The sequence below is a fragment of the Wolffia australiana genome, chromosome 12, assembly GCF_029677425.1.
Source record: "Wolffia australiana isolate 7733 chromosome 12, ASM2967742v1".
Classification (NCBI taxonomy): Eukaryota; Viridiplantae; Streptophyta; class Magnoliopsida; order Alismatales; family Araceae; genus Wolffia; species Wolffia australiana.
The window spans coordinates 11,325,223-11,393,512 of record NC_135846.1 but is presented as its reverse complement, the minus strand read 5'-3'; the positions used below and the strand labels follow the sequence as shown (position 1 = coordinate 11,393,512).

The window sequence follows — 68,290 nt, the reverse complement described above, 5'->3', positions numbered from 1 at the left end:
TCTGTAATGTTTCCCTTATTCCATTTGTGGGAAATTTAATTGAAAAATTAGATATTTTAATTTAATCAACTGTAGAGTATATCAAAATACTTTGGTTTGCTTATATTTTTAAGCTGTACTAAATAAGATAAAGGAAGAGCTTATGTGGTTAGAAGGGATAACAAAAATATAAATTTATATTTGGTATATAGATTTGATGGAACACATTTTTTTTTGAAAATTGGTTGATTAGTATAGTGCTTTCTGTTGAGGTAAAAGATAATACACACAGATGCTAAAACTAGGATATATTCCAATTAAAACCATCCCTTAGAAAATCATTTTCAGCAAAGAAAATTAATAAAATTTATAATTCAGTCAAATCTTTTTTTATAAACTCCATGTTTTTTATCACAAAATAATATTATCTGTTACAATTCATAAAATGAAAAAACATAACTATTATCTTTTATTTAGGAATAAAATCAAAATTTCAAATTTATATTAATATAAGATTGGGAAATTCTTAAAACCCTAGGAGGTTAAAAATATTTCAGTGAAATAAAATTTAACATAATTCATATCATATCTGTGCATTCTGACATTTAATAACATAATACGGAATCAAATGTGTGCAATAAATAAAAGGACATTTCAGTTTGCCAATAACCCTGCTCCAATCAAAGTCAGAATACTTTAGAAACCTCTATAGACCAAAATATGAAATTAATTTAGCATTCACAATATTAAGTTGAAATTTGTCGACTTTTGTAAGTTTAAATTCCCATAAAGTGATGATTTTTTTTTATTTCCATGACTTAAAAATAGGTTGTATGAACGTTGTCATCCTTTAAAGAGCGAAGGATTTGGTTCTCTACCTGGAAAAAGAAGAATATTACATAATTTAGTTTGACATCAAAGGGTAAGCTTTAAAACTTTTTGGGATCCCCAAAAAAAATCCACCTGACCAGAAGATGTGATCACCTTAAATATGTTAAATCATTTGAATAAATTACCAACCAGTTATACAAACTTTAATTATTGGATGCCGACATAAAAGACTAAAGGAAACATCACATGGCAGCAATGAATCTATGGATTTCTTCCATTGTGCCATGTATGGGCATCCAATGAATGTAGTCTAGGTGTAGAGCACGTGACACTCCACATAAGCATCCATTGTATTTGGACAGGAATGGATGCACAACATAGCAATGTAACATATTATTTAACTCCTCTGTTAGTGCCTTCTATGCTAGCTAACATTAAGCTTCTGCACTATAATTACATTGATATAATATTAGTGAATAAATTATAAATAACTACTAGTAAATTAAAATTTTTAAAATAAATCTGCATACTAAATAAGTTGATGTAGGGATTGGTCCATGATCAAAGATAAATAAAATATGTTTTGAGCTACTAGATCTCTGAAAGATTTTTAATAGAATTGCACAAGAAAGAAAAGCTATATACTACTGAGTGAATCCCTCTTTAAATTATATTCATAGCAGCACAGCAAGGAGAATAATGATATAGAGGTATTGATGTATATTATGTGGTCGTTAAGCCAATCAGACCACCTTGTTTTTCTAAGTTCATTGAATAGTATTATACATAAACATCAATTAGGTTGATTCATGGCATAGTTGTACACTTGATCCATTGATCTGAGATATGAAGGAGATCTATGTTTTGACTGCAGGTTTCAAGTCTCTGAAATTTCATTCAGATAACCTTAGCACAGATATAGAAAAAAGTATACAGAGGTGATTAAGTGTTCAAGATTGGATGGTCCCGACTCGGTATAGGAGGGGATTTGCTCAAGGAAGACATTGCAGCTAAATCGCTGATCAAGGTCATGATGATATTGTTCCATAGGAGAGTTGAAAGACTAATCTATATCTTCCAGAGCATAAGGTGTAGCTTGGCATCCCACAGACTGGAGATCAATCCATGATTAAAGGGTTGGTTAAGATCAATCCATGATTAATTAATTGATATATTGATAAGTTAAGTAATTAAGGTTGGTCAATAGACGTTAGTAGGCCTTTAAAGTTATTAACTAGATTGATAGATGGACCTAGAGGGTCACACACATGAGTAAATGACATTGAAATGTATAATTTATCAGTAAGGATTTTTGTGAAAAAATCTTATAATGTATAAATAAGGGGGGCATTCATTTTAGGTACCTATGCTAGCCAGATCTAGGCACCCCCCTCCTGCCTATTTCTTTTGTCTATGTTTTCTCTGCTCATTTTGCAAGTACTTGTTGATGGTGAGGAGATCGTCAAGGTCTTAAAGAAGACTTGGTGAAGAAAGTGAGAAGATCCAGCAGTTGTCTAGTTGCGTGGATACTTCTAGAGGTAGGGCAGGTGAACGGCTTGAAGAAGATCCCGTAGGAAGCAAGTCAAGAGATGAAAAAAGTTCCGCACAATGTACACTATGTGTAATTTATTTAGAGATCAATTTGGAATTGATCTTTAGCTTCCACTCCACTGAATTTATTTTTCATGGACCAAACCATAACATTATAACCCAACAAGAATGGCAGTATCTAGCCCAATCATATGATGAGTATGGCAAATCTTCTAACCATTAATATGGAAATACTAAGGCTACATAGTGGTTTCCCTTTAGAACAGAGTGCATGACAGATTTATTCGCATGAATCCCAAAATGGTATTAAACCAAACTATCAATCAAGTTGATTTAAGGCATGAAAGACGTAGTGTATATGGACGGTTGGACTTTGACTGTGACCTACATATTCCTATTCATAAAATTTTAAAGCGTTTTAGCTCAGGTTCAACAAGAATTTCATGAAGATGATTGAGTGGTCAAGATGGGTGCCCCGCTCAATATTAACGGAGACAACCCAAGGAAGAAGATGTGATAAACATAGTGGGATATCAAACAAGAGTTCTTAGATTGATTCCTGAATGCATCAGTACTAACTTAGATGACTGATTAGGATTTTCTAGTTGACAATACTTCAAGTCATCTTAGGAGAGTCCATAAATGAGCAATTATATGTGTTGATTAACTGTTCCATGAGTGCGTCAATACTGTCATTCATATGTTCTAGAGCACGTGGTGTAGCTTGGAAACCATGGGCCGGAAAAATTACCTGTCAATTGGGTGAAATCTCTTTGTGATTAATTAATCTAAATGATGGGAAAAATAATTAATTTGGAAGGCCTTTGAAGTTTATTGGGCCATTGGAATTATTAGCTAGCATGATACATGGGTCTCAAGGGTCACACGTAAATGCTATACGTTAATAATATCTTAGAACCTAATTAGTTACATATATAATGATTGACTTAATGGCTAACCCTAAGTAAATATTAGGTTCTTAAGTTTATTCAGAGTTAGGCTTTAATTATAAAATTATTATGAATCGGGTTACCTATGTCCTAGGTTTTATTTCATTACAAAGTTCCAAAATTTTGTAACAGAGTATGAAATCTCTATATGACTTAGTTCAATATATTTTAAGAGTTTCCAAAGCAGGTGGCGGGGAAGAGAGATGTCTAAACCCTTTTTTGAATACTTCATTTTCCCTTTTAAATATCTAACAAAAAGACAATAAAAGCTTCTTCCAATTTTGTAAATGGCGGTGAATATTGGGATAGACAAATCCTCTATACCTCTCAGCCTCAGGGTTTCCTCTTAGCTATCATCGAGAGAACGGGATCCTGCTCGCCCCAGCCGTTATGTGCCGGTGCTATCGCATTGCTGCTGACAACATGCTCAAGCCACCATCACCACTACTACTGGCGCAACCGTTGGTGAGGCCACCACTGCCACTCTCATGCCACCAATTCATTCTTCAATTTGCGCCTCCATTACTACTGCCCTGCTTGGGCTGCCCCCACTGCACTCACGCAGCCGTTGCCTTTGCCCCACCTGCGAAACCACTATTAGACTGCGTTGCCACGGTGCTATCGCTATCAATGCCTCCAACTCATCCTCTTCATCTTCACCGCCACTTCCACTACTCTCTGCTATTGTCTTTCATGAACAAGATCCACAAGTTTTGCTAAATAAAATTAATAATAAAAATAATAGTAGGTTGAAACACATATTAGCCAATCATAATATATAATTTGGGTTAAGGTGTTATAGAAATGCATTATACAAGAAATACTTGCATTAAATCAATAGAAATCCCTTGAAAAATTCTTGAGAGAACTCATAGAGTCTCATGCATAAGATCCGCAAATACCTTAAATCCTGAGAATTTATGTATATGTAAATGTAGATTCTCATGAATAAACATACTTGAATATTCAAGAATTTAATGTAATTTTTTCTCTAGAAATCATAAAATTATCACAAAATCTTTTCTACTTAGATCATAGTCATATAAATGGACATTAACTATTTACGCTGAAATACTATCATGACCAGGTAACCTAGATAATTACATTGACTTGGTAAAAATGCACTCAAGTTGAACATATATTTGCAAAGTTTGAGCTTAATTTTAAATATTGTATTTTGGGTCATTTGACCATACAATTTCAGTTTATATGAATCCTCTTTTTTATGTTTATTATAATGTGGTAATCATTGCTCCAGGTTCATTGTCCTGTCTGATGTTCAAATGTTTCACCCATTTAACTTTTCAAATCAACTCAGAACTTGTTATTATCTAATCACCCTTGGTTTTATCAATTTCATATTTTTATGTTGGATTTTTCCCCAAGACTACAATCATCTTCTAAGTCACCGTTTTCTCTAGTTATAGACAATACATAAAAACCTTCATTAATGATATTCTAAATCAGATATTTATTTTCCCACGGGTATGCTTTAAGCATGAGGAGATTGGTATCTGAATCATTTTTATCAGTATAGGAGAAAGTCATTGACCAAGAAAAGTCATATATTTTCAAGAGAATTGTCATTATTAGTGGCAGCTTCCAATGTCTAGAATATTTTAAAAGGAGAGAAAGTTGTACGAATATGGCATTATTTAATTGTCTATAATCTAGTTTACCAATGATATTATTTCAAGGAGAATTTGATCACTGGAAATATGTGTTGAGCCATCACTGTTTTTACAAGAGCTTCATCACCAAAATATGTAAAATTTTCAGAATTATCTGACTTGGCTTTTCTGCTTAGAGTTATGGTGAATACTTAGTAGGCGTGTGTGAGCATATCTGGGCTTAGTAACAATTATGTAATGTTCTTATGTATAGCCTCTCCCCCAACTACAGAACGGGTGGATGCCCCCATTTCTTCTTTGAGCCTCCATAATCATTCAGTTTTCAATCTAGTATCATGCCCCTTATTGCATGTTGGGGTTTGAATCCTTTGGTCGTCACCTACAACTGCCATCAAGCACCCTCATAAGGTCATCATGCACCTGGCCACCAGTTATCTTGCCACCTCACTTAAACACTACACCAAATCACCACAAACTGTGTCGCTGTTGGCTGTTGGATTAGTTATCTCTCTTCCATTGCACAACATATTGGATATCAGTCATATCAATGTCATAATTGTTCCTCATATTTGCCCAAGTTTATATGCATGAGTTTCTGGTTCGCCTCTTTGGAGTTCTCGTTATGTGCTCATCAACTTTAATTTGGAGGCTTGATTCAATCCTGGTCATACATGGGTTATTTCAAAGATATTGTCACCCCAGATAAGTGAAAACATGAACCATACTATGGATCTGATGGACCACTTTTTTTTCACCTGTCTGTAACCAGTGTCTTTGAATCATCAACGTTTATCCTTTTGCCACATTTCCTGTGCATCTGCTCAGGTTCATTATGATTTTTAAACATAATTTGTTTCATTTTCTACAAGTCCTTGTGAAGAAGGAGAAAAATTTACTTCTGATGGGTGCATTATGGCATTGCAAATTGGGATGCCATACATACACCTTTTCATAATTATTGCTGCAACAAATAATTAGTTGTGATCCGTATGACTCGTATTTGGAGACATAATGTAGTAAAATAAATCATAATACAGTATATTTTTTCCAAAAAAATTATTTAAGTTCAAGAAAATGTATTCAGTATTACAATTTAATTTTTTAAGAAATTTTAATGTTAGAAAATTCTGTAATAATATCTAAAGGTTGGGAAATCTGTAATATCTGTCTAAATGTTTTAAAAATAATTTAATCTTTGATAACATGCATGCATGATCATTTTGTTGATAATAGACAAGTGAAATAAATGAGACAACTGTAGTAATTAATATGTTATCTGGGATGATTAATCATAGTCCCACCATTAATGCTTCATGATTCACATATACTACGTATTAGGTACTTTGAACCAAGTCATTATCTTAGGATATTTTAGAAAGTCACACCTACTATCACTGCTCCCCTGTAGGATGTTTATTTCCAGACTACTACTAGGAATGACAAGCTCCCATTTATTTATTAGAAATTTGATATTTATGAGCAAATCTTCCAGATAGATTAGGAGGCCAAAATTTTCTAGGACTACTGGGAGCATCTTCTGGGCCTCACTGAATTGGAGATATCAACCATATATTTTAAACCTTGATGATAATAAACTAACCACTATTTTAATCTCACGATTTTATATGTTTATTTGCATTGAAATAATCATATATTAGTGTAATGAAGCATAAAGTACTTGGATACACAGTTAAAATAATAATGCAATTTGTATTATATTTTTTTGGATTATTCTTCGATTTGATTCATAGAGGTATTATTTTTTAAATTAGATTACATTCTTATAAATTATATTAAGAGCTTTATGATTTTTACTTGGTTCCTTTTGACATCTCCATGTGTCACAATTTGATTTATTAGGCCTAATCAATGTTGCCCTCTCCTTTACCCATCCATTCCATTGTATCTATAGCTAGACCCATGTATGCATAAACAAATTATATTTAATTTTCTGATACATTGATTCAGCTAGTGATATAAATCGAGTTTGATACCCATGAAGTTTTCTTGGTGCAAGTCTTCCACAGAACTTGGAAGGCAAAACAGAATTGGATGGGCTATCTTACGGCCACAAATTTTCTTGCTCTTGGTGGTCATCAACCATGAACTATAAGGATCTACGTTTATTTGAAATTTGGTTCTCATCTTCTTCTCAACACCACACATCAATATCCTTTCATTCACCACGTACATTCATCCATATTTATATAAAAATGATGTAACATCATCCATTCATCCATATCCATTGCACTCGTCATCTTTTGTGATCATCCACCATGTCCCCTTCATTTAAATCATTATATAAAATGATGATAAATATTCATCCCTACTTATCATGTTTCTTATCCCTTCATACTTCTGACTTTATCCCTCATCTATCTACTATGTCTATAGTCTACACAGTTTCACATATATTATATTATTATCATGTTCTCATCTACCATCATATTTATATATATTTCTTATCTTATAAACTATATTCTCATCCCATAGTGACCATTGAAAAACCATTAATCCCTTAATAATTGTTCCCTGTGGAGACAACCCTTGCTCATTACTAGCAAGTTATATTTTTAAGAGTCAAGCTCTTATTTAATCTTTTTATTAAATCAACTATTGAGAACAAGTTAAACCCCAAAGATGAGTTCGTCACTTGCCAGCGATCATGTCAGCAGATGGAATTCACTGTAGCTGTCTTTTAGACGCGGCCTGATCCATTCATTAACACATTTCTGGGGAGGGCAGAATTCTAAGTGAGATGAACCACCCCATATGTATCATGGATCATTCCAGGTGGTCTGATCAATGATCCATTTGAATATGGATTGAGTTAATGATACATATGAGCAATTACCTACTCTCCGTCGAATTATTATCAAAGCTCTTCATATTTCCAGATATAATGAACCACCCCATACTACTCCCTCATTCTATAGGTATTCTGCTTTCATTGCCACTGGCAAGACGGAAAATCCATGATTGGGATAGCAGTTGTGCCCGAGGCTACACAGGTGATTGTTGTGTCTGTATTATCCTTGGTTGTCATCCTTTCCCCTCCATGCAAACATTGTGGCATTCATGATCACCCATCTCATTTGTTTTGAATGAAATTTGGCCAACCATTATCACACATATTTGTCAAGTCTTATCTCTCACCACATGGACGACCAATGAAGAATATGATCATTCCAAGACATTTCCGTTCAGATACACCCATCCTACTGCTGGTTGACTGCAACCATACTTGCCCTGGAATGCACCATCTCCTTGCCTTTCACCTTAATTATTGGTTCATTAAGTCAAATGTATAAACCCATGTATCAGGTAAACCCAGCCTATCCTCATAATTAAATTAACTATCTACCTCTTCACCTGTTGCTATTGCAGGTGTCTGGTTGTATTTTCAAGGAGAATGCATCATAAATCTCACATCCTCATCACTTTTTGGCTTTTAATTTGTTATTGATTTTTGTTAATCTTCTGTCTATTCATGTCATGGCTCGTACACTTCTCTGCTTTGTTAGCCTTTCCCCATCCTTTAACTCTCAGGATTCCAGGATGGGGAAAATATTACTTTGGGACATGAGAATAGCCGTGGTATATACAAAAGCATGTTACAAGTCATTCAACTTGATTCAACTTGTGTCATTAGCCGTGGTATCTGTATGGGACTTGTGTCATTCAACTTGATTTTACCTTTTTCCTCAGGGATTGGACTCTATAGATCTATGGTCATTTTACCTGTAACATTGTGTTTTCATCCAAGAAACAATGCAGTGGACATTGAACAGCTTAATTTTGGAAAAGATAATTAACTTGAAATGATCTCTTGAGTAGTGATCGCCCATCTGATATACGATATTGGAAAACCGAAATCAAAATCTGATATCCGGATATCAGATATTGAGATCCTTATCGACGAATGGTATCCAGATAATGATATCTGATATCCAGTTATCGGTTCAAAAGTAGAGGAATAGTGTCTCATATGGAAAAATTATAAAATTTACGGTAGTATAAGCACCCGTGGTCAAAAAGTTACAAGAATTCATGCGCTGTACTCAAATACCAATTCCACTTGTAAGGTGGGCTAGTAATGTGCTTCGTGGCGAGAGAATGCTAGCCCATTTGATCTGGAGCAGATAAAATATGATATTAAAAGCAAAATATAAATTTAAAACCATCAAGATAATTATAAATACTCAAAGGAACAGTATATATGACTCACAATACATTAGTGAGATATTAAAAATTATTTAAAATATATTTCAAATTCATATCTCCGATATCAAAAACACCAATATCCGCTGCCAATATCCGATATCGCCAACCTTTGAGATGAGGATGGATGCCGTTATCGGGACGGATAACAGTATCGGATATCAGCACTGTAGCAACCGATATCCGATATCGCCGGCATCGGGAAATCGGTATGTACAGATATCGGAAAGCCCAATTCTGAGATACGGTTAAGCATCCGCCCCAAGATCGGCCTCTGATATCGGGGTTGGGATGGGCGAACAACACTTGAGAGTAAACCAATGAATCCAGATGCAACGGAGTGAAGAACACTCTCTCTAAGTCACACACTCATAAAAAAATCACTACTATATTTATAGAAGAAAAACCTCTCTCGGGACCATGAATTTCACACATATCATAGCAAAAAATATGCATCACCAAGTAGAGAACTGGTTTCCTATTTCACCCAGCGAAACGAATTAATCAACCTAATTATTATAGCTAAAAAGAATTCTGGATAAGGGAAAGAAACCCATACATACCTCACCTGTCACCTGTCAGTCTGCTCTCACCCTCTCTGCAAGAACACCATCCTCCCACCTCTCAGTCCATCTAAAAAACAAAGAAAAAATTTGAATCCCTTCTTTTCTTGCTCATTGCACAGTTCAAATGGAGTTCATTAACCTTAATCCTTGAGAGTCAATGAAGAGGCCATCACCATGACGCCATCCGTTGCGGAAGTTACCAAAGAAGATGCTACCGTTGCTGGAATAGAAACGACCCTCACCATTGGCTCTCCCTCTCCAAAAGTTGGCGAACCAGCGATCCCCAGTATGAAAATAGAACCATCCCTGGAATATTTTTATTTTAAAATAGGGAGAAATAAAACAAATTAGGGCAGATTATTTTTTGAAGGAAAAGATACAATACTTTGCCATGCATGACATCATCTCTCCATGATCCTTGGAAAACGTCTCCATTGCTAAAACAGAAGGTGCCAAGGCCGCATCTTCTACCAGACCTCCACGTTCCATCATAGAAGCTGCCATCCTCAAAGGTGAGGCGACCCTGTCAATATACATATCAATTAAAGGTAGGCCATGTTAAAGAATATAATATGACCAATCAGACTGACTGGCTGGCTAGATCCAATTGGCCCATTAAATGGCTGGGTCGATGGGTCAAATCTGGGGTTGCCGTGTGGCAAAAAACCAATAAGTCCTATATTAGTAGTTTCTGAAATGCAGAGTGGTAAAAAGATCGCAGACTGAAGATATATCAGAAAATAAATTAACACATGGATCATGCTCGATCGAGAGAGAGGGAGAGTAAAAGGAGATATTTTATTTCTAAATCAATAGTTGATGGATAATTACTCTTTTTGATCAAGCTAGATCGATCTAACTGATGGATCATGGTCGATCCAACCGATAGAACTTCTGATAAATTGAAATCCAGGTCAATCAAAAATTTTGATCCATTGATCAGGTCTGATCAATTGTGGATCAAACTTTTGGTTAATTGAAAATTGATCAAGATTGCACCTTTTGGTAGACCATATAAAAAATCTGACCTAAAAATAATTGAGTTTTTTCCTCCCTCTTTCTAGAGATACCTTTCCTTCGGGAAGGCCACCTTGATGTCGGCCCTTGTAAGTGCCACCCCTAAATTGCATCTGGATCACCGGCGTCCATGTTTTCTCAGATTCTCGTTCTGTCTCCTGCATTAAGAAAATTATAAATCAGAAAACCCACTACAACCATTACTTTTCAGAAAAAAATACAGGGGGCTTCACAGGCGCAAGCAAATGAGTTCAGGCAACAAAAAAGTATAAAAAATCGGGTGACATTAAAAAACAGGACTCAGCGCACTAGTAATCTTAAACAGTTTACCAGCATTGATTTGGCACGAGCAGAGAGCGCTCCTCGTTTCCTTGTCATTTCCATGTCCATCCCTGTCAAGAGAGACGCGGCGTCACCATCACAAGCAATAAAAGAAAATCAAAGACAGATGAGTGTTCTTTACTAGATGGCTCCCGGGATACACGGTCAAGTGCTCCCACATCCATGCGACTAAGGGACTCTGGGACCATAGAATCATTTCCAGAAGATTTAACCCCGATGGACATCGAAAAGTCTTTCAACTTAGGGTTGGTCTGCCTTTTTCCTGATAATGATGCTCTCTCCTTAGCCCAAAGCTGAGCCATGTTGAATCCCGGGCCCACACTAGAACTCATCAGTTCTTCTTGGCCAGACTCATCTATTATGAATACAAATAAAACATTAACAAAGATAGCTAATAGCAATGGAAGTGATATATTCTCGTCAACGTATCTGCTCCACTAGCTAATCGTTCTTCATATGATACCTACAGGACAGTTTATCAGGTTTAAGATAAGTTTCCCTTTACGTAGATGTAGCCCTCCGTGAGGAGAGCAGAGAAGTTGAATGGGTCGGGAAATGCTGCTCCTGGAGGGGCATCAGGAGCTGACCTAGGCCTGTGACTACTATTCTTCTATCTTTTTCTCTCTCTTAATCTCTCTCTACCCTTCCAAGAACACCCCTACTTCAATGAGAGAGGGTACCTTCATCAAATTCACGGGATACTGAGGAAGGTGACTCTATTTTGAGCTCCATTGATGAGTTGACACTAGAGCTAGAGAATCCACTTGATGTACTGCATGATTCGTAAAACCCTTATCATAAGTGGCCATAACGAAAGGGTGATAATCAAAATGATATATGTTGCAGAAAGGAAGATCACAACAGAGAGAATATCTCACTTGATCTGAAGTTCCTCATTTGATTCATCCAAGAGAAGATCACAATCATCAGCTACAACACTCTTAGATGTGGCAGCAGATGCAGCAATATTTGGTTCCTTTAGTATTATAGAAGAAAAAAATCGAAAATGGGACGCTAGACTAGATAAGAAACTCCCTCTGGGAGGAAATGTAGCTTCATTGCACCTGATAGAATCATACAAGAGTACAAAGGTAAGGATAAAACATTAACTCTTATTATTTTGCTCATAGTAAATAAGTCTTAGTTATTGCACCTCTAGAGTGTGATATTGTACTCTGAGCTAATCTCACAAGCCTAATGTGCTTTGAAAAGAACAAATCATCCGAAGATAAATATAGGATGTGTACTACAATTACAGTGCCTGAAACCTGGGCTTTATGACCCACTAAATGAACTTAAAAAATGCAGGATTGGTAACAATGAAGATGACTAGTCACAGACATTAAAGATCAGGGATGAAAACATACCCAAGAATGAAGAGGGTAGTTATCACTAAATTAGGATCTAAGGTTGGTTCCTTGATTCCTGAGAAAATGATTTCCCCAAGGAAGCCTGTTATTTGACGGAAAGCAGCAGCAAATTCAGAAACCTCATTTCTTTCTATCTCGCGTGCACATGACAGAGTAAGAATAACGGTTCCATTTATGTCCTGCAAATCAATGACAATGATTAGTGGCGATGGCATTACCAAGATAACAAACAAACATAGTAAAGAAACCTGTCCATCTACGGGTGAGAGATAGACAGGAAAGTGATAATTCTCTTGGATGAAAACTGCAATTGCATGGGTGTACAAGTAGATATCTGTTACGATCCACTAAGCCCACTAGGGGCATTATAGTCTTTCTGCATTTTTTTGACGTTTCCCTTTAAATTTGTAGCCCTCCTGGTTGGAAGGCAGGACATGAGTTGTTAATTGAATTTCCCTTCAGTAGTCTCTCCTCTCTCGACAACGCCCACTCCATCAAGCCCCTTGCCTCCAGCAACGTCCACTCCACCACTTCCTCACCGCTCTCCGTCCCTTCGGCGTTGTCCACCCTGCCAGGGGTAGCCAGTTCCCGATACGATCCGGCTGGGATCCTATCAATATCAAATTGGTTATTTCTGTGGTCAAGAGATTTAATTCACACAGTCAGCAGAAACATTGTCATAATTCCTTTTTGTTTTATTCCCTTTTCAATATATTTCCTTTATAAGGCTAACGGGCCAGCTATTATAAGTCTTATGTCAATGTACAGCTTGGCATATATATAAACCAAGGTATCCCGAGAGAATACAACAAATTGTTACTTTGGTTTCTTGATTTTCTTGTCCTCTTCCTCACTCTCCTAGGGTTCCCTAGAAACATCTATCGTCAGAAACAGGTGAAATCCTGTCGTCATGGAAGACACGAAACTTTAACAGGAAAGATGCCAGCAAAAAGCAGAACTGGATTTCTACACCTAGGAGACCTGGGTGTACTCCACCTAAAACGCATGAACACAGCACTACTAACAAAATGGGTGACACGGCTTATGCACCCTCGGGAAGACCTAGCCATCCAAATTTTGGGCGACAGCTATGGTTGGAGTTTAAACTGGGATGAGAAAGCAACCCCAGGCAAAGGAATGTCACCTTTCTGGCAGGGCCTTAGACAGATTTTCCCCCAAGTTAAAGACTTTTTCACTGCCCGACTTGGCGATGGCTCCTATTTCGCTTCTGGAGAGACCCATGGTCTTCGGACGTCCCTTTGAAGGAGGCATTTCCTCGGCTCTATGCGCAGGCCAGATGCCGCGATGCCACAGTGGCAGAATGTTGGGACAACAAATGGAATCCAATGGTAGAAGGTGCTCTCTCAGATGAAAGGGTGGCAGACTTCTTAGGCATGCAACAAGCTTTGTATCAGTGGCGGCCAAGACAGGGCCAACAAGACGGATGGACTTGGACAGACACTTCCTTTTCTGTTCGGAAGGCCAACAGGAAGCTATGCCAAGGAGCGGAGGATCAATCAACAATCCAGGCATGTCGGGCCATTTGGCGCCTCAAGATTCCATTAAAGGTTAAGATCTTTGGTTGGCTCTTACTACACAAGAGGCTGATGACACACGTCTTCCGTTGGAGGATGTATCCTAATACCTCTGCGACGTGCACTCTATGCACAAATGGTGATGAAGACTGCAACCATTTATTCTTTGAGTGCCCAGTCGCCTGTTCGATCTGGGCCACCCAAGTGCCCTTGGGGCCGAATGTGACGTCAGAGGAGGTTTTTTGGGAGTTCAGAGAGAGGTTCGCTAGAGGGGTAAATCAGTTAAGAGAGAGGTTGGTCAGGTGGTGAGGAGGGTTTAACTATCTCCACATGTAACTCCGGGTGGTTACCACTTTGTCGGGTGACCACCTTAAGTCACTTTTCAAAAAAAAAAAAGCACAACTTAAAAGTGGAAACTGAAATTTCATTTAGCATCATTATATCTCATGTGAGGTGCTCGTGGTCATACATGATGCAATCTAGGCACCGAGCAAAATGGAAAGAGAGATGAATAAAGAAATATTTAAGCACAATGACATAACATCCTAAAACTTGGTGATTTACCGATCTCAGAAAGAGCATGAGAGAAAGAAAGAAAGTCAACTGGGAAATTGATAACATAAATGCTACTGAGCAGAGAGTTAGAATAACCTTCAAGCCCCCAGCAAGTAAGGGGCAACGAAGAGCAGCATTTGTCATAGATGATTCAATATTGTAACCCGAACCAAACCCAGCTTTCAGTTCCCGATAAGATTTTACAAGCTGCATATGCCAAAAAATTCATAAAACACATTCAAGGAGCGGAGTACAAAAAACTAGTGAAAATGGTACGACGTTCTACATCGGACTTTCATAATTTACATGAAAATGATACCACGAAAGAGCAAGCAAAAATAACAGACGACAATAAGCCTGTTAGATGTTTAAATCGGCACAAAATTACTATTGAGATGAGGGTTCAGAGTATAAACCTCTACAATCTGTGAAGTACTAATTTCCATAATTTGTTCACTTGGCGAGACCAGGAGTTTCTGACTTACTTCCTGGATGATGTATATGTTAAGAGTTAGCTGACATAGTGAGAAAAGACGATGTGGGTGTATTTACTCACTGAAGCTAGAGCAGAAACAGCACAAACAGTCAATAATACAGCGTTGTGTGAACTCTTCAAAGCTTCAGCAAGGGTCTCCACCTCAGTCTTGAGTAAAATTTCCGTTTCCATCACTTAAAAAAAGAGGACATAGACAGGTAAGCATCAGTGACCATTTCACAATACAAATCACTAAAACACAAGCACGACTATAGTTAAACACGAATATTTTCATCTTTGGGATATAAACAGATGAACTGCTTAATTTTAGAAAATATGTTTTGCCCCTGTATTCCTTGTGATTAGTTATTTTAAAACTCTGGAATTTCTTCACAATTTTGGTTTAAGTCTTGATCCATCGTAATGAAACAAACATAGCATCTCATCAACGGCTGCGCTGACACAATCCCTGGCATGTCTAGGTTTAGTTTTGCCATTTAAGCCAACTCGGGGCATTTTGGTCATTACCCAGTCTACATGTACTTCTCTCTAAATAGGTGGCACTCCATTTAGGAGGGCAGCAAAGAACTAGTAAAAGATAGTTTGGTTCTCTATCTCTTCTCCCTTGTTTTGTCCATCCACCGGTATTGTCAGCCGATTGGCATCTAGAGCCTGCTACATCGTTATTTGTATCAAGAACGGTCTCGAACTATAGTTCTAAACAGTTAAAGATAACCATCGCTTTTTGTTGTTTCTAGAACTTTCTCGGCTTGATATTAACTAGGGCCACTAGTAACCCAAAAAATATGGGGCAACCATAAGATTAGCGGTCCTTTTTGGTCTTCTTCCTCCTTAACCCCACCTGGTAAGTTGTACATAACTATGGCCAGAAGATAGTGCGATGAAGCAGAGCTTCACCTCAGTTTTAGCATGGTACCAGAGCACCTGGGGTTGTCACAGGGACCTTCATCAGGTGTTTCCCCGAGATCTGGTTTGTCCTCACGGAGTGAAGAGGTACAACACGGGACTAGAAGCATGTGCTACCCTAGTCTTGGAGAGTCAGGTTCATCGCTTGAAGCGGCACTGGCAGAAGAGAAGAATACGATTGGAGGGGTTCCTATTGGCCCTAAAAGGATGACATACGACTTGGCAGAGAGTGACCGGCGGCCTGGCACCAACGACCAAGCCCAAAAGGTCAAAGCAGAAATCCTAGACAAGTTTCCAAGATGGCGGAAGCTACTGTTTCAACAAACTCTGAAGTGCTGAATCAGGTTTCTGGACTAGAGCAGGAGAGCAATGTTCTAGAAGTTCCGAAGTTCAATGGCTCCAATCTGATGGATTGGAGACATTATGTGGAATAAATTTTGGAAAACAAATGTTTGAGCGATAATTTTACAGAGACAATGGATCCCAAGTAGCCCACAGTTTGAAGCCTGGAAAACGAGAGGCGCAAGCGTGCATGCCTGGTTGCAGGGCACCATAACAGGCTTCAGAATCAGAAAGTGTCTGTACCAAAAAACTACAAAGCAAATCTGGGATCATTTTAATAAGGGGTCTGTGAAGAAAAGTAGTGTCTGGAGGATATACAAGCCAGTACCAAGAGCAACCAGCATTATGCAAGGAGATTTTGGTTGCAGAGTATGACAATGAACTCCATGACATTTGGAGAGAGATTGGCCATTACAGGCCGATCAAGAATCTAGAGCCTGAGGCATGGAAAAATAAATTGCATAGCCCACAATTTCTACTGGCCTGCAATTTACGGATGAATAACATCCATAACCAAGGGGTGTTGATAAAAAAAATTCTAGTTTCTTATTTCTGTTAAGTGTTGTAAATGGGCCGCATGGTATAAGTGGCCCATCATGGTTTGTTTTATTTTAAGATATTTTGAGTGCCCCACATGACCTGTTTTTAGGCGACTTATCCCCATGTGCGAACAAGTCACTCAAGTTAGAGGGCCTGCTTGTGTATTTGACCGGCTGATATTGACACCACGTCGGGCAGCAAGTAAAGAGGTATTTCGTCTTATTCACAAATCCGAGCCGCTGCAGCGGTCGTTTGTCAGCGCTGGAGGAACATCAAGGGAAGAGCAGGCCTGAATTTTGTCTAACAATATCTTTATTAGGCTTTTATGGAGATGTCTCCATGGATAGAGCCAGACTCCTGCTGTGCCCCTCTGCTAGCTTCTTTCTCCAGTAGCCAATAAGGGGAAGGACCGTCTTAGAAGATTCATCATTGACCAGGATCTTCTGTCAAAAAAATGTCGCAACGACAGATGAGAAGAGCCAAGCTGGATAGACAGTGACTCTGATACGACCCCAACGTATCTTGGGTATTTTTCATCATTTAGCCCAATAGGGGCATTTAGGTCATTTGGACCTCTTTGTAATTCCTTTAAATAGAGCAGCCCTCCCTTGACAAGGCAGCCAAGAAGTATCCCAGAATGTGTTTGGCTCCCTCCGGCGATGTCCATTTTGCCAGACCCCTCTCGTAGGCGACGTCCACTCCGCCTGCCCCCACCTGCCGTAGTCCATCCCGGCACCTTCTCTCTCCCTTCTTGTCTTCTCCCTGATACGAACCAGCTGGTTCGTAACAGGCTCCCAGCTTTACATCATGGGGAAAAGATGAACGCAAAGGGGAGGGTACTGATGTAGACTTTTTGAAAACCTATTGATGGATGACTTCAAGTCAACAGGATCCGTATTAATACGACATATGTCAGAAACTGCCTTTCATCAATGATAACTCTCCAAGGTTCCATTCAGATGATCCACTTAGTTGGCAATTCAAGGCAAGAAATTTTCAATAGAGGAGTTCTTAAGGTTCTAGTATATGTTCTTGTCAATAACATATCACGGAAGGCACAGGAGAAAGGCCCAACGGTTAGATGCATGTGAGGATCAGCTCACACGACAGACTATTTTAATTACAAATTGGAGGGAAAAAAGGGGATTGTGAATCCATTTTAATGAAGTCAGAGCTAATTGGTCAGGAGCGACCCAAATACAGGAGCAGCAGTGGGAGTCATGGCCGGGGGGAGGACTATTGCGGGGATCATTCTATCTTTCTTTCCTAATCAATGTTTCTATCTGTTTAAGATTCATTGAGATCCATCCATGGATTCTATGTTGATTTCCCATGTTTGGAGATCATTCTCAAGATAGAACTGTCACAACTATCACGAGATTAGACGAATAAAAGTATACCATCCAATTCTTCTTCTCAAGTCCTTGATAGAAAATCCAGCAGCTTCTATCAAAAGAGTAAACAGTGGAAGGAAATCAAGAAGCCCCAAATCAAGTTCATGCGAAGCACCTACCGCTGTAAAAAATTGATGATTCCTGTATGCTCTTTAACAAATCATCAACCTGTCATGACGTAAAAGTAGATAAGCTATGAGTGGAAGAACAAAAAAATGCCTCGAATATTAATTTTACATAAAACTAGATAAAATGAAAGAAAACTTATTGGTATGTAAATCAATTGGCCACCCAAAGACGATATCCAATATGCTCAAGGGTCACAATAAAATAAAAGGTTTTTTTGGAATTAGTATGACCTCTTGTTGGCGTCTTTGTCCTTCAAAACTGAATGGTCTAAGAAGAACGGCAACTGCAAGACCACCAGCTGATCTAACAGCATTAAGAAAAGCTATCGCGGGAATGTGCTCTCTATCAACTCCTGCACTGGCGACCTGAAAATAATGGTTTGAAATTAAAAAAATCATTATAGAATGAAAATGTAAAGAATAAGTGCCACTTTAAAGATTCAGGCATGATGTGTACTTTAACAAAATTTCATGTATAGAATGAGAGAGTAAGTGAGAAATGTACAAACAAGGATAGTGGCCATCGGGGACTTCAGCAGGAGTGGAAACTCAAGCGTCCTCTGTAAAGCATCTATGAGAATGATGCAACAGAATTGTGTCACAAAAGAAAGAAAAAAGCATCATCTAAAGATTCTTGGATACCGAAATGGAAGTATTTTTTGTTTTAAGGATATACCCTTTTCAGAACCTCGTTGTGATAGCTGCACCTTTGAGGAATCCCTCGTATTCATTGTCCTACAATATTAAGTGCGCGTTATTGTGATGAAAGAGAGCAGCTGAAAACAAACCGTGGTCGAATTATGTCAAAATTTTGGGAAAATTCTTAAAGCACATGTAAGACAAACTTACAACAAGAAAAGATAAGAAAAAACAAGAGAAGAGAAGAATGCAAATAATGAGCTGCCAGAGCAAAAAAAGAAACTAAGAAAACGGTTTTCTAATTGACATAATTGTCTTACACGATATCTCAAACATAATAAGTTTAACGTTCTCACACAGAAGTATTTAGGAAAGAGGTGCGATAGAGGAAGCACTGACCAAAAGAAAGACCATGCCAGAGTTTAAATAATTTAATGACTTTTTTTTCCATTTTTAACGACAGTTTCAGAAAGTGATTGTCCATATTTCGGTTCCAGAGAGTTAGACATTTGTGCATTCGTAAAACTGCATTTGAAAAGATAGAACTAACGTGCAATCTCCAATGAACAGTCAAAAGTACGAATTAATGTTTAAGGAATAAACGCCCCGGTTACCCATAGAGTGATAAATTGAAAGAGCGATGTCCGTAATTTCATCAAATTTCAAAGTCCATCTACCGATATAACTGTCTTAAGAAACTATTAACTCGGCGATTAAATACTTAGCTCGGCGAGAATAAGAATTAAATTAGTAATTAGTTAACTAAACACTCAAATTTCGCAAGGCCCTGAAGGAAAATTTAGACCCGCAGCCCTGAACCATTCCCATCTGCAATGCCAACACCACAGAACCAAGTCGATTATCACCAACCCATCAAAACCAACATGTTACAAAATTTTTATTCCACACAAACAAATCAACCTCCGAAGAACTAATGCAAAAGGCAGGTGATGGAAAACATACCAAAAGCGCACTCCAGAAGAAGTCCCAAATGAGGAGTTCAGGCAGAAGTCTATGAAAGCTTCCTTTCTACTCCCGATAGCGATGACATCGACCACGTTCGAATCAAACTGCCCGATCAGTTCATCCGACCTGGAAGTTACAGATGCCCGACATCCTACTTGCCGGTATCGCCATTTCCCGGGATAAACAGCGCCAAAAGAGACGAAACTTGGGCAATAATCGATGGCCAGATGAAGATCGAAGGGAAATCCCGCGATAGAACAGCGCAAACCAAGAAGAGTTTCCATGGCGAAGAACACGGAGATGAAGATTGCGTCTTCCTCAGAACAGCGATGGAGGTCTTGTAGAGTTGTACTGAAGGTATAGTACAGGGACGCGGACGGGACGGGACGGAAACCAGGACGAAAATTCGTCCAGAGACGAACGGACGTGACGGTTTTTGTCCACTCGGACGAAAAAACCGTCCTGTCTGGATCCTTCTTGGACGAAAAAACGGTCCCGTCCCCGTCCCTGCACTGATTCCGGACATTGGAGGAGACGATCTTCGTCCTGTCCCGTCCACGTCCCGGACAATCCAGAACTACACTAGTGCAGGGACGCAGACGAGACGGTTTTTTCGTCCCAGGACGAAAAAATCATCTCATCCGCGAGGTTGGACGAAAACTGGAATGGAAATACGTCCCCAGACGAACGGACGGGACGGTTTTCGTCCATTCCCGTCCAGAGGACTGCTCGGACGAAAAAATTGTCCCGTCCCCGTCCCTGCACTGATTCCGAACATCGGAGGGGACGATCTTCGTCTCGTCCTGTCCATCATCCACGTCCCAGATGATCCGGAACTACAACAGAAGGAACTGCAAACGTCATCAATCATCACGACATTCGTCTCGAGGACGGATGTGTGACAGATGACGTGATGGTGACAGATGACATTTTAGGACACTGTAATGGTAAAGGGTAAAGAAACAGACAGAGAAAGAGAGAAACACAGCGAGAGACAAAGAAAGTGAGACTAAGAAACAGCTGTAAAAAAATATTTTGTTCATATTAACTTATGTCTAGTGTGACAGGTACACTATCTGGTGACGGGAAAAGGATGGGATGTGAGGGCCCATGACTGATGACTAAATTGTGACTGATTTTTTCAAAACCCAGAGATGTCTGACGAGATGTGAGATGCAACAAACTATACCACCGTTTTATATGTTACCATCATCATCTGCCCCGTCAAATCCTATGGGTCCCCTATGAGATGTAGAATTTCCTACTATTGAGCGCTAATTTTATTTATGCACCCTTAAAAATGTTCATATTTACTTTTAAACAAAGCTCAGCAGATAAATTAGAGTGCGAATTAATCATTTTCGAAGGATCCATTTTCAGAATATTAAAATATTTGGTCAAGCCTCACACTAGACAAGTACATGGATTGAATAAGTGATCTTCTTTCCCTTCTCATATGCAAAAGAATAATCCAAGGGGCATTTAAGTGAATATGGCAAATTCCCTAGTGAACTAGGCCTTTTAGAGAGAGTAATGATGAACGTAAGAGGGATAATGAAGCCCACATGGAAGTTTATCTATATTGATATTACTAAGGTCAATGAACTAGACCTTTTTTCAGATTGACAAATGCATCAATTTGAAGATTCTAGGGAATTCGAATACACATATGTCTCCTAGTTTCTATGCAAAACAATGTGCCAGAACATTTCCACTTTCCATGATGTCCGCAATATCCATACTACTCACGTTCTTCTCTCATCTTGGTATGCAGCATTTTTTAATATGTTTTTTTTTTCTCTGGCCTCTCTATTATTTAATGGATGAAGGGCCTCCCTTGCCTTTAAGGTGAAAATATAAAATTCTCCCATTGAATCAATTTTGATGGAAATATGTAGCCAGCAAGCCAATTAGACATTCCATGGTTTGTTAACATTCATTGATACAGTTTATTAATTATAATCCACGTGTAATGCTAATTAATGAATTATAATGATATCATAACACGGAGATCACCAAGAATTTAAGCATGTGGTTTAAATATTGATATTCAAATGATACTTGAAAAGGTAATAGAGACAAATTATGATGTCAATTATTGTCATCGTAAATTTAGTTCATCTCTATCAGATACAATTTGTAATTTTATAAGCTGATAGAAATATGTATCATGGAAGTGAGGTTGTCTCTACATGGGTTTACCTTCAAAGATTGATCTAATGTTTGAGTCAGGGTTGGGGAAAATAAGATGATAATAAGGATAATAAGATAAATTAGTCATAAAAAAAGATAAATCAGTCAGGTTGTCAAAAAGTAGAAGTGATAAGGAGAATTAAGTAGAAAATAGTGAAAAGGTGGAAGATAAGTAGTAATTAGAAAGAAATAATTAAATTGAGGTAGATTTAAGTAATAGTAGGTAGTGTTAGGGAGAACTAAAGAAGGTAGAGGTAATATATTTATAAGAGTATAGATAACATATATTATTATTACTAGGACTAATATATTTTTAGATATTAGATGTAATGAGTGAGTGGGAGAATGAAATTTATTTATAGTATTATAATAAAATAAGAGAGTAATCTATATAGTGGAAGAATTATTTTTAGGTTTTAATTCGAAGGGAAGAGTAATAAGATAGAAAAATTAATAAGATACAATTCTTAGAACAAGATATTATTCTTTACTTGGTGATTATTAGATGATGTAAGATATGATAGAGAGACATACTAATGAAGGATATTAAGATTTTGGAAGTTACTGAATAGGTGTATTTATTTTTAGTGTAAGATAAGATGAATGATAAAGAGGAAAGGGGATAAGAATTAAGATGATAGTGAGAAAGGGATCATTTCATTCTATATAGATTAATTGGGTGAGATAGATTTTAGATATAGGATAGCAGTTTAAGATTAAGCGATAGAAAGATAATTAATTTTAACTATTTAGAAGTTTAATGGTGTGGAAGATCTAGAAGATAAGACCGTCGGAGAAATCATCGGAGAACTCTTCTTCCGATATTTCTCTACCTTGGCCAAGGACTTCATCGCATCGTCTTCCTTGAGTTCTAACCTCTTATACCATGTGTGGACAATCCCATTTGAACCACTCAATCATCTTCGTGGACTTCTTGACGCACCCGAACTAAGATCGTTTAGAATGCCATGATTAGAGGCTCGTTGGCCATAGTCAAACTACAGCCATTTGTCCACAATACGTCTTTGGTGTCTCAGTTCTAAGAACCACTTATACGACCATGACGTGAATCAACCTGATTGGGATTTTGGTATAATACCATTCAGGGATTTGTATGGATCAATTCAGTGAACTCTTTCTGCTAAAGAGCACCCACTATCTATCCTTAGTATCTCCACACTAATGGCTACGGGAATGACCATACTCATCATATGAGTGAGACTAGATAATGCTATTCTATCCAGATATTTTGATGTCCTTCACGCGTATCCTTCGAATAGGAATGTTTAGTACACGTGCTTAAAGACTAGTGATCTTCGTATTACGATCTCATCATAATTCACTAAGTCCAATCATGTATTCATGGACTTCATTATAAGCATCACACGTGCATTACAATGAATATGTTGTATTAATGAACATGGAATGAGATGTGGAATGTGTGATTGGCTTGCCGAACACATATATTCCCATCATGTTGGACCCTCCTTGACCTTCCTTAAGCCTGTTGTGACTGAAGAGGAGTGCCACAACCCCTCCTCTAGATCTCCAATGCCTCTCAAAGAGTCCTTGTTGTCTCCTCGTTCTCTGATAGGAAGATGGGCAAATAAGGATCAAAAGAGGCTTTAAAGGGTCGAGAGAGAACCTCTCTACCCTGGATTGCATGAACACCAATCCAATAATCTTCCTGGTGCTGTTAGATTTAATTACAGCCTCCCGTTGCCAGCCCCACTAATGGGATGACGGGGATGAAAGGTGGGGAGAAGGATGACTTTACCCCTGAGCCATCTAATATTCTAAATTTTAAATTTAAAATAACCAACTCAACAATAGAATTTAACTCATGAAAATTAATAATATTCAAATATCTTTTGAATGATAATTCTTGAGCCTGTCAATTGTGTAAGAATCAGAAACGTAAGTTTAAATCATGCAAGAATAAAAATAGTAGAATGTAATATTACCTTAAAATTTGGATACTATCAATAAAATAATGCCAATATAAGCCTTCTAATAGGTAGGATTTCATGCATCAGAAGGACATTGAAGAGTCTAGATAGAACATCACTATCTAGCCCCCTCATATCATGAGTATGGCCAATCACATAGCCATTAATTTAGAGACATTGATGATTGATATTGGGTGTTCTTTAGGAAAAATAGTTCACATACTTGATCTGTATGAATCCTTGAATGGTATTATACTAAACTATCAATTATATTCATTCACATCACATTTGTGTAAGTAGTCCTTTGACCTGAGAAACCAAAGATGTATTGCAGATGGGCAGTTGTACTTTGACCTTTACCTACGAGTTCCTACTCATGGAATTATAAATAGTCTTATTTGTGGGCAGCAATAAGTTAACTAAGGTATTGTCTACCCTTGGTATAAAAGGGAAGTTCAAAGTATTTTGCAAATGTAGTGGAATATTGGAGGAGTTATCCTATGATTTCTAAATGCATCAATACTAACATAGATGGCTGTTCAGGATTTAGTATATGACCATACCCTAAGTCATCCTAGGAGAATCAAACCCTTGGTATCAGGAGAGACAGTTCAAGGGAGATGATGCATGAAGTCTTTTACAAAGATAATGGGATATCTTACAAGAGTTCTCCAATGATTTCTGAATCCATCAATTTAATATTTGCCCGTACCCTAGTCAACCTAGGAGTGTCAAGTCCTCATTATAATATGACACAATTCAAGGAAAATGATGCATGAAGTCTTTGGCACAAGTCATGGAATATTTGGAGAAGAGTAATTGATAACCCTAAAATGGTATGATACGCAAGATTACTTTTATTATTTTTCTTTAGTTATTTTATAAATATTATGAGAATTTCATATCTTTCTACTTATCAGTTTTAGAGTTTAAGAACTACAATTTGATATCAAAGTGAAATAAAATTTTCAGACCACAATTATATAAGATTGATATATATATATATTAACTTCAAAAGACGAACATAAATTTGAATTCAAGGTCAAGAGCAGTGCATATGTTTATGAAATGTATAAAAGAGATATTCTACATAGAGCATTAATTCTAAAACAATCTAATCTCCATTCTAGAGAAAGAAAGTAGAGCTAGTGATCTATAGAGAGAGAGAAATTGGATTTCTAATTGATCTTCGAATCTTAGATGTCCTCATGTTTGTATATTGAACTGGGGTGAATTCAAGAGCTCTTAACCTTAAAAAAGATCCTCCAAGGGCATGAGCCAAGAACCAAGAGAAAATTTGACTCCAGAAGCTTAGGTTTCCTTCTTGGGGCAAGTTAGAAGTGCTAATCTCCCCCCCCCCCTCCTCGTGACCTAATTTTACAATCTAATCATATGGATGGAAAGATGGGGAAAGCACAAAACTACCCTAAAATTTTCAGGTCAATCCAACAATGGGAACTCCAGCCGCTCAGATTGTAGCTTTGAAAATCATTACTTTTTAGTTGTCTGATTCATTCCGACAGTGCATTTAGGGTTTTTGCATCCTGATTTGCAAATAGAGTATGTGTACAACCATCTTCGCTTTTGGTCATTTTACTCTTGAAAATCCATGCGACCATGTGTTACCTATGCATAAATCAAGGTCGTTAGATGATGAGAGGGAGAGAGAGAGTATACCTGATCCACAGATAGGGTTCTTGATTCCGTTCAAGTTAGTAAATGTGAAAAGGTAAGTTCGTCACTTGTTTAATGGTTCCATGTGTTCTGCAACTGTATGCATTTATTACAAAAAGAAGATATCTTTTTTTTTTCATTCGGCCATGTAGACCATTTTGAGTTTTGATTTAAATTCAATTCAGGAATCTCTCTCTCTCTACCATGTGCCCTACAAATCTAAATAAACCCACTAATTAGCTTGTAATTGGTTATTTTTACTTCGAAAATTGTTAGGTCTAAATTGATGTGGAACGCAATAAAAGGGTAAATTTAATAATTGGTAAAAAACTCTATCATGACCTGTGGCGAAATGATACGTAGACCCATATTTTACTTAAAAATTGCATTAAATGTTTATTCAAATTAAGATATATTATTTTTGCCTTAAAAATTAATTTTGGAGTAAATTAGTGGTCAGACAATGAGAGAAGAATATGTGGAGAATCCAATAATAATAAGTGTCTTTAATAATTGAAAAGAGTTAAAATAAAACAAGAATCAAGGCAGAATTTAATGATACAAAAATTTTCTAAAATCCCTGGAAACAGATCCAAAGACTCAAAACATTTGGCCTCCTCTATTTTATGTTCTACTTTTTCTAGAGACGCATCATGGCGATGTGGATGGGGCTTGACTAAGTTATGACAACCTGGTTGTTAGCATCTGTTGCTGGCGAGTTGGATGACCATTGAATTGACTTTGAGTTGACTGTTGAATGGTCATTAGGTTACCATTAACTGGTTCTGTAAAAGGGGACGTGTGTTACCAGAGAGAGACTAGTGGGCGAGATGGAGAAAAAGGAGAGAGAATGCTAGAGATAGCAAAATAGAAAAAGAATACAGTAGAGAGAAAAAGTATTGCATAGAGAGTGCGTCGAGAGAACTAGATTGAGAGAGAGCACGATAGAAAGTGAGACAGAGACAACACAATACACACATACACACAGAGATAGAGGAGAGAAAGAGAGAGAGTGGGAGACAGAATGATAACACATAATTTATAGTATGACTTTCATATATATTATTTTTATTTGTTTTAAAATGATTATAATTTCATGTTATGATACTAAAAGTGGAACAAATTTGTCACTAGTATATTCTCCTGAATTTTCCTGATTTTTACTGATTTTTCTGGATTTTTCTAGAAACTATTTAGTGGATAACATGAAGAAAATGGCTCTAAAACTGCTCCCGATGGTTTTTGCAGGCGTCAATCTCTTAGTTTAAAGAAGTTGTTGGTATTTTAACTTGTTTTAGAAAAACAGAGGAAATTTTCACAATTTTCCAGGTGAAATAGGAGTGGAGGGACGTATATCTAAATATTTTCAGGGCAGAAGCCAAATAAAAATTTGCAAAAGTAGAGGAGTTTTTCTGCAAATTTTATGGAGAGAGAGAAGTCCAAAAGGATCAAATGCCTCAGATTTCTCAAGATTCAAACCATAATATCTGAAGTTCCAATAATCGATTGAGCTCAAATTTTGAAGGTTAGTTCTTCATTGTATCCTCGTTCCATATAGATGGACGGATTGGCAAGAGGAGCCCAATAAATAAATAAATTAAGGAATACTTAGGGGAAAAATGAAACTGTCTCCCCCCTCTATCCTAAGTATAAATCCCTAATTTTCTCTCTCTTTTTTCATTATTGGACACTCAACTACAGTCTGTAGACAGACGTAAGCTCTCTTTCGATCAACTTTTGCCCTGGTATTTTATTTGATTTTTAGTTTCCATCTTCATTGATCTTGATTTGTGTTCTCCTAAATCACCTTTGGTAGGGCAAAATGTTCTAGCTCTTGTCTTCATTCAAGAAGAAAGTTAGCTAATGATCAAATTCTATTATCAGATATAAGAATAATCTAAAAATTAGATCGATTATAAATGTTATTGTATAAGTTGATTACAAACAATGATAGTAATTAACCTAGTTAATTAAAGTAAAATTCTGCTAATCAGAGAGTGATAGAGAGAGAGAGAATGGGAAAGAGAGAGAAAGGACGACTAACAGGATGATGGTAGACAAAGATAGGAGACGCCAATAGGAGGCTGTTCATTCAGAGGCATCGGCGGTAGTGGTGGAGGTTGTGGTGGCAACTTTTGGTAGCGGCAGTGGTGGTGGATGAGGAAAAACCTATGGGTAAATTGCTAAAAGGAAATATTTCTTAGACACCAAGTTTCCACCTAGAACAAGAATGAGTTTGGCATCTTACTGATGCATAGAGAGAGAAATAAAGTGGGGGAGAGGGTGAGGATGGTGGCGGCGGTTGCAACTCCAACAGTCATGTACACATACATGGTCCTCGTGAACCCAAAATCAGGCATCAAATTTTACATCTTTCAAGGTTATTTTGTCATCATTTTACTTTTATTATCTTCATTGAGATATGAATTCTCATTTCATGCATTGAATGTGCCATTTGGTTAAAAAAACACTTCGTAATATAATTTTGACATAATTTACATGCTCCTTAATTCTGATTGAAAATATATTTAGAACAACTAAATTAAGGAATTCAATCCTTCTCTTTAGTATGTTAATTTATATTCTGCAGGGCTGAAATCAAATTTAAAGAAACAAATAAAAAGATGGATGGAAGAAGAAGAAAATATAAAAAATGGTTTTAAGGAGTTCTAGCAGCAGAATCCTTCAAGTGCAACTGCGCTCAACCTTGTTGAAGGCAAGTAATCATAGAATGACGTTGGAAGCCCCACAAAAAGTGGAACACAAGGACAAACATACGGTCAGGCTAGAGTCTAGGCCATGCGCATGTAAGGGAAATAGTGTATTTTATTCAATTTCTAGTTTGGTGCAAAATTCATCTAGAGATTTAATTTCTAGATATTTTTGATATGGGATTAATAATGGTCTTTAAAGTTTGAGAATTGCACGGTCCTGTGTGAGAATATTAGCAATATATTTCAATCCCATAGGTCATGATCATATGAGAATCAAAGAAAATATGACTAGGGTTTGGGCCAATCAGGCCTGAAGCCCGTAGCATATTTGGCTGGTTTTAAGTTACATGATATAATCTCAGCCACCTGATCTTCTTAAGGAATATAGGTCTTCTTCACTTTATTAAATTTTCTTTCTTTATTTTTTGCCAGCTTCGGATTGGTTGTAGTCACTAACGAGGATGGCGGGTCTGAATCACAATGAAGGATAACTAATAGGACCTGCTAATGCGGTTAATGATGTGGCCATGGGGTGCACGATTGCTTATAGAGCTCCATAACTGTGATTTAAGTTAGCTGTGGGATCCTCTATGAAGGAGATTCGATGGCCAGGGGTAGATCCGTCCACCTCTACCTCTTACCCTCAACATTATTGGTCAGACGGTGGAGTCCGGAAAGAAGGTGGAACCATAGGTCATCTAATGGCCCTCAAAGAACCCCCAAGGCTTGACAACCAGATCCACGGTCATGGGAGGACCTTCCTAGGCCTTGAAAGGGGCTTGATGGCCCCCCATTTGATATTTTTGGCCATTCTTATCAATGGCGATATTTTCGGATATTTTTGGCCATTCTTATCAGGGTTTGTCTGACCAAATTAAATACGGTGAAATTTCTAAAGAGGAATGGCTGGCTCAAGAAGGTGCTGGAGAGGGTCAAGATCATTTGGGAATTGCATCTACACAAGGGAATATGGACATAGACATACACCAAAGCTAGACGGTGGCAATCTGCTCCCCCATTCTATACCTGCCTGAACCAAGGTGATTCAGTTGACCTTATGCATTTAATCCAGTATATCTATATAAAACTACCAAGTGTTGATTCATAGATTTAGTTAAAATTACTTGTCCAAATTGATTTCACTGAGATTTCGTAGTTTGGCCTCTTTGAGGCATTTTATCGAACACCTATTAGGTCGATGAATTTATCTGATTTTATCCTGATTTTCAACTAATAAAAAATCTGAAAATTTAATTCAGTAAATAAAGTATATAAATTGCATTATGCTACTTTGTGTTGATAAACACAAAGTATTATGCTCCATTCTTCTGACAAGGAGCTTAAGATTTTCTGGTTAATTTCAAGATTGGAGAATGTTTTACCATTGTTAATGATTCAATGATCTTCAAATTGTCATCTCTTTTTACTCTGGTCTTCTTCTTAGCATGGGTGTATTTTTCTAAAACTTCAAAGGCATATAGCTTTCATTTGTCATCATCTAAATAGTCTACATCCGAACGTAAATCTAATTTGACTTACTTGAGGCTGATTTTGCCATGTGGCAATTGTTGGCTACTTCACCATCAGTGCGGTCGTCATGCCCGCTTGATGAGGTTTGTGCATCACTGTCTCCCTCCCTGCATGTAGCTTGATACGGTTGCTCTTTCTTGCTCTTGTAGAAGTTCTTTTGAGTTTTCCCTTTCTTATCCTTCTCTGGCATCTTCTCCATTTCGGGGCATTCAGAGATGAAACGCCCCTTCTTCCTGCACTTGAAACATGTCTTAACTCTTTGAAATGTTAGTCTCTTACCTCTCTTTTTCAATAGACTTCCGAGTTTCTTGGTAAGCATTGTTATTTGCTCTTCTTCCTTAATAGACTTCTCCTCAGTTTTGAATGCGATATCCTTTCCTTTATCTCTATGGTTGCTTGTGCCGATATGTTCATGCACATTTAGTTGTTTTCTTCTTTTCTTGTTCACCTTGTGAGTGATAAGTGATCCCACAAGTTCATCCACCGGTGCCTCATCCAGATCATTGGACTCTTTGATTGCCGTAACTTTCATGCTCCATTCTTCTAACAAGGAACTTAATATTTTTCACTTAATTTTAAAATTGGAGAATGTTTTACCTAGTGCTCTCATTGAGTTCAGAAGTTTGTGTAGATGTTCAATCATTTCTCTCATCTTCTCTTCATCATCCATCCTAAAAAACTCAAACTAAGCTAGTCTTCTTAACTCTAGATGTACCTTCATGTACCATATACACAATCTATCCCACATCTCTTTAGCTGTGCTAAGAGATGAATTTTTTTCGTGTTCAGATGGATCTATGCAACATAGAGTTATGTTCATAGCTCTCAAGTTTCAGAGATAGACTAATTTCTTTGACCTTATCAAGGTCTGTATCCAGTCCTTCACTAACTATTGTCCATAAATTTACACTAATTCCCATGAGAAACATTCTCATCCCATTCTTCCAGTATGGGAAACTTGTCCCATCAAATGTAGGAGGTCTGAAATCGGTGTCCCTAGCCATCAAAGCTATTCCTAGATACCAGTTACCGGTTCTGCGTCTAGGTTGGCTCTGATACCAATTGTTGGTTTAGATTGCTAGGGATAACTTAAGAGGGGAGGGATGAATTAGGTTGTCCTTCCTTTCTTGTTTATAATTTCTTTAATTATATTTTTTATGATACTATATCTTAGTCAATACTTTACTTTGATGAGCAGGAGAAAGATGACGCTCGATATTTTAATACAGGTTAGGGCGATTGCCTATATCCTGTCCCAGGATTTCCAACCAGAATCTATAATCGATCCCTAACCAAGTTTTTATGGCCCCCTAAGCTAAATCAGGGGTACAAGAATATCATATATCTAAGAATTGAAATGGTAAGCAGCCTCAGGCCCCCTTAGCCTTCGCAAGTTCACTCGTCCTCTCAACTCCTTCTAGGTCAGACCACCCAGGTCCTCTTGATTGGCCCAACTTGCATGCACCTTGAAATATACTTATCTAAGTGTTTGACTTACACAATATAGTCTGGAAGATAATCATTATGCTTTTAATGCAAGAAACTCTTACACACGGTCAGATAACAATAATAAACAGATATTGCCGCAACAATCAACTCAGTAATATCAAATAGTAGTGATCATTGTTATTAAATAATCTACCACAAGTATCACCTTTTGAATTAAAAAAGCTAATCCAAAGTCCTGTTTGATAGTTAAATATGACTCTTTTGATACCCTCAATAGCTCAGCTTACTTAGTAAAGTTTTTGGCAAGATCCTCTTTGTAATTCTGTAAAATCTCACTTGTATCTGCCTAGTAAAAAATCAATGCTCTATTGATAGTCAATAAAGAAACTTGAACTCAAACCTGGAAGAATATGTGCAAATTCTTCACTCTTCTTTCTCCTTCTTACTTTGACCACTCAGGTCTTTTCTTACCTGCACCGTTAGTCTGTCACCAACACACAAAGCGGGCATTCTCTGAAACTACCAGGTAATAACCTTATATGATTTGATCACAACTAATTCAAGCTCAATTAAAATGCAATGAATCAATATTAATATAAGTTTAATAAATTTAAATAACGACCAGCAGATGTGTAGATTCAATTAAGATGCATATGATCTATTTTAAACTTATATGATTCGATTTGGTTTCAGATTTGAATTCAACTCAATTTGCGAGATCAAGAACACCCTAGATTGACACAGCCTTCTAATGATCTCAATGTTGTACTTCATGAGTCACCTTAAGAAGATGATTAATTTCAGTAATTAACCTCAACTCAAATAATTTGATTTTGTCTACTTTAAAACCAGATGAAATTGACTAAGAGTCTTTCAACTCAAGTGAAGATGATCAAACGATTTTAAAATGAGATAATCGATCAAACTAATCTCATCTCAAATTGAATAGCATAGAAGATTTATAAACAGACTGAATTGATCAGGAGACTTTCAACTTCAAATGAAATTCATCAGATGATTTTCAAGTGCAATGATGTGGATCAAACTATTTTCAGCTTAGAGTGACCTACTCCAATGAATTTTGACGAGACCGAATCGATCATAAGATTGCAAACTCAAATGAAAATAAGATAAAAGCTTGGATGAAATTTCCTTCAGAGTTTAACTACTTTGGTCAACGTTGAATTATGAAAGATTCATGATTGATTCAACGTAAAGTCTGATTCTTCCTGCTCGGATTCTAAAAATATTCTCTGACTCCTTACTAGGAAGTGGATCATTGATTTAAGAAGACTATTCTACCTACCAATACTGGATTCCTTAGCTGTTCCTGCAATCAACAACAAACACAAAAGGAAACAACCTAATAGACCCGCTGGAGTTTTTCTTGGTGATCTGAATCTCAAGAACTGATTGCGACCAGTATCCTTCTTGGGCTCAAGGTGCCCAATGTGGTTCTCTTTCTTTGCAATATATTGATTGGTTTTATTTGTTTTTCTTGACTCACAAATGATTTCTCAATTGAACTATCCAAAACCTAAAGAGCCGAGTGACGCCCCATTCTCCTTTTCTTCTCATTTAAAATCCACTGTTCTTATACCAAAAATGTCCCTGCATTCTCAATTTAACGACCATTTCTTCCGAGGTTAAAAAAGAAGGATACCTATTATAATGAAAGCTCAAAAGTCTATAAAGTTCATGCTTCAATCTTCTCTTTGCAAACCTTAATATATTCAATTTGACACTCATTAGGTTTTAAGATGTCATTTGTGTATATTATTTCTCTAGTATTATTAAATACTGCATAATAACTGATCCTAGAAAATGTAAAATTAGTGTTGTAAGTTCATCAAAATTCCAAACTTAAGATTCATGATTGACGATCAATCTTCAGTGTACACATGAGTGGATATGTGAATAGAGATTGTGAGAATGAGGTAGAACGACAGTAGAAAGGACAGACAAAGTGATATGTGTTTATTTGAATAAGAAGGAAATAGGTGGATCATCACGGTGTAGGGTGCACGTTAAATGAAGGAAAAGTTGAGGATGGATAGGGAAGATGTGGGGTGTGTATGAATGTAGATGAATGTAGATGAAGGATATAATGATGGTTGATGAAGATGAATGCAGTAACTAAGTGTATTGGAGATGATTCAATGTAAGGTGAAAGGCTACCCTCAGATCCCTATATTTTACTAGGATAACGGTGTCTTCCTATTGCAGATCAACCATCCCACTTCTCTGTTGAACCTTCCCAACCACTAGAGACACTAAGGAACACTTCATGGACTTTCAAAACCTCACTTTCTTTCAATCAGCCTCTCTAGGAGGAAGTGAGCTTAAAGAAGTTTTTTACAAAAATCAGTATCTCAATTTATAGATATAACCATATGAATGGATAGAGGACAAAAAGACAAAGCTCCATAAAAATTCAGCTCGATCCGAGTTTTGGATTTTTGGACATCAAGCCTGGAAGTTGGATGATTTCTAGCCGTTGATTTTATTCAAATATTTCTCTCTCCTCATCCCCGTCAGTGCCATCACATCATTCGGTTAGGGTTTTGTCTCTTCTAAGCATTAAATGTGATAATTGGCTGAGATTCCTCGTCGTCGACCATCGATGGCTCTCATCACGCCACATATTGCCTTGAGAAAATGAAATAATAATAATAATAGTCTATTATTATTTAAATATATAGTTTCATAGCTTTGTCGCAGCCTACATGGCGGCCGCAACGCGCACCGTGTCAGTCATTTGCACTTTTATCCAATAAAAATATGACATGTGTGCGCCACGAGTGCACATGGCGCCCTGTGGCGTTGACGCATCGCCTAGCCGCCATTATTGACCATTCCAAAGAGAGATAAGAGAAAAAATAAATAATATATTCTGATTGGTCCACGTTACTTGCACCAGGAAAAGTCAAAAATCCCAAAAGATATATTTTAAAATTCATATTTAATAAAATAAAGGACCAAAAAATACAAACACATATATATTTTGACTTAGGAAAATTGTATATTTTAGAATTCGATATCAAAAATTCCAGAAAAATCATATTCTGACTCAAAAAATTGTTTTATTTGAGGATGTGTGCTTAGAAAAATCTCAAAAAATACACAAAAATACATAAAATTCAGAATATTATTCAAAAAATGAAGTTAATTATTTAAATTTTGATAAAATGCATATGCAATAAATTTAATGCAAGTAAAGATGTAAATATGGTCATATTAAGCTACTAAAAATATATGCTATCATATGCTAATTCCAAAATTTATATTACTACATATAGTTAATTTAAAATCAGTCCTACATGTCCTTTCTCTCTTTTCTTATTCTGTTTCTATCTATGTAATTAATTAAAATCTTTTTAAATGGTATAAAATATATTGTCTCCCTATCTTTCTTACTCTTTCATTCTTATCATTTATAAATATATGTCTACCTGATTAATCTACTTATAACTAAATAATAGCTCTTAATTGCCTTTATTACTATATCTATCTTTTATCTTAAGAGTGTCTGATTGGGAGAGCATAAATCAAAGTCTGTGGATGCGGGGGTGAAGAAGAAGAAGAAGAAAGAACATCAACTTGTGTTCTAACCACTGTGACAAAAGCTATTTGTGTGTTACTTTTACTACTACACCTTTTTTAACTGTCTTTGTTCAGTCAGAAAGATAGCATCTAGCCAGACCTTTCTGAAACATTAGAAAGTAGAGAGAAATAATGAAATATTAAAAGGAATTTTAGAAATCATCCCATGTACTACTTTTACATTTCTTTCTGTTACCTCATTTATTATGATATCTAGCAGTGTATCCCCACATAGACAATGCTCTGTAGGATCTTGGTTGATCAAGATAGTTAATGTTAAGTATTTTCCAGTGTTCATCTTACTTTGATCATGTTCTTGTAGAGAAACTAGGGATCAAGAAAATCAGCAGGATCCTGAAAAATACGAGGACCCAAATTAAGGACGAGGAGTAAGGGATCAAGACATAAACACCAGAAAATTTGGAGCCTAGATTTAAAATTTCATCCATTTCCTCAATGCATTACCATCCTCATCCATTTCCGCCAGTTTTTTTTCATTTTACATCTCATTCTCTCTCTATCTGCCAATTGTGTACCACTTTAATTCAATAAAATTCCTCAAATTGATAGAGCAAAAATAGGTATGTTAATGACGTTGTTATTAATTTCACTTCTATCAAATAATATTTATTAATTTGTTATCTTACTCAAATATGTATAGTATGAGTAAGGTCGTCTCCTCAAGGATTCACTCTTAGAGATAGAATTAGTTAATGAGCTAGAGATCAGGGGTAAGAGTTTTGAAGTTATCAACAGTAATAGGAAATGTTATTATTATTTTTATGTAAGATGAGATAGAAAAAAGTGGAAGATATTTTATAAAAAATGGTTTAAGAAAATAGTATGAGGTAGTTATCATGAAATAGGTATGTTAATTGCATGATATAGACATCATATACCCTCCAAAATGTTAAATTGCATGCATCAAATTGAATATGTCAAATAACCCCCTACTTAAACATTGCTAGTCCTTTAGAAATGCCATACATAGATATGACACAAGATTCTAAAATGTTTTATGAAGTTGTTGCTGAGCTCTTAGGAAATGATTTCACTATGAGTGAACCTAGGATTAATGTGAAATGTAGTCTAGCGTCTTGGAAATTCAAGTATCTAGGCATTCCCTCAAGTATTTACTCCAGTTCCCTTACTCAGGGAAATGAGAATTAGCATGAATCAAAGAAAATAAAGACTGTAGTTGAAGAAAATGAAGAACACCACTAGGTGTTTGTAGAAATACCTAGTAGAAAGAGAGAGGGTTTATATATATTTTTATAAAGAGAATTTCACTTTGTGAAGTAATTTTTTCAGTGTGAGATCTGGATAGATGTGGGCATACAAAAATTCCTCATTGTTTTTGGAGTCGCCAATGGCTTCAGACCCTTTGCCTACTGAGTGCTCCTCTAGGTAAATCGCTAAAATATCTCTTCTTCTATCACTCTCTCGTAGATCTGTCTTCAGGTCATGGGCCTATCACGACCGTTGACTGAGAGAATTGATAGAAAATGAAGGCAGAAAGGATGGTCTTCCCCTGTTTTATATTTCAACATTCAAATTCAAATTTACTGAGAAAAGATGATGTTCCAGGTAGGAAGTTTTGGGTTTTATAGGTCAGGAATTCTCTAAGAACCTTCATTGTCAATATGGGACCACTCCCTACTGTTTTTGAGCAGTGAATAGGCGGAGATCTGTCCTCTCATTCCCAGAATCTGGTCATTGATGATGGAGACAACAATGAAGGGTAGAAGAAGGCGAGCCTGCCCCTAGGCTGTTAGATGCCTATCTTCGAGGGTTCAACGACTACAATTAAATAGTAGGCATGTACCCTCTTAAGTTTTGATGGACTGCATCCTTGTCAGCCAAGTCCAGTCAGTTTCGATCTCCACTTGGTCTTGCATGATTCATCCTTTTCAACGTTTGCCATTGAATCATCCCCTGAAATAGAGATAAAATTATATTGAAATAAATTAGAACTGAAATTGACCATTCGATCTTCTTTAAGAGGATCAATGGCCAAGATTGAAACATGGGCATTAAGAAAAGCCCATTCTGACACGGGCTTCAGGCTGAGTCAATGCAAAGCCCAAAATTAGCTTTCTCTATGACTTAGTGTAGCAGCAGCCCACGGGCTTAATTGACATATTTTATATTTTTCCTTGCCCGACCCATGTTCTTCTGAAATTTCTAGCTATAGCAATCCCATATCAAAAGATTTAGAATTCATCAATGATATATAAACGTCAAAATCATTTAGCTTTTAATTTATAGAAAGAGAGAAAGAACTTCCCGCGCATGCCTGCACTGGATATTTGTCGCGATTCGTGCTTACGTATCCCATCACTTGTGGCCCTTAGCTGTTGGGCTGTAGCTGCCGTTTTGTCTGCAGCCATGGCCCATAGCAACCTGGTTGTGGCTGCAACTGCGGCTATGGCTGCAGCTATGGCTTGGTGGGCTCCTTTTGGGCCAAAACATTTTTTCTTTTGCTTCTTTTTTTCTCTTCCTTTTTAAGATCTTTGAGTAAGATAACAAATTCATAAATATTAGTTGATATAAGTGAAAGTAATAACAACGACATTGCCATACCTATTTTTGCTCTATGAATGCCTAACTTAAAAAGTTTTCATGAGTTTTGATATGTTTTTTTCATCATTGACTTATGCTATTACCTATCAATTGACAACATGATTTTTTTGGTATATTTATGACAACTAATATCAAAAAATTATAATTTTACTTATTGATTTGGAAAGCATCTGACAACAGAAACCTTATCATTTTGATTTATACAATAAAAATCTATAATTTTTGAGATCTGACAGAAAATTCAATCATGGATAATTGAATCAAGAAAACGGTTCAAATATGTATCGAAACAGGTTCATATTTCAAATGTTTGGAGTGTGGATATAGGCGTAGGGTGTATATATGTATACATAATAAATTTCAGGAGAAATATAGACCTAACTTTGAATCTTTATCTCATACATAGCAATAGTTTTTATTTTTCACCCAAAAATAATAATTACGTTAGCTAAAAGGACGATCAAATAACTCAAAGATGAAACAATACTTATCCAAGAAAATTAGGAGAAAATAATTTCTATTTTTTATAGGGAGAAGCAAAAACCCTTCTCCCTAGAGACAAATAGTGTATGCACTTTAATATGCACTGATTTTGTGCAGGCAAAAAGAAAAATTACAATCCTAATGGACAATTAACCTTTTGAATGTAATTTAAATAAGTTCTTCATTTCATTTAACCTTTTGATGGATTCTATTTTACCACTACTAATATTAATATCATTTAATTAAGAGTCTAAAATTAAGATAAAAAGGATCATAGCCTTTTTATCCTCTCAAATATTGGAGAAGGTAGATGATTAAATGATAAAATAAGCGATTACACATGATTATATGTGGTTTTGAGACATCAAATCATTTCATTATCATGCCATCAATATTAAACCAAGGATATTTAAAATTTAATATTTATGAGATTTATGCGGATTCAGTATTTCAGACACTATCCTTCAGATATTATCAGATTTATGAAGATTCAGTATTTCATTCACTATCCTTGTGAAAAATATCATATAATTTTCAGTGATACTAATCTTAGTGGAGATTTGATGCCATTTAATATTCCTAGTCATGAAGTATATTTCTTAAATTGGTTAAATACATTATCATTATGTATCAATTTTAAGGATTGCCAATCTTGACATCTTAGACGCCTAGTAATATTGTTATTGATGAATATACCCAAGTTTTGTGTGTTATGTAGTTATTTCATTATGGAATCAATTTAGTGACTGCATATTTATGGGGACTGAAGGATCTTATCTGATAAATTGGGGCTAAAATAAAGAAGCTGAGCACACAGGCCTCCAAACCCAGTTAGAGAAGCTATGAATCAATGTCCTTCTTCCCATTAACCCTCATTTTTCCTCTCTTGGAGATAAAAATGGAATTCAAACTCCAATAGGCGAGAGAAAACAGATATGGTAAAAGGGGATAATAGCAAGAAAGATGTTAGGAAAAGAAAGGGATGCTTAGTAAAATGACACTCTTATGAACACTTTGCTCCCTTACCTCCCTCACTGATTTTACATGTCTCCCAATATCTATGGATGTTGAGTACATCTAGTTATTAATTATTTTTGGATTTTGTTTTGATACTTGAAATGCTTTCGATAGAGTAAAATGCCAGGTCTTGGGACATTATCGAGAACCAAGGCACACTTTGTAATTATCTTAATTTCTTTAATATAAAATCATATATCATTAAAAAAATTAAAATTTTTATCCTACACCTATCATCACAAACTCAACCTTAATAGAACCTGGTTTATGGATTTTTTTCATGGAAGCTTACAAGGCAATATCATACTGCAAGCCTCATTTAATATTCATTTATAGAAATTATGCATACAATGCACCTGAAATGGTTCTAATCAAATCCAATGATGTGTGCAATGTATGCTGATTATGGTGAGATCATACTACAATGATCGCCTATGTTAATTTATTTTAAAATTTTCCAATTAGGACCAAAATTTCCAGATAGAGTATGATTATCTACTCCCATTGGTATGATACTTATGGATGATATTATAGCTATTAGTGTGGAAACATAAAGGAAAATGGATGTTCTTTAATAAAATAGTTTATTAAAAAGATTTGTATGAACCACTGGATGCCTATTATCCCTGATTTTCAATCAGGTTTGTTCATGTCATATTTGTATTAGTGGCCCTTAGCCCGGAGACATAAAACATATATTGTGTATGGACATTTATATTGTGATTGAGTAAAAAGGAATATCTAAGGCATGAGAAAAATGTCTTGGATTGGATGCAATAATATGTTCATGAAGATGATAGTATCCTGAAGATGGGATATTATGCCTTGGGTATATGATTGGTTAGCATAAGGAAGACAATCTAATTAGTCCTTGGTAAATATAATGGAAATATCAGATAAATATTTCTCTAACTATTTGACAGTGCATCACTATTAATCAATATGATCAATCATGATTTTGAATGTTGACCACACCCTACATAGTCCTAGGAGTGGCATGTAGATGATTAATTATACCTGATCACATGCAAATAAGAGTTGATAAACTGTTAATTTCATCATATTTTAGGGCTTTTAATGCATAAAACATTAATTTTTAACGCATGTTATCATGATTTAAGGTTAAAATAATAAATTCTTGAATTTCAAGTTAAATAATATTTTTAATCAATATTTAGGTCAATTTTTACACTTTAAATGTTTATAAAATGAATTTTAAATAAAATTAAATGATTAATTGACCTATTTCTATAAATAAAAAGAAAAGAAGTAAATAAAACACACTTTAGAAAATAATAAAATCATTTTTTGGCATTAATACATATTTTTAGGATTTCTTTTAGGTGTTTTTTCATTTAAAAAAGTTTTTTAAAAAAGACTGGCCCTTATTGGGCCAGTTATAGATCTCACCTATCTGCAAGTGGCGGAGGGCGCATGAACGACACGATCCCCACGCAGCGGAGCATAAGCAAATCAGGAGAAGAGTTTGAGCTGTTGGTACGTGACACGCACGTACGCGATTTCGTGCATGTCGCGCATGGAATGGAGACACGCAGAGGCACCACGAGCCAATCACATCGCGTTGTACGCTCAGTGTACAACGCAAAAAAGATATATTGATTAACGGAATGAGAAGAAGCTGTTCTTCCGATCCCGTGGCCATAAAAGGAGAAAATGAGAGATTGAAGAGGCCGTTCTTGATTTTGAAGCTCTAGGAAGGATCGCCTACCTTCCTAGAAGACTCAAGACCCTTCCTGGAGCGATTTTGACGTAGGACGACTAGGGAATGGACGACTGGATTAACCGACTGGCTACGGATGGATGAACGGTAAAGGATTGATCGGATAATGGAGGGATAAAACAGCCCACAGAAATTCACACGATCGGATTCAGACTTTAAAACTGGTGAAAATCTGGTGGTGTAGCCCCGACCCTTTTTCGAGGGCGGGAGTACTGTCTTCCCCCACCGTGACGATGTCTAAGCACCGAAATCAATACCCGAATTTGCGTCACGAAGAAACACTTGAGAAAGAGAGGGAGGAGGTGGGAAATCCAAATGAAATCTAATTCTAACTGCGGTGGAAACTTCTCGAGGAAATACTGAATGGAGAACACTTTGACACCAAAGAGTTTAGGCGTACCTCGGCACCTTAGTGCGTGAAGAGGATGCGGGAAATTCTGACCGAGGCGAAACTTGGCGAATCCGGGCGTTGCGTGGCCCTCTAGATGGAGAAGGATCTGGGCGTTCCGGGCATTGTGTGGCCCTGGTTGAGAGCGAATGGTCCAAGATCAGTCCCGGAGCGGTCCGAGGAAGGTCAAGAGAGGGCGGCCAAGGGGCGGCCTTGGGTGTCCTTGGGCGGCTTGGGAGGGCGGTCCTTGGACGGCCTGGATGGGCGGCCCTTGGGCGGCCTGTGGAGGGCGGCCAAGGGGGCGGCCCTGGTAGCCTTGGGGCGGCCTGGGAGGGCCTCCCTAGGGCGGCCTGGATGGGCTGCCCTTGGGCGGCCTGTGGAGGGCGGCCAAGGAGGCGGCCCTGGTGGCCTTGGGGCGGCCTGGGAGGCCGGCCCCTAGGCGGCCTGGGAGGGCGGCCAAGGGGCGGCCTTGGGCGCCCTGGGGCATCCTTGAGCGGCCTGGGAGGGCAGCCAAAGGGGAGGCCTGGGGCGGCCCTGGGGCGGCCCTGGGGCGAGAAGAGAGAGAGAAGGAAATGGAAGAGAGAGAAGAGGGAGAGAAGGCCGACGTCGAGACATGAGGCGTTGGCGGCGGCGACGGCGGAGGCGACATAGGTGGTGGAGGCTGCGAGGTAGGGTTGAAGACGGGAAAGGGAGGCTTGGGCAAAAGAGAAAATACAACTTTAAGATGAGAAATTAAGGACGAGTCGTGCTTCATGTCACGCCAAGGGGCAGTTGTTGATCTGCCGTTGGCGACGTGTCATGACGCGTGAAGGAACGTGCGTGCGTGGAGACGTGTGTAGTGGAGACGGTTGCGCCATGTCCGAAGCGGGAGTGTTGACGTGCGTGCGTGAAGATGTGCGTGGCGGAGACGGTTGCGGCATGTCCGTATTGGGAGTGATGACGTTGGTTGACTGTAGCGGCGTATCCGTGGCGGAGACGTTGACTTCGGTTGACCGTGGCGACGCGTCCGATGGTGATGTGTCGGCGTCATCGCCATCAGATTTGGAGCTAATTTTGATGACAAAATTGACAGTCCGGCCACCGTTCTTTCCCAGACTCAATCTTCAAATATGCAGAAATTTGGTGTTGTTAGTTGCGCGAATTCCCCTCAAACAGAGCCATAATCTCTTCTTGGTATTCCTAGGCACCCTTTAAATTCATTCTGCAATTAATTTCGAGTTCAAATTTTCGAAAGCCATAGTTCATTCCCATTCACCATTTTTTCAGAATTTCCAATTTTAGTCGTCTTAATTCGTAGATTTTAGTTCGTTTCTAAATCATTTAGTATTATTTGATTATAAATTTCCTATTTCGAATCCTTGTTGTCCCTTAAATCATGATTCATGATCTCGTAATTCTTAAGTTTGGAAATCGTGAATTGTATTCACGATTTGCTAATTTAGTGCATTTTTTCAATTTTTATTTAATTATGATAAAATAAAAATATAATAAAAATGCTCTTAGAAATAGCATAAAATTAGTTTTCTGATTCTTTGAAAATAGTAAAACATCCTCTGATAAATAAAACAAATTAAAGAAATACAAAAAAACTTAGAGTTGAATCCATTTTAGAAATAGATTTCTAATACATTAAAAAGAACGTAAAAAAACTTATATATAATTCAACACAATTAAAGATTTTAAATCAAACAAAAAGATAAATTTAAGTGATTTTAGTTCTCTGTTATTAGATAACAGAGAATAATTAAAATCATTTAAGTTCAAAAAGATAGAATTTTGGTGCAATTTACAAGTATTAGCATTTAAATAAGTAGTTAAAACATCATTTCATGTAGGTTTCGAATTCTAAACCCTAATTAGACATAAAATTGAATATCACCACTGCCTCCCTAGGGTTCGACCCCTTACTTAAACACTAAGGGATAAAATAAATATTATTTCTTAAGTTCAAAAACACCTAAATAACGAAATATAAACCTGTATTTTCGAGCCTATGGTATAGCAAGGTAAAGTTTTGTTTATTTATCCAAAATCTTGAGTGACAAAGAAAATATACCCCTATGGCTTCTACCCCCCACTTATGTTTGTTCATGGGTGTCGCTAAAGAATGAAGGTACATGCTTAATGGAAACAACATAAAAATCCAAACATAGGAATCAATGAAAGCAAACCTTGGATGTCGGAACGTTCTTCCACCTTGCTTGGCTATGGTGATTTTCTTCCCCTGTGCTGTTGAACGTTTTGCCTTCTTCCTTATTTGACTGCAATAAAGAAAACAAAAACCAAAGTTATGCCTAACTTGGCGATCTATTTTTTTTTTAAGAAAGAATTTTATGAAAAGAAAACTAAGAAGCATGCTACTTAAAATTAGATCTCATGCTGAAAGTTTTGATACTACTATACTAGCACAAGTAATTCTATTCCCATATGGATGTATTTGTATCTCATGATGGTGTTCATGCCTCGGTGACTCCATATATTTTTGATAGAGAGTGGAATTTTCAGTATATGGATACCAATGAAATAAATTTTTGATTTAGCCCAAATAAAATAATCCATGAAATATCTATATGATCCCCTAAAAAGATATTCAAAGATGTTTACCTGGCATGATATCTCAAGTTGTTTAGATGGGATATTATAGTCAATAGCCACATGGGGAAAACTTTTATTTTCCATAAAATGATCATGCCAATCTGAAAATAAAATATTTTTTAACAGAAAATATGAAATTACAGATTGATTAAGCATGATTATTTGAAAATATTGAGCTTGAAAACTCATTTTCTCATTATTGAAAAGATTATTATGCTGATCAGTTTAAAAAAATTTAGTTAAATTGGGCGTAAGATTCACTTCTCTAGTTATTTTCTTTCTGAAAGATATGACATGAAGAGGCAAATATGTAACATTTAAATGCTCATTCATGGAAATTAAAGATAAAGCATCAAACAAGTTTGTTTCAACTATTTTAATATCATGATAATCACATATACTCATATTTTTATTCTTCCATAACTTCTTTTTGTCCTCAATTTGATCTTTTTCAAGTAATTGTTTATCTTCCATCTGAGAGATTCTTCAAAAATCTTAAAATATCATATGCATATCAATAAGAATTTCATCTAACTCCATTATATGATCTTTATCCTCTAAAATAAAATCAACTTGTCTCCTTGGAGCTCTGGAATAAAGCGCTTGTGGAAAAGGGATTGGTGGGCAATAATCATCAAAATCTAAAATATTTTCAATCAATAAGTCATTCTTCTTCTTATTATCATCTCCATTAATCAAATATTTGAAATCATTGACAAAATCATAAAATGAGTCTTCTTCTACCTCATTTGCATCACCATCATGTACGATATCCTTATATCTGACTTTATGTTCATGAACTTCATTATTGAAATTAAATGGTGCCTCACTAGGTTCAAGTTCATGCGTATAATCATTTTCATGGTATGAAGATGATGAATTAGAAATTTGAAAACTCGTAAAAGATTTGAGTGAAGATTGATCTTCCCTTTCATCAGATGGTCGTGTAGGTTGGAGTTGGGCTGAATCTTCTGAAGACTCATAGCTCCTACTGATTTGCGTTGATTTCAGCATGTCCATATGCATCATAAGGAGCTTATTTTCTTCTTCCCAAGCTTTTTCCTTTTCCTGCAATCTTATATACTCCTCTCCTAGTTTTTTTTCATCAATCAACTCCAACAAACTTTTGTTAGTTTGATCTTGAGAAATAGATGAAAAAGCATTTGAAGACTCAGAATTGCCATAGGCATATGGATTACAATTGTCAGACAAATGAGTGATATTTGAAGCAGTTTGCATGTTTTTCTCTATCATCAAATCAAAAAAAGTTTTATCGGAAGTGTAAGGGGAAGAATAATTCGAAGATTGAATATCATAGGAAATAGATGTGTTAGGAATTTTGAATTCTCATATACATTTTCTTTCATATTTTTTATGGTTTTTTCAATCATCATTTCAAATAAAGTTTTACTGCCAAGTCCGCAAGTAGAAGGAGAAGAACAATTTGAAGATTGAAAATCATAGGATGAATGTACGTCAAAAATTCTAGAATTCTCATGTTCATTATTTTGAAATTCATTCATATTCCCCAAAATAAGATTATTATCTTGTAAATTAGAAGGAATAGGATGAAAATTAGAAGAATCACTAGAAAACTCATCATATGAAATAAAATTTTCGGAATAGAATGGACTATTGCTAATCCCCTGTCTACTATCTAGAAATTCAATCATGGAAACGTCAATATGATTATATGAAGGATTGCAATACGAATTTGAAAATTGAGGATTAAGCGGAGCATTTGAGTTATAGTTATTTTAATAATCAGGGAAAATTGGTGTTGATGCACCGGTGTGATCAGAAAAATAAGAAGAATAATTCAACTGATTATATGGAGAATGATTTCCCATATTTTCCATATTTCCGTTATGGAGTTCATTAATTCCCTAACTGTTAAACATTATTTCAAGCAGTTTTTTTTTAACATAAAAAAATCAAATTCAAACAGAAAACACTTGCATAGTATTCATCGTTCCAATAAGTGTTCAAATGAATCTCTAACTCGAAAAAAAAATGAAAGTCAGCTTGTTGCCTCCCCGGCAACAACGCCAAATGATACGTGTTAATATGTCGTTATTTAGGTGTTTTTGAACTTAAGAAATAATATTTATTTTATCCCTTAGTGTTTAAGTAAGGGATCAAACCCTAGGGAGGCAGTGGTGATATTCAATTTTATGTCTAATTAGGGTTTAGAATTCGAAACCTACATGAAATGATGTTTTAACTACTTATTTAAATGCTAATACTTGTAAATTGCACCAAAATTCTATCTTTTTGAACTTAAATGATTTTAATTATTCTCTGTTATCTAATAACAGAGAACTAAAATCACTTAAATTTATCTTTTTGTTTGATTTAAAATCTTTAATTGTGTTGAATTATATATAAGTTTTTTTACGTTCTTTTTAATGTATTAGAAATTTATTTCTAAAATGAATTCAACTCTAAGTTTTTTTGTATTTCTTTAATTTTTTTTATTTATCAGAGGATGTTTTACTATTTTCAAAGAATCAGAAAACTAATTTTTATGCTATTTTTAAGAGCATTTTTATTATATTTTTATTTTATCATAATTAAATAAAAATTGTAAAAATGCACTAAATTAGCAAATCGTGAATACGATTCACGATTTCCAAACTTGAGAAGTACAGGATCGTGAATCGTGATTTAAGGGACAGCAAGGATTTAAAATAGGAAATTTATAATCAAATAATACTAAAAGGTTTAGAAACAAACTAAAATCTACGAATTAAGATGACTAAAATCCAAAATTATGAAAAAATGGCGAATGGGAATGAACTATGGCTTTCAAAAATGTGAACTCGAAATTAATTGCAGAATGAATTTAAAGGGTGCCTAGGAATACCAGCAACGAACAACACCAAATTTCTGCATATTTGAAGATTGAGTCTGGGGAAGAGCGGTGGCCGGAACGTCAGTTTTGTCATCAAAATTAGCTCCAAATCGCTCTAGGAAGGGTCTTGAGTCTTCTAGGAAGGTAGGCAATCCTTCCTAGAGCTTCATAATCAAGAACAGCCTCTTCAATATCTCATTTTCTCCTTTTATGGCCGCGGGATCGGAAGAACAGCTTCTTCCAATTCCGTTCATTTTTTTATCTTTTTTGCGTTGTACGCTGCGCGTACAACGCGATGCGCTTGGCTCCAATCCATGCGCGACACGCACAAAATCGCGTACGTGCATGTCACGCACCAACGGCCCAAACTCTTCTCCTGATTTGCTTATGCGGCGCTGCGTGTGGATTGCGTCGTTCGTGCGCCTTGCGCCACTTGCAGATTGGTGAGCGCTATAACTGGCCCAATAAGGGCCAGTCTTTTTTAAAAAGCTTTTTTAAATGAAAAAAACACCTAAAGTAAATCCTAAAAATATGTATTAATGCCAAAAAATGATTTTATTATTTTCTAAAGTTCGTTTTATTTACTTCTTTTCTTTTTAAAATGAATTTTAAATGAAATTAAATGATTAATTGACCTAAATGAAATTACTTCTTTTCTCTTTTAAGAGTTGATTAAAAGTATTATTTAACTTGAAATTCAAGGAATTTATTATTTTAACCTAAAGTCATGATAACATGCGTTAAAAGTTAACGTTTTATGCATTAAAAGTCCTAAAATATATAATGAAATTATCAGTTTATCAACTCTTATTTGCGTGTTATCAATACCCACACAATATCTAATGACATGTAAGTTCCATTTAATCGTGAATAAAATTTTTTGACCTTACATATCATGAGGTGTAGCTTGAAACACCATGGGCTTACAAGCCAACCTATGGATTTGGGTAAACCAATCCACAAATAATTAATATTTGTGTTTCACATGGTTCATAATCAGGTAATGTTATCAAGGTTATTATAATTTTGAGGTACTTTAGATCTCAAAAAATAAACTTAAACTGAAGGATTTTCTATGAAAATTATCATTACCTATAAATAAGAGAAAGCCCAAAATAAAATTACCCATGTGAGAGTTGCATGGGTGCCCATCTTTCTTATCCCTTCTCTAATTAGATGTCCTTCTCTGTATGCAATGTGATCCAGATGATGAGGGGATCCTTCCCAAATACATTATGGTGTTTGTGCATTACGAAATAAGGAGACTTAATATTTCAAGCATTTTGTTGATAACTCTAAAGACCGGAGATTTGAACAGCTTGAAAAGACTCTAGGGTGCCATAATGACATCATCTTTGTGGTAATGATACTTGGGTTACTTGGCTTTATTTCCAGGAAGTCCAATCCCGATTCCATACCATCATCCAACAAATTCTCCTCAAATCGTAACCCAATTTTCTACTTCCCCATAATTTATTTGTGTCGATAATATTTAAAAATTTCTTGAAGACACTCTTTTTACCTTTTGTGCTGATCACATCATCGTTCACCAAGGCATTTTCTATACAACTCCCAACATAATGGTGTTGAAAACATAAACACTGATACCTTCTTGGCATGACTGGCAGTCTTCTCCAACAGAAAAAAGTTCCAGACAGCCTACAAATGGATGTCGTTAGGTTGACCATTTATCTCATAAGCTGCTGATACATAATAATAGTTACATTAATATCTTTAATTTTTATGTGTATTTGCATTGAAATGATTATATAATGTGTGCTACTGAGCCTAAATGAAGTATACTTACGGTAATTTTAAAACTTTTTGGTATTTTATAGATTTTCCAGATGTCATATGCTTAAATGAAATCTCTTTCTAAGTCCCATTTGTTTTTGAGGTTTTTAGGAAATTTTGTTTATAGAGATATTATGTTTATGTCAAAGTATATTTTTCCATTATTAGTTAGGGTTTATTGTACATGAAATATCATTTTGGGCATAATTTTATGCCCGACCACATATCACCATTTCATTACTCCACTTGGTACTAAGTACTTTTCCACAATGATTAGCCCCACTAATCACTGAAAGATGTCCCATTATTGCATTACATACATGCCAACATGAAATGTAGAGAACTGTAGAAATAACTGATATATATTCTGGAAGTTCATGAGCATATTAGTCACGATACTGTTATCAGATATTTGAAAACACAGTGATGTAGCTCAGGGTAGATCCATTGTCACATCACATAAAATACAGTGTTTTACCTTTATGCTTACTAATTTTTCACAGGCTACGTGTCACCCCCTGAGCCAAAGGTTGAGAATAATCCAGTCATCTAATCTAATAATGACAATGATTTTATGGATGCAAAATCACAGAAGCGATGTGGCAGCAGCACTGATGAGATGGGAGAGAATTTACATTAAACCTAGATATTTAATATTCCACACCGCCAATCTTGCTGAAGTTTGAATGAAATATGGTCGTTTTACTTTGTATCCATCCATGCCCTCAATCTATAAGCAGAGTGACCAAAAAATACAAAAGTTTTCTTTTAACTCCCTTCCCACATTTATAGGCTTCGTGAAAGACAGTGAATTGGGTGATCCATCAAGGTAGGCATTTGTGTCTTTGCTGATTTAGAAGAAGCAACATAAAAGAGGTCGTCTCACTTGAACCATCAAATCACCATGGTGCAAGCAGAACATAGGGACCTAGGGTTAGCTTCTTACCCTACATTGTTTCATATTCATCACCAATATTTGGCTCACATACATCTTGCCATTTCATGAAACCACATGCCTTAATATTTTCCATGTCGTAAAATCTTACATACCTCTTTACTTCATCATCCTACCATTGCCAAACATACCCAATATTTTGAATGATTTATTTGCGCATACTTATATAAATATCCATATTCTTATCTCGTCATCTTCACTTCAAACCATCTTTCTTATCTCAACTTCTCATTCTATATTTTTGTGACTATCTCATATCTTATATCTTTCATACTAATATCCATACCCTCTCCATAATTATCAACTGTCATCTTATTATCACACTATTTCCCTCATCTATTTATCTTATATTTTATAAGTATCATGTCTTCCCTCATTAATCAACATTTAAGTAATACTAAATTTTTAATCTTGATTCACAGTACAGATGGTCCTTACTTATCACCAACTATATATAGTATTATTAATAAATATTATTTTTTAATCAAATACCAATGACATAATTAACAACACAAAATTTGAGTTTAACAATTGCCTACCTTCTTCTCTTGTTGAAACTGTATTTCCCCTACAACATTACCCTCCAAATGCCACCCTCTTATATTTTTCCTAGCAGGTCTTTGGATTCACTAAAATTTGTCATGATCATAATCATCTTACCAAGGTCACACTTAATGCGCTTAAGGTTGTTTTCATCAGCTACCTTGGACTCAAAACGAAATTGTGTCTGTCTCCTCAGCTATCATTACTATATTCTCTCTATTGAGTAAATCATCGACAAGGACACGTCTTACATTAACTTTTCCCTGATTTTCTTCTCTCCTCCAGTTCTACTTCCTCCTTCCATACATCTATCCTCCCTGATACATATATGCAAGTCTCTTGATCCTCGCGACAAGCTTTCTTGCCACCATTGTTGTCATTGCCAAACATGCACTCATACCTCTCCTTTTCACTATTTTTAGATCCAACTCTCTGATGGGTTCTAGAGGCCTTGACATGGATGAATAAATAAAAATGATTCGCAGCGGAAGACTTGAATGAATCGAACGACATCAACAAAAACATTAAACGAAGTACATTTCCACGGATCACATTCGTGATTTCTTTGGATCCTAGAGTGAGCCGAGTCGAGCTGCTCATGTGTGCAACCTCTAGATGTATCCACGCGGTCCTTGGCACGTCGGATCTCCTCTTTCTCGTTGACAAGCCCTGTTCTTTCTCGGTTGGCATCGTTACGCCGTCCCGATCACATTGGGGAGGGAGAGGCCCCTGAACAAATCTGGCATGGGTGAATTTCGTTCAAGGCCTTCCCCTATTTATACTAAGTGGGTATTTTTCATAAAACCCCTAAAACTTAAGTATATCTTTCAACGTCCACAAGACCATTTGCGTGTGACCCTCTAGGCCCATGTATCATTCTAGTTAATGACTCTAGTGGCCCAATAACCTTTATTGGCCTTCCAAATTAATTAACTATATCATCATATACATTAATTAATCTCGGATCGATTTAACCCAATTGATAGGTCGAGTCTCTGACACGTGGGGTGCCAAGCTACACCTCGTGTCCTAGAAGATACAAAGGAGTGTGTATCGACTCACTCATGGAACTTGTTCGTCATCAGTTACCGTGTATGTATAATCCCTCATCCACATGACGCTCCTTGGACAACTTAGGGTATGGTCAACTGTCAAACCTTAATCGATGATCCGAGTTAGTACTAATGCATTCGGAAATCATCTGAGAACTCTTCTCTGATATTTCATTGCATTGGCCAAGGACTTCATCGCATCATCTTCCTTGAGCTGTCACCTCTTATACCGAGGGTGGACGATCCCATCTTGACCATTCAATCGCCTTCGTGAACTTCTTGATGCACCCGAACTAAGACCGTTTAGAATCCCATGATTAGAGACTCGTAGGCTATATCTAAAGTACAACCGTCCGTCCACAAGACATCTTTGGTGTCTCATGTCTAAGGACCACTTACACAACCGTGACGTGAATCAACATGATTGACAGTTTGGTATAATACCATTCAGGGATTCGTATGGATCAATTCAGTGAACTCTTTCCGCTAAAGAGCACCCACTATCTATCCTTAGTGTCTCCACACTAATGGCTACGGGAACGGCCATACTCATCATATGAGTGAGGCTAGATAGTGCTATTCTATCTGGATATTTTGATGTCCTTCTTGCGTATCCTTCGAATAGGATTGTTTAGAACACATGCTTAGGGACTAGTGATCTCCGTATAACGATCTCATCATAATTCACTAAGTCCGATCATGTATTCATGGACTTCATTATAAGCATCACACGTGCATTATAATAAATATGTTCTATTAATGAACATGGAACGAGATGTGGAATGTGTGATTGGCTTATGGGCCGCATATATTTCCATCACTCTCTCCACTATCCTAGCTGCCATCATTTTTTTGATTGCCTTACAAAAGGTAGACATTCACTTACTGTTGACCCTATCTCGACCTTAATTTCATATATTCAATTGCATGCATACTTTCATATATTTTCATTGGCATGTCATTAGACTTCTTGACCCAAACGTATCTTAAGCCATTAGGTCTTGAGTGCAAAGTCATAAATGGATCTAGAGTTTTGTTCTTTGAAAGACGTTGGTCCACGAGAGCTCTTGCGTTGTACTTCACATGGAAACATTATGACATTTAAGTGATTGTATACTATGAAGTATAAACCTAATGTTTGTATTGCACCTGAGAAAGCTCAATTACATGTGTGAACTCTACCCCAGTTCTTCTTTCTATTGCCATTGAACCAGTCATGGTCTCACCATCAGCTAGATATCTCTTATATGGGTCGCCGCTGATGTGGGTCGTAGGTCAGTTAGCTACACCGAGGGAGAACTTGTCAGGGTCAGGTTAAGGCCCGAGAGATACTCCAGTGCGGGGCCTTTCTCGATAGTTCGCGTGGTAGGTGAGAACGCCTATGTTGTGGGTATCTCGTTAGATTGGGGGATCTATCCCACCTTCAACGTTAACGATCTGGTCCAGTACCAACCTATGCCACCTATCATTGAGCCTCACAACCCCTCGAGCCTTAGCAGTGAAGTGAGCGAGAAAAGCCATCTACCCCCTCCCGTCCTGTCCCCAATGAGGCATGAGTATGTCAAATCGGTACTGGAGGAGGTAATTAAAACTATAGGGGAGCGGATAGACCACAAGTGCCTGGTGCACTGGCAATGTCGACCATCTTCCGATGACACATGGATCTCAGAGGTGGAACTTCTTCGACTTCGACCGGAGTTTGTCCAACCCATTGAAGATATCATTGGCTTCAACTTATTGGAACCGAGTTCTTCCCACCCTGGGAGGATGATGGAGGACCATCCACTTGATCGCGGCCTAACCTATTGCCAGCCACATTGTGGAGTCCGAGCCGACTTGAAGAATCTACAGTTCCAATACCAAATTTGAGAAGCAGTGTCATCGTCTCGCTTCGTGTTGTGTGTCTTTATGTTCTTTTCTTCCTTTCGTCATCTCTAGATTATCAGGAAGCCCCTCTTGCGTGAGTACCGGCCTCCCCCTCATACATGTTTTATTTTGATTAAATTAGTTGTCATCTTTAAGGGGGAGGAAATCCATGTTGGGCTTCTTCTCTCCCTAAAGAGCCCTTTTAAGGGGAAAGCCCAATAAGCTTTCCCCTTAAAAGGGGACCAATTGGGCCTCCCATAACTGCCACTCCCTCTCCATAAAGAAGGGGAATGAGTGGACGTGGGAGGGTCATGCCTGTTGTTGAAGAAACCAGATCTGATTTCGTTGCAATTATCGTTCTTTGGAAAGTTCAAACGTTGTGTGTTCCAGACCTTGTAGTTTTTTTTCTCTCATCGACCAAAATTCTCTTCTTCTTTGTGGAAATTTCTGTTTTAAATCGTTCCATTCTAGGTTGACATCCTAGGGTGGAATCTTGCCCCATATTGAAGGATCAATAGACTTTGACCCTCCAAATCGTCTCCCGATGCATCTCGCTTATTTCACATTCATGCGGGTGTTTCCACGACCAACGCCTTAATCTAAAAGCTCTCGACCTTGCCACAAGAAGAATAGAGGAAGGGAGGAAGAGAGGAAGAAGAGAGGGAGAGAGAGAGTGTACACAATAAGTACTTAAGATCGTTGTGATTTCTCGCATAAAATTCCATACAACATCGGTTGTTTTTATATCGTCCATAGGTAGTCTAAATATAGTACTTTCTTATAACATATATGTATCCGTTGTAACATCTCACAACGGATACCATATTTTGAATTTCTGTTTTAAATCCCGACCGTTATAACCACTTGGGTGCACCGATCAGCACCGTTGATCGGTGCCGTGTACCCTTTATCATAACGGTTATACGAGATTAAATCCTGGCCGTGTATTCCTATCTAAGTATGATCCTATTCTATATTTGACCCTATTCTATGTTTAAACTTATATGATATCCTAATATTCTATCCTCTAACAAGTATAGTTATAGTGCTTTATTACTACTCTAATCTTTGTTTAAGATCCTATCCGGCAGTCATCGTCGTCGCGAGTCTCCAACTCCTCTTTACCCCCCGTCAAGTGCAACGGCCGGTCCCGGACGTTAAGCTTGAGCCGCAGCAGCAGGAACCTTGCCCGTGGTAAAGGTTTAGTCAGAGCATTGGTAAGCTGATCGTCGCCGGTGATGAACTGTACAGAAAAATTCTTGGAGGCCACCTGCTCACGAACAAAATGAAAATCTATCTCTATGTGTTTAGTCCTAGCATGAAAAATGGGATTAGATGCAAGGTAAGTGGCCCCAATGTTATCACACCACAAAACTAGAGCATGGGCTTGATGGATGTTAAGCTCTTTGAGGAGAGATTGAATCCAAGGACTTGTACTCAACTTCGGTACTGGATATTGCAACTGTAGGTTGCTTTTTAGAGCTCCAGGAAATGAGGTTCTTTCCTATATAGATCAAGAATGCACTTGTAGAACGTCGATCTGTTTTATCTCCAGCCCAATCGGCGTCACTAAACGCATGGAGAGTGGAGGATGAGTCACTGTAGATAAATAATCCCTGCATAATTGTGCCTTTCAAATATCTAAGTAGATGTTTAAGGAATACCCAGTCACCAGATGTAGGTGAATGCATCTTTTGACAGGCACGGTTAACTGCAAATGCTATGTCTGGACGAGTTAATGTGAGGTACTAGAGGGCTCCTACTGTCTGTCAACAGAGTATCATCAACTGGCGAATCATTTGAATATGTTACCATGGAGGTAAGGTAAGGAGTAGAGGCGGGTTTGCAATTTGCCATATTAGTCCTTTCAAGCAGAGAGATAATATAATTAGACTGAGTGAGAAATTAGCCATCATGATGTTTAACAAACTCAATTCCTAGAAAATAATGAGCGAGTCCAAGGTCTTTGATAGCAAAGTCAGAATGTAGACATTCAACAATACGAGAAATGCTAACTTGGTTTGGCCCCATAATCAGTATATTATCGACGCAGATTAGGATAAAGAGAGGTTCTGGTGTTAGTTGATAGAAGAAGGATGTATCTGTTTTGGACCCTTCAAAGCCAAGACTGTATAATTTTGAAGACAATTTGGTAAACCAGGCACTCGGTGACTGTTTTAAACCATAAAGGGATTTTATTAAATGGCATACATGATCGGGAAAAAGTTTATCTTTAAACCTAGGAGGTTGTTCCATGAAATTTTTTTCATGCAAGTCACCATGAAGGAATGCGTTTGAGACATCAAGTTGATGTACAAACCAGTTATTGCTGACTGCTATGGCAAGCATTAACCGAATAGTTGTGTGCTTAATAACAGGACTAAAGGTTTCATTGAAATCAAAACCTTCTTGCTGGTTATAACCCTTTGCAACTAATCGAGCTTTATATTTACCAATTTCACCAGTGGATATATATTTTAACTTATAAATCCCCTTGCAGCCGATTACATGGAGGTTGGAATTTCGTGGAAAGAGATCCCAGGTGTTGTTCTCAGTAAGGGCATTGTACTCTGTCGCCATTGCCCGCATCCAATTTGGATTTTTGGAGGCAATGGCGAAGGAGTTGGGTTCTGAGATGATAGTTTTAGATATAGATAAGCAGGAAGGAATCAGATATCGGATTGAGGAAATAAAAGCTTCTTTTAAAGGAATTGATGGTTGGGAGGTCGCAGCTTGATCAAGTTTGTAAACATCAGTAAGCGATTTGATTTTTAGTTTAATATTAGGATCAGGACTTTGGTCAAACGTGGATACAATTTCTGGGAACCTTGAAATAAAAGTGTCAGGAAAGCAGGATGACTCATCCTTAAAAGATGATGTCGATCTGTTTGATTCAGGAGTTGCATGAGACTGTGTATGATCGTGTTCAGGTGGAGTAGCAGGAATAGAGTGTTTCTCAGACTCATTTCCAGCAGGATTGGAAATAGGAATTGAGAAAGTAAAATTGGGCTTATCCGGGGTATTTTGGGGAGAGCTTCCCAAAATTCCTGCGGATGAATGCTGCTGGAAAGGAAAAGAGTCTTCATAAAAAACAACATGACGTGAGATATAGATTTTACCTGTCTGGAGAGAGAAACACCTATAGCTCACATGCATTGAGCTATTTCCAACAAACACACATGTTTCAGATCTATCTTCAAGCTTATTGTTAGTATAAGGCCTCAGATATGGGTAACACAGACAACCAAACGTTCTCAGAAAGCCATAATCTGGTTTATTTTTAAACAGAACTTCGTAAGGAGATTTATTTTGTAAAACAGGTGTAATCATTCTATTAATGAGAAAAACTGAGGTGGCGACTGCTTCATCCCAGAAATATGTAGGCATATGAGCTTGTTTTAATAAGGCTAATGATGTTTCTATAATGTGGCGATGTTTTCTTTCGGCCGTGCCGTTTTGTTCAGGAGTATATGGGCAGGAAACTCGATGAGTTATTCCCTTTTGTTTTAGAAATAAAATCAAGGATTGAAACTCTCCCCCCCAATCTGACTGGAAAGATTTGATTTTACAGTTAAACTGATTCTCTACTCTAATCGAAAATTCTGAAAAAATTGAAAGTAAGTCACTTTTCTTTTTGAGAGGATAAAGCCATGTGTATTTACTGAAATCATCTATAAAAACAACATAGTAAGAGTATCCAGATTTTGATAAAACTGGTGAAGGACCCCACAAATCCGAATGTATTAATTCTAAAAACTGTGTAGAAGTGTGGTAAATAGGTTTGAACGGTAGTTTATGGGATTTTGCTAAATTGCAGGACTCACAGATAAGATTTTTGTTCAAATGAGAAACAGGTAGGCCAAATTTGTTTATTGTAGAAATCAAAGTTCGGAGTTGAGGGTGTCCTAATCTGGCATGCCAAGTATTTGATGACGCCTTCTCTCCAAGGAAGACAGCCTTTGAAGGTAGGGGAGAGTCAAGATAGTAGAGCCCATCTTTAACTCTCCCTTGGAGTAGCACTTGATGAGTTGTTTTGTCCTTCACAAGACAATAAAAGTCATGAAACTCAATAAAATATTGTTATCACGTGTAAACTTATGAACTGAAAGTAAATTCTTGGTAATTTCTGGTACGTGTAGGATATCCTTTAGATAAAGAATTCGATTAGAAGTAGATATTTTGGAAGAACCAACTGATAAAATTTTCAAACCTGTCCCATTACCTATATGTAGTTGATGGTTTTGCTGGTAAGGGACTGGCTGGACCAAGGTGTTCTCGCTTGCCGTTACATGGTGCGTCGCACCACTATCCGGATACCACCCCTGATGCTCAGTTGTTGAAATGTAGGCCTGTCTTTGAGAAGTTTGAGGCATGAGATTCAGGAGTTCTGGGCATTCTCTGGCTCGGTGACCAAAGTTTCAACAGAGTTGACATCGAGGTTGGAACCTCTGGTTCCTTCCTCTGGTTCTCCCTCGATTTTGAAAATAATTCCTGGACTGGTTGTTGCTTCTTGAATTGTAGTCTTGATTGCTCCTTGAATTTGATCCCTGTTGACTTCGTTGTGTCTGCAGATTGTTAGCAATAGGAGGAAAGGAGTTTTTCTCCTCCTCTTGTTCAAAGCTTAAAAATGCATCATGTGCCTTCAGATTGGCAATGATCTCATCAAATTTCAGATGTCCCAGGTTGGCGTTTACGCTGACAAGGAACTGGGTATAGGACGATCCCAAACCCCTTAAGAAAGTGTAAATGGCAGATGCTTTTGGGACTGGGTGACCCATTTGCTCAAGGGAATCTATAACGCTTTTGAAATGTTGAATATAATCTTCAACTGAACGTGTACCTTTTTTCATGTTATGTAGTTGCCTCTACAGATCCATCATCCTGATTTGGTTCCATCTTGCAAAGGTTGTTTCTAAATTTTCCCATGCTTCTCATGTAGATCTTGCCTTGTTAATGTGTGGTAGCATGGACTCAGAAATCGTTTGATGGAGGAATCCCAAAACTTGCTGGTCTATCCTCCACCACTTCTTGAATTCTGGATTCTCAGCTATGTTCCCATTTTCATCTGCAATAGAAATTGGTGGTGAATTTCCTTCAACGAACTTCATTAAATCATACCCGTGTAGCACCGGGATGATTGATCCCTTCCACATTTGGTAGTTGTTGCTGCTCAATCGTGGGTAGATTGAGATTCGTGGAAGGATGGCGATTGGGACTTGTCCTGCAGTCGCAGAGGAAGATGTCGCGGGCGTGATGACAGAAGAGCTCTCCATTGCGGTCTTGCCTCCGGAGCTTGGCTCTGATACCATAAAAGCTCTCGACCTTGCCACAAGAAGAATAGAGGAAGGGAGGAAGAGAGGAAGAAGAGAGGGAGAGAGAGAGAGAGCGTACACAAGAAGTACTTAAGATCGTTGTGATTTCTCGCATAAAATTCCATACAACATCGGTTGTTTTTATATCGTCCATAGGTAGTCTAAATATAGTACTTTCTTATAACATATATGTATCCGTTGTAACATCTCACAACGGATACCATATTTTGAATTTCTGTTTTAAATCCCAACCGTTATAACCACTTGGGTGCACCGATCAGCACCGTTGATCGGTGCCGTGTACCCTTTATCATAACGGTTATACGAGATTAAATCCTGGCCGTGTATTCCTATCTAAGTATGATCCTATTCTATATTTGACCCTATTCTATGTTTAAACTTATATGATATCCTAATATTCTATCCTCTAACAAGTATAGTTATAGTGCTTTATTACTACTCTAATCTTTGTTTAAGATCCTATCCGGCAGTCATCGTCGTCGCGAGTCTCCAACTCCTCTTTATAATCAAGGACCATATGACGAACACTGGAAGAATTATCTCCTTCCGTGAAAGGGACTCAACCGCGCCGTGCCATTATTCTACATCACAGTGAGCAGTTGGAATATCGACCGTTGCTGCTACCGTTCTATTCCTTCAGCATAATTTAGTCATCGGATTATCATCTGTGATTGTCCTTTTATGAATGTTGGCCGGTATTGTTCTTGATAAATGACTGGATCAACCTTCGACAGTACTGATGGTCGCAGCACCTCCGTGACATTGCTAGCTCCTGGTCACTATGGATGAATCCTGCATCGAACCTCTGGATATGATCTCCTGGATTCCATCGACTCCTTCCACGACAATCTATTTTCACTTGGTAGCTGGTCCTCCTGCAATATTTGGCAGAACGAACGCCTTGGAGCTTGATTTTTTGGAATCTGGATGACTGGAAAAATTCTTCATCTACGCACACAGGGTAGATATTGATTATTCACTACTGCAACTATTGGAATCACCGTACTCAACCAACGATTCATTCCTGTCAACGAATCTGACGGTCACAGGTCATTCCTAAACTCCCCTTCTTTCTCAGATTTATTACCTCCCTTAGTGCCGTCCTCGCATCCTTCGCTATCTCGAGTGATTTTAACAATTGAAATAGACTTTAGCCACCATCGTAGTGTTAGGAAATTATCTTTGACGGTATTTGGATCTGCTCATTCACGTTGATGGTGTGGACAACCTTGGATGAGAATCATCTCCCACTACGCCGATTCTTTGAGTCGATCACGCTGCTCATTGGGGGCTTGATCATCAAAAAACCCATCATGTGTTGTCCAATTAAGCTGCGTCTCAGGTCATTTGATGAATAAAGTACTTCCCGTTATTATTTGCTAAAATCATCTACATTATTTCACGTCATTAACATCGCATTTAGAGTCTTCCCTCCAAACATAACACGAATTGTCAATTCCGGCAGTCGTGTTACATCAGTTCTTCTTTCTATTGCCATTGAACCAGTCATGGTCTCTCCATCAGCTAGATATCTCTAATGCCTTCATATGTGGATCTCTCTCTTGACCAGTGTTCATGGAGAGATATTATGGGTATCTTTCTCAAATGGAGTCTTGTAGAATTCACCCCATAAACTGTTGATCCTACAAGTTTTATGATCATCATTTATCTTGACATTCTCAGCCAAAAACGAGTGTCTTTATCAGCTCTTTGTGATGCAAAACTTGGGGAAACATTGCTACATCCTTGGAACTGATTTCATGTATCAACAAGGAAAGTTGGCTCTCTCCCTAAGGAAATATAAACTTGACCAACATCAAGAATCTTGGCTTCATGAAATGAGCCGTTCCCTTAAGTAAGGTTTCTAATGGCTTTCTTTAGGGCATTTGTTTCCCAGATGATGAAAACTTGCTAAGGGAGCACTTCTCCTTCTCACTTCAAGATTGAAAATCGTTTTCAATTAAATTGGATCTTTGGCTCAATATTTCAAAGCCTAGGGGAATATTATCATCTTTAACCTCCTGGTATTCTCTTGGGTAATTATAGAGTGCATAAATATCAGTAAACCACTCAATAAATTTATAAGGTTTCTGATTGAACATCTTACCAAAATTAGACTTCAGCTAAATGGTGCATATGTGTATTTTTCTGTCTGCTTGTATGTTTGCCTGTCTATCTTCTATCTTTCTCAATCTGTGTGGACCATGTAATCAATGATTTGAAAAAAATCATTACATTGTTTCCATGGAGCATCTCGGTCGTACCAGAGCCTGTATGTCATTTATTTTGGATGAATATAATTAATTGGCAGTATATACCATTCATGCTATATGATAAATATGATAAATGAAGAATACTGCAGATATAAAATACTCTAAGCATCTATCACTTTTACAAACCACCTGTCACCATGATTACATGAAAAAATGAAAGATAGAGGAATAATTTCTCAGCATAATTTTTATTTTTTCCAAATGGTATTTATTTATTGATTTGTTGAGAGAAATATTTAAATACTTGTCTTAATGTTATTCTATTTCACATTTATGAAATAAATTATGCTGGAATGCAAAGTATCACATCAAAGATGAATGGTGAGGTATATCAAAAATAATAAAGTTTCATTTTTTCCCAAGTACAATCAATTATTTATATGCATATATTCTTTTTTGATTTTTTATTACTTTATGAGTACATATCTTATTGATTACCTTTTTCGTACATAAAAGTCAGTGAAAGGTGAAATACATGATATTAACGAATGAGTACCAAGTATAATTAGGAGAATAAGTAACATAACTCATTTTGAAAATAAAATCGACAACCACACAGATAAAAACCATTTTGATGTAAAATTTTCATACATTAGCGGTTATTTTCAGTCACCTGGCCAGTGATACATGTTTTCTTCATGCATGTATTAACTTTTATAATAAATAATACATATGAAAAAGGGGCCTTAAACTCCAAAACATGAGTGGTGAATGGTTAGTTGCATTGTATACCCATTGAACCAGTGTCAAAACATAAGAAATATATAAATATCTTCAATATTCTTTATTTGAGATAGGTAGAATATTAATGCGCTTTAATTTTAATCAAAAGTAAATAATGTATACTAATTTAATAGAATCTTAAGGTGTATGTAACCCCCACCAATGAAAATTTTATGTTGTTTATAGACCTAATCTAATTTCTTATAAATTTGATCATGTTCAAGTTTCATGTATACATTTAAATTTTAATATAAATTGGTAAGTTCTCTCATAAAATGATGCATATAATTTTAGATGAAATTTACAGTGAGTAAATGAGGTTCTATAAATTATTTCTGACTCTTTCATTCCATTGATTAATGAATTTGAGTTTCAGTTGATATAGCTGATGTAATCACATTCTGAATTGACTGTCAAGGTCATGTCACATCTTTCTCAAATGCTAAGCAGTGATCCAGTGGAAGCTCTAGTTAAAGGGAATAACTGATTGATCAAAGCATATGGGATTTTAAGAGAAATTTTTTGCCTAAGTCAACAAAAAGTTAAAACCAATGGAATCCATAATTAATCCTTCTTCAAATCATAGATATCGTTAAATCCATGCTCTAGATAAGAAGTATCCTTAGATAGGTATGATATGCACCTTCCTTGAAAACCTTGATATGTTATCTTCCAAAACTATTATATATCCCCTGATTGTAAATTCCAAAAGATCCAATGATCAATACTTGGTCCATGTAATAAGAGGCATTGTATATATTGATAAGGTTTCTATCATTTGTGATTTCTTTTTTCTTCCCGTGCATTTATACCCAGATAAGCTGCATACCAACTCCTAATCGAATCCCCACGATTAAAAAAATATGTCCCATTTACTCCAAAGATGCCAGAAAAAAACTATAATGTACATTGAAAATCCCAGAAAATTCAAAAGGTAGCCCAATTTGCTGGTATGATTGTTAGATTGGGCCAATAATTATTTATAAAGGCAATAAAATCAAATCTTAAATAATTATCTACTGCACAAAAAAATCATGTACAGAAGTTCTAACATTCAGATAATGATGAATTTTAAGCTCACCTAAGATGATGAATCATAATATTTGACCAAGTTTTTACTATTTTATCAGGCAACTCAACATTATTATTGAAAAACGTGTGGACAATTAGCATCATCAAAGAATCAATCTCTGATAATTTAAGTAAGCATTCATGGTCTGGTCTCTGGTATCGTTCATCTCCTTCTAAGTAACGCAGCTAAATGCGTTAACGCTACAAGCTAAAAGGGGCCTACAGTCATAAATATCACTAACTTTGTCACCACATATCGAGATCTGATGCCAAAAATAATTCTTAGGAATTTGTTGTAGAAGGCCGACAATGGTTGAATGCAGAACACAACCACGCGATGAATGCAAGCCCTCTTATCTGGACCACAAAAGACCAATGCCACAAGAATCACAGCCAAACATGGCCAACGACATGGAAAAATAGAAGAATTTTTTGTTTCAATTTATTCAAAGATCACAACACGACCCACCCTTTGTGGATAGGACGACGGGCAATGAATCTTACAAAACCCAAAGCAAAGAAAAATAACAGCAGATCTTTGATCCCGTCCTTGGCAAGCTACATTACAAAGAAAGCACGAACGACTGACATCACTTATTTAAGTGCACAAACAGAAGAGGACGGAGAGCAAACATCCGCAGGCCACCGGACTCGTTTTGCATGGGAACTTGCTTAAGTGCAAGGGCAGCAACGTGGGAAGCAGACGGTCCAGGCGATGAAGTTCTTCTGAGCGCAGAAAGCGCGGCACTCCGTGCAGCTAATGAAGGTGGTGGGGCTCGGGTTCAGGCAAAACCCGGGAACGAACCCCCAGTTCTTGGAATCCTTCACCTCTGGCTTCTCCGTCAGACCCCTCGAAGCTTCTGCAACACCGCAAAAGATGACCCGGATTAGATAGTATACACTTAGACGCGACAAACTACAGAATTTTTCACTCACCCGTCATGCCCAACAAGGGCAGCAGCACGGCGACGAGAACAAAGATGGGGAGGACTCTCTTAAACGCCATTGGCCTAGCGAGATTGTTTGAGAGATTGCTGGAAGCGGAGAAGCTTGAATAACGCTGGGTTGCTCTTCTCAGACTATTTATAGAGGGGCGGGTGGTGACTAACGAGAGAGTTTAGAGAGATGTGTAGTTAGTTGGATGAGGTAGGAAGAGGCAGTAATGGTGTATTTGTTTTCTTTTTGTTTTTGTGAAAGATGGTTGGAGGAGGGCGGTCATCCGACAAAACGGTAACCACACAGAGTAATAGTCTATTTCAACGTAGTATGGGGGCGGGGCCAGCTGAAGACGAAGGGCCTTCATGATAATTGATGAAGTGATTGGCTGTCTAGTTAAGAAGTACAGCGTGGCGTTGTTCTATTCTTAATACACCACCTTCTCTGCGGGCCATAGTTTCCATTTCATCTTGACAGGTCCCCCTTCCTTGCCGCCCCCCCCGAATTGGCTTCTATACGGTATGATAGATTGCACCCTTATGCAAATGATGAGAGAGAGATGAAAAGAAGTGTCGAGAGAGAGAGAGATCGAGAGCGAGAGAGATTCAAGAAATCGATGGAAAGATATGGATATACCGGTATGGCACTTTTCGTTGTTTCCAGTTCATTTCAATTGCTCCACCGTCCTATTGAAAGATATATTGCATACTAATGCAAATGTCGAGTGAGAGAGAGATAGAGCGATGGGGAGAGAGAAAGAAGTTTTATAACGAGAGATGGATTTACATGTATTGGGCTGTGCATTGTTTCCAGTTATTTATCTCGATAGCATATTGGAGTGTGCGTTGAATGATAGGGTGCACGCTTATGCAAATGTAGAGAGATAGATAGAGAGACGGAGAGAGATAGATGGAGATCGGCAAATGTAGAGAGATAAATAGTCCATTGTTTCCAGTTCATTTCGATAGCTTCCCCGTCTACTGCCTGATGGATTGCACTCTAATTCGAATTTAGAGAGAATATTAGAGAGAAGAGAGATTGAAATACGGGTAATACAGTGTGCATTATTTCCAGTTCGTCTTGTCAGCTCCGCAGTCCAATCCGGTCTTTGAGACCGAGGTTTCCATACTGAAAAATACATGCGCTCATGCAAATCTAGAGAGAGCTATGTAAAGAAGTTTAGAGACGGATAAAATCGGACTATTGGACTATGCTTTGTTTCCAGCTCATCTCGATGGCTCCGCCGTCCTCACTGCCTGATAGATTGCTCTCATTCAAATCTAGAGCAAGAGATATCAAGAAATAGAGAAAGAGAACTAGAAATAAGTTCATTGGACAGGGCATTGTTTCATGTCCCCATGACCAATATTTTTATTGAAGGATAAATTGTACCCTTATGCAAATCTAGAAATAAAGTTAGGGAGAAAAGTAGAGACGAGTTTCGGACCATGATGGAGATAGAGAGAGAGAGATATATACTGGTATCGGACCATGTTGGAAGTTTCTCCTGGCCCCCTATTGACAATTCTAAAAGTCTTCAAAACCCAAACAGGGAGGCTCGGAATTCCATCGTCTTTTTTGGAGCCAATAGGCAAATACAGCCTGTTTGGTTTTTTATTTTTAGAGCATTCAAAGCTTATGGATGCGCGCATGTGAACATTATTTGATATGTTTCATGCAATACCCAGTCGGCTAGTCTACTCCGAAAGAGACGTCCATGTGAAGTGTCTGAAATCATGCTGTGGAGTTACATCCCACACTTCTAAAAACTCTTCATTAGGCAGTCAAATCATAGTAAACTCACAACCATGCATACATATATCGTTATAATTATTCATAACCCTGCGTTGGTGAATAATTTGCATTATCATGGTTGGAGGGCTACATAAACATGTCATCATGGCACAACGGCCGAACTTTAATTTTTCCGGATCTGTCGAGTTGTCTGCTGACTGAGTTGACTTGAGAAGTAAACGGGGAAGTGAACGAGATAACAAGGAATCGTTTTCAGCTGTTCATAGAGACGTTGACATATCGCATAAAATAAATTATATATTTATGTATCATCTAATGGGCATTCAAAATTGATGATCCAACTGTCGAACTTTATATTTTCCAGATCCGTCAAAACAGTTTAAGATTGAGTTGACTTGAGAATTGAACGGGGGAAGTGAACGCAATAACAACGGGTTCAACCACATCATTGAGGCATCGTTTTCCGCTGTTAATAAAGACACTGACGTATCGCATTAAATATATTATATATTTATGCATCATCTTGTGGGCGTTCAACATTGATCATCCAAGTCTAGATGTTTGGTGCAAGCTATAATTTTCTTGGAGACTTTGGACCATTGAATGATCGGGTGTGTATGATATTGGGCTAGATTAAAAGTCGAAGACATTTCGTGGCATTCCATTTAAAAATAGAGTATTTTTTTTTATATTCAAGTGGAGATAACTTAGGTCGAGAGGATGATAAATTAGCCGTATTGAGTAATGTCGTTTATGTCTTCGATTAAGCCTGATGTCTCTGAATCAACAAGAAATTACATTTTCTTCTCATAGCTTTAATGATTTTGAATAAATGGTAAGTGAGTTGTCATTTAGTTAGTGAATTACTAATTTTTTTAGTCTAAAAACAGGTTGGGTTTATACCAAACGTTTTCACAACTTTTGATGAGTTTTTATTGTATTGAATATATACTGTGAACTAAGGAATATATCAGATGTCATTGAGTTGAGAGTACTATATGATTTTTCAAGCTAGGCATGAAGCATCGCAGGGAATTATTACTTAAATTAAGAGGACTTGATGGTGAGGAAGGCGATGACCAAGTTATTACTAGTTGTATGGATTTAATAAATAAACATTGCAAGCCAGCTAGGGAAAGCATAAGTTGAAGAGCACGAGGCAATGAATGTGGCTTTTCCAACACTGATTGATTCAATTTTCTTTAACCCCAATTGGCTAGTTTATGTTACAAAGGAAGAACAACATTGGTTAGTGGTAAATAATGTCGGCCTCAATCATACGGATACTATGATGGCCAAAATAGCTGTTGATTATATTAAATGTATGTTGTCAGGATAAGTTTCTCTACCTTGACTGTCACTCCAACCACATTTCTTAAACCCAAATGCATGTAAATAAGACTGGTCAAACCACTAAATCATAACATTGAATCCCTTGGCAAAGTCTTCTTATAAGCTATCATTGGAAATTTGGAATCACACAATCCATTTTGACCAAACAGTTGATCGTTAAATGACTGCATTATATCCTGGAATGGCACTCATTCCAAAATGATGAACACGATAAAGTATTTTTTATTTGGTGGACAAAGACAAACAAGAGTTAAATCAATCTATATTGCATTATCAGCAACATAGTTGAAGCTTGAAATGAAATAATCCATGTTTCTGGGAGGTGGGTTAGGGTTAGATGGCTGGGCCTGCTATGGAAGAATGTACGTAAAAGGATTATCCTTGATTCACCATGCTTGATTATTTTTTATGCAGTCTGCTGTTGGGAGAATTTTGCACCAAAGGTATAAGTGGCTGCCGTGAAAGATCCATCCCATCAGATTCCACTGACCTATCCAGAGGGCTAGTCTTCCGCTTACCCTGAATCAAAAGAATCAGTGGATTTCTAAATAACAGTCATAACTGACAAAAAATTAAATTTCTCTGTCGCAAAACTGTCTTTTTCTCGTCATTCTTCTTTAAGAGAATACATCGCTATATTTTATTTTTTAGACTGAGGGGAAAAGGATGGGAAAAAGAAATAGGAAAAATATACTCTATTTCATACAATAAGAAAACCTTATTAACTTCTTTCGCAGCCATTAAATCCTTTTAGACCTCATGAAAGCAGTAAATGGGTCATTCCATGAAAATGTAACCTTGTTCAGAAAACCTTTTATACTTGGAAAACAAAATTTGATAAACAAAAAAAGGCCCAGCAACACAAAAAGTTGTCGATTACATAATGATGGAAGTTCCTTTCAGCTTGAATGGAACAGGCTGAAGAACTCAAACAAAGGTTAACATGCATTAAATTCAAGAAAACCACGTCAACTCCACGATTCATACGAAGCTATAAAAATCTGAATACTCAAACGGGACCCTAAATCAATCAGTAAAATTTAATCAGAGAACTGTAGATCCAGAAAGATGCTTGTCATGCAATGAGTACCATCATTATGTGATATGAACTCGTGAGTTCATATCTGGGATAGGATGAGAAGGGAGGGAGAAGATGCAGGAATGGTCACTGGCGCAAGAACAGAGAATGCCAGGTGGACTTCGGCACCAGGAGGGCCAGGTGGAATGGACATCGCGTAGGAGGTCAGACGGGATGGATGTCACTGTTGGAAGATAGTGGCGGGATGGACATTGCTGGGGGACCCGACACATCTCTTGATTCTTCTTGGCTGCCCTCTTAAAGGGAGTTGAGTCCTTATTTAAAGGAATTACATAAGGGTCTAAATGACTACAATGCCCCTATTAGGCTGGAATGATATGAGGGGACTCATATCATTATGCTACCACTGATATGATCTATGTTGCCCATTATTTAGGATATCTCCAGCCAGCGAAATTCTGATAACAAGAGTGAAGGAAATCGAGGCTGTTAAGCAGGACCTATGACCAAATTCATCCAAGTAACCTTAAGCGAATTTCTAAGAAATGATGAATAAGAAAGAAAAAAAACAAATCGATGAGCAGCGTTCAGAATCATTGAAACTGGTCAGAAGAGGAGCGATAAGCATTTTCTATAGGCCTAACCTTGTTTGGAGTAAAAGCTGACTTTCCATCAGAACCTTGGCTGTTGGTCTCTCGGTTTAAAAGCTTAAGCAATCTCTTGTTCTCCTCGACCAGAATACTATTTTCATCGAAGAGTGCAGTAACCTAGGACAAGGGAGACATGCAACGTGCAATTTATGTGAAACATCTGGAAGAACGTTAGTTAGATTATAAGTCGACATACTTCTTCCTCGGCACGGTTA

General features: G+C 37.2%; 2 protein-coding genes and 1 long non-coding RNA gene across 4 annotated transcripts in view; all 3 read right to left on the bottom strand.

The window, feature by feature from the left end:
• Nucleotides 1-8,926: 8,926 nt before the first annotated feature.
• ARC3 (GTP binding protein) lies at nucleotides 8,927-20,271 on the bottom strand. Of its 2 annotated transcripts, none has more exons than XM_078584020.1 (18): nucleotides 19,957-20,271; nucleotides 19,031-19,089; nucleotides 18,864-18,925; nucleotides 18,586-18,720; nucleotides 18,346-18,394; nucleotides 15,105-15,217; nucleotides 14,965-15,036; nucleotides 14,645-14,755; nucleotides 12,456-12,637; nucleotides 11,967-12,152; nucleotides 11,769-11,860; nucleotides 11,210-11,443; nucleotides 11,077-11,138; nucleotides 10,800-10,904; nucleotides 10,115-10,252; nucleotides 9,869-10,035; nucleotides 9,727-9,796; nucleotides 8,927-9,075 (listed from the first exon to the last, which is right to left on the bottom strand). In XM_078584020.1, the coding sequence occupies exons 1-17, from the start codon at nucleotides 20,241-20,243 to the stop codon at nucleotides 9,742-9,744; spliced, it is 2,109 nt and encodes a 702-aa protein (XP_078440146.1). In that variant the 5' UTR covers nucleotides 20,244-20,271; the 3' UTR covers nucleotides 8,927-9,075; nucleotides 9,727-9,741. The 2 variants fall into 2 exon arrangements, with proteins under 2 accessions (XP_078440146.1, XP_078440147.1); XM_078584021.1 differs by having other exon boundaries at nucleotides 9,732-9,796.
• A 42,491-nt stretch (nucleotides 20,272-62,762) lies between these two features.
• On the bottom strand, nucleotides 62,763-63,433 carry LOC144710600 (uncharacterized). Its single transcript, XR_013583348.1, has 2 exons — nucleotides 63,279-63,433; nucleotides 62,763-63,202 (listed from the first exon to the last, which is right to left on the bottom strand). It is a non-coding gene; the product is annotated as an uncharacterized LOC144710600 (long non-coding RNA).
• Nucleotides 63,434-66,585: 3,152 nt separating this feature from the next.
• Nucleotides 66,586-68,290, bottom strand: part of LOC144710689 (uncharacterized) — a 3,078-nt gene continuing 1,373 nt past the window's right edge. The window contains exons 3-5 of the mRNA XM_078584519.1: nucleotides 68,272-68,290; nucleotides 68,070-68,192; nucleotides 66,586-66,905 (exon numbers count right to left, since the gene is read on the bottom strand). The exon at nucleotides 68,272-68,290 is cut by the window's right edge and continues 65 nt beyond it. Coding sequence (XP_078440645.1) covers nucleotides 66,786-66,905; nucleotides 68,070-68,192; nucleotides 68,272-68,290 — 262 coding nt within the window. The 3' untranslated portion in view covers nucleotides 66,586-66,785. The remainder of the gene's footprint in view (nucleotides 66,906-68,069; nucleotides 68,193-68,271) is intronic.

What these genes read in the sequence shown, in the direction of transcription:
- ARC3 (XM_078584020.1), bottom strand. Translation starts at nt 20,243, where the DNA reads ATGGAAACTCTTCTTGGTTTGCGCTGTTCTATCGCGGGATTTCCCTTC. An exon ending in TCTTCTGGAGTGCGCTTTTG is followed by an intron (nt 19,090 to 19,956) that starts GTATGTTTTCCA and finishes TTAATATTGTAG; the next exon opens with GACAATGAATACGAGGGATT. An exon ending in CCCCGATGGCCACTATCCTT is followed by an intron (nt 18,721 to 18,863) that starts GTTTGTACATTT and finishes CATTATTTTCAG; the next exon opens with GTCGCCAGTGCAGGAGTTGA.